We start from the raw sequence: 71,580 nt of genomic DNA on the forward strand, positions 1-71,580 counted from the left end.
GGTGGCTTACAAAACAGTCGACAGCATGCAGTCTCCATCGTGGCAGTGCTATGTATCTCCACACAGCATAGCTTCAACCACACAAATGCATTTCTTCTCTCAGTTAAATAATTCAATGTTTGCTAATGATGCACATCTTCATGTAAGATGCATTTTTTTGAAAACCCCAAATATAAGCACAGAAGGATTGTAAAAAGCTAATGTAGGTATTTTTCTGAAGTGCCCCAAATTTTATGTGAACACCCAAACAAATTTAGTTGAATAAATACTTGCCATTGAAAATTGTAAAAAGCTAATGGTATTTTTCTGAAGTGCCCCAAACTTTTATGTGAACACCCAGACAAATTTAGTTGAATAAATACTTGCCATTGAAGAGGAGATGTTTTTTATTCCTGAAAACAAATCTCTCAAGGAAGCCAGTCCTTAAAGAAGGCAGGAGCTGAACTTGGATCTTACATTGGAAACCAAACGCCCAAAGAGCGAAGAACAGATAAGACAATGCTTCTGCACAGAAATATTTGTTCTACAGGGCACTGAACATGAGTCATTACAAGTCAAGACATTATAAAATATTAAAACTTTGTTTATGATACAAAACTACAAACTTTATTTACAATACAAAAATAGGATTATAGCCTATGGACACAAGAAATAATCCATTGGATACATTCAGCAGTAGCTAGAGTACTGAATAACAGTTTTGACCCTGAACTTGAAGGAGGACATGGTGAAATGGAAGAGAAAGCAGCAGGAAGGACTGTCAGTTTGAAGAAAAGGCAGACATGATTAAGTGGTTTCCTGTGTTTGGCACAGGAAGTCTGAAAACATGTTCATGATCTTCAAATACGTAAAATTCTGCTTCACAGAAGAGGGTACCAGTCAGCTCTGCAAGGCACGGAGGACAACAAGGGGCTGAGATTGCAGGAGAAAGTCTGAACATAAGAGGCTTCTGACTGAGAAGACCTGGGGAGATTGACTGGAATATTGTACTTTTCAGAACCTGTTAGAAAATATCTGCCAGGAATTGAACAAGCACAGTGATCCTGCTGTAGGACAAACTACAAAATTATGTTTGAGGTCTCTTTCTGCTCTACTACAGCATAACACATTTCAAGTTAGATTGAATGTGTGGAGTACATGAAAAAACTACCAGCTCCCTCTTTCTCTATCCACTATGTCTCTTCCTCTCTGTACCTTTCTGCAACTGACCTGCAAATGTGTAGCTTTGTCATTTACTTTCTCATAGCAGTCAGGAAGCATCCAGTAACATTTAGCACTTTATTTTTAGCAGTTTACCTACCGCCCAAAGACCAAAATATTTAACTGCATCTTTTCTAGGCTCCCATTAAAAATACCTGTGCTAAATCTGCAAGACTTAAGATCACTTGTCAGTGCTGAGAAGACAAAGCTTTTTGTTGCATTCCAGTTGCAACAGAGATATTCTTTTAAGCATTGTCATCCTTTTCACCTTGACATCCTTTTCACCTTGAACAGAGATATTCTTTTAAGAATTGTCATCCTTTTCACCTTGACAAAGTGGCACAAGTAGTAAGATAATGGTAATGATCTTGACATATTTGTATTGAGATTAGCAAGAGTTACATCTGTGTTCACTGTCAGAAACAAAAAGTATGCTAAAATATGGAAACTGAAATACAGTCTCAGGAAGTCTGTGGCATGAGCATGCACTTGGAAATCTTCCTATTCTTTCTCATTCTATTCTGTTATTTACTTCTGTGTTCACTGTCAGAAACAAAAAGTATGCTAAAATATGGAAACTGAAATACAGTCTCAGGAAGACTAGTGCAGTTAGTATTTTCAACAGGTGTTAGCAAGCTACATTAATTTTAAACCAACACTCCCTGTCACACCAAGTTCTAAATTTTACTAAGGTAATAAACATAAGACTTGCATAGTAGGAACCTTCAGTGACTTGTATTTGTTATATGTTAGCCAACTGCTGGTAAAAGAAGAACATTTTTGTTGAAGGTGGACTCCAAGGGGTTAGCTGCACTCCATTCAAATATCAATTGTACAGCCCATCTACTTTGCTATTCTTCTACTAAAATTACATAAAATTAAACTAAAGTGCAAAGGAAATAGAGAAGAGTGCAAAGAGGTAGAACAGGAAAATTCTTCTGTTGGAATGAATGACAAGTACATGTATTACCTCAGGTTCAGACAAGATATGTTGTTTAACCTCTCAAAGTTTTTTTGGAAGAATCTACACATGGTGAAAACTGTGGGCAGCCTAAAGAACTTTAAGCTGTGTGCGTGCTTCTAGACTGTATAATATAAATTAGAGATGTTAGTTTTGAAACAGTCTTTGAGATATAAGACTCAATGGTAGAAAAAAGAGATGGTACTTTCATGTGTAAATATACAAAGCTTAATGTTTGGGCTTGAGGCTTTTAGTGAGAAATATGTACAGTACCAGTACCAAGCAAGAGGTGGAACTCAGCTCTTTGAAGGGTTAAAGTGAACTTTAGTCTTCCACCGATCACCCTCTGGTACTGTATCTTCATAAATTTCCCTCGTTTATGGAGTGTTTTTGATGGCAGGCAATTCTTTGTTGAAAGTTAAGTGCTCTTTTATATGAATAAATAAAGAAGGCTTTGGTTTGAATGAATACATTATTTTGACAAATGTTTATTGGAAACCCAATTATGGCTTAATAAATCAGTGCTATCTGTGGTACATCAGGTGAGCTCACCCATGCCATCAAATGGCACATTGAATATTAGTAGGATAATTAAAACAATTCTGTTGGATGTTGTTCTTCTTACCCAGGTCTGACAGTAGTCAAAACAGGAAGAAATTGTTTATTAATTTTATTTAACGTATTAAAATACTTTTTGTAAGATGTAATGGGCATACTTAACACAAAAAAATAAAGGGTAAAAAAACCCATTTGTTTTCAATTTGCTGTTAGATTAAAATGACAAGGTCAAGCACAATGCATGAACTGAGTGGCAGCTGAATTTTAAGGGTAGTTGGGAAGCAGAAAGAATATCTATGAAGTCTATTGTTTGAACTTTACACCCAGGTGAAGTGGGACTTTTTTTTGTTTTGTCTGAAGTGGTCACTGGTGATATGAAATGTGTCTGGAGTCAATTCATATGCTTCCTTATCCTCTCTCCTACTTTGATTCTGAGTTAGAACAATCTGATGAATGAGAAGACATTTTCATAGCTGTGAAAATGAAGGGAATCAAGTGAAAATCTTGAAGTGAAGGTCAAGAAGACAGGGAGGAATTTAAAGTTTTAATTTTTTTATTCTCATAATATTCCCCTCTAGATAAAAATTTACTGGGAGCAAACCACAAGGAATTCCCATCTCTTGAGGCTCCCTGACTGATGGCAACAAAATGGAGACATATTGGTGGTAGGACACTGAAGATCTTTAAGATTTATTAAAATAATCTAAATTATTTTCCAAAGGACCATTTCCAGGCTTAGGATATGCCTGAACTTATATCAACTAAGACTTACAAGCCTAAAATAAGGATTGAAACTGAAGTAATTTGGTTTTTGGTGTGCATTTGAATTGGAATTATATAAATAGCCACCTAGATGTCTCTTACCATCTCAACTTCAGTGTAATATTCTTCTTCGGGGCACAGAAGAGGGAGTGAGGAGACATAAGGAGAACAACAGAAGGCAGTACAATGTTCAGCTTGTCTCCCCTGAGAGAAAATGAGTGTTAGGAGTTGGCCAGAGAGACGGCAATGACAGACTTCTCTTTGGAATTCATCAGTTCATTGAAAGGAGAAAAAAAAATCACCAAGACAAATTATTTTGTTACACCAGAAATTAATTTTCTTCAGGAGCAACTCAGGCTCCAGATTTTGGGCAGTAGGCAGAAAACCTGGAGGCCCCAGGGCTGAATTGCCCACACTAGGACTTCTTACGATCTCATATTTCCCCAGAGATCTGCTTCTCAGATCATGCATAAAGTTTGAGGTCATCTTCTAAAAAATAGCTAGACAACATTTCATCATTTTCTGCAAGATAGAGATAATATTCTCTATTTTCCACCATTCCTTACCCTAGTCCTTTCTCAGGATTTTAGATTGACAAAGAGTAAAATCATGGGAAGCCATATAGGGATTGTTTTCACCATTTAGGATTCTATTTTTTCCATAGCAAAATAAGAGTACATTCAGCCTAAAAGCAGGCATGCACTTTGCTTCCAAGGACACCATCACCACTAATAAAAATTCTGCAATAAAGACAGAACTTAGGACAATCATGGCCTTTTTTTCTTACTTAAGAAGATATTCCAGGGCTAACAAATCTGATATCTCTCTTCCAGAGTAAAGGAAGTGAAGGTACTGGTTTTTATACCAATTTTAGTAAAACTAAACTAGTATTGCTTTGTCTCATGGATTGTGCTTTTCTGTCTTAACTTGTGGACGACATTTTGTTACCCCCAAGCAGGAATGAGGAATTTTAGAAGTAAACTCTTCCTCACTACACCAATTTCTCATGCACAGCCTCAGAAAGGCAGACTGTTCAGTCCAAGCTATGCACAGAGAAATTAATTTCCTTGAATAGGATTAAGGAGATGTACGTGGTTGGCCTGGTAAAGAGAAGTGTGGACATGGAACAGGAAAGAAACACTTTTAGAAACTTCCCCTGAGCTCTGGTAAGGCTGAAAGAGTAACAAGAAAAAAGTAGTCTGCAGTCTGTGAACTTGACACAAAAGACACAAGACACAGCTCTTAAGAAGCCTGATTATCAACCAAAGCTTCAGCCTTTCCCCCAGAGTTTCACAGAAGTTTGTTGTCAATAAAGAATATGAACAGATTTGGTTCCTGACAAAGTTTATCAGTTTTTCTTATCTCTAGCCTCTTTTCTCAAACCTAGTTCCCTACTTTTGCCTGTGGCCAATCTAACTGCAAATGTGACTTAATGGAAGGAGTAAGGAGAGAAAGCCCAGATTTTCATAATACAGATTTAAAACACAGCAGCTCTGAAATACTCCCCCTTAGATTTTATTTCTGAACAAACTGTGGCTATCAACCTTATTTCATTGTTGTTGATTTAGCATTCGAACACAGAGCTGAAATGTCTGGTTTCACTCTGCCTTCTGCCAAAAATTTTTGATAGACAAGCTAGTTTTATCTTTTGCCAGCCCCTGAGAGTACAAGTTATCAGAACAGTTGCTGCTTTTTGTCCAGTGATAGACAGAAGATGCTGCACCACTGCCTGCTCTGCATAGCCTCATATTTTAGTGAAAATCAGCATTTAAAGTGTTACATCTTAGAGCCCAAAGGAGAAGAAAGCTTCATGGAAGATAGTTCTTCATTTGTATGCAAGACTCCTGTTGTCATCCATAAATCACTCAGGCTGCTATTATAACCCAGAACAAGCTGGCATCACCCCTAAATACAGAAGATTGTGTGAAAGATTAACAGTACAAAAACAACAAAGAAGTCATTAAAACACCTAGATGATAAAATGCTTGAAAATATCTCCCCAAATTTCCTTGTGGCAAGACAGTGATTGAGCCATAAATCAAAGCTATTCTTCTTCAGGGAGAAGGCAGTACAGTGTGTTAACATGAAGAACTGCAGCTCTTACAGTATTGGGGAGAAGCAGAAGACTGATCACTGCCCTTAGTTATTTTAAATGCGCTCTTGTTTCCTTCCTTCCAGGAAAAAAAAAAAAAAAAAAAAAGGAAAAAAATAGAATGTGGGTTTAATGCTGTATTTCACTTAATGAACTCTCAGCTTTTCCTATGTTACATTTGTATTGCTAAAAAACTAAAACTGTGAATTGTGTTGGATGAATAGACTAAATCATTTCTTTGACAAACTAACTTTCACCAGCATATAAATGTTACATGTTACAAAGTCTTTGTATCGTGGAAAACAAATAGTTATTCAAAGCCAACAATTGTGGTCCACTATGTACTCCTCAGTGATAATACATAAGTAAAAATGACAGAGAAACACACTGTCCAGCAAGAATTTGCTATTAAGGCCACAAAAATAACCAAACCAAACCAAAAAAAAAAAAAAAAAAAAAAAAAAAAAAAAAACACCCCCAAACCTGTAATGTTCATTGCATTAAGAAATTCTGAAATCTACCAGTTTTCACTCTTACTTTTTGCCCTGCCACTCCATCAACTTCATCTGAATATGCCTGAGGTCTGCAATAAGTAGTGGGATGGAAACGGCTGTAATAAACAATAAGAAAAATAATACCTAACACCAGACTCAAAATAGTTAAGATGCTTACAATTGTAAAACATATTTCTTTGATAATGAAAGGTTTCCAGAACATATATACAAACAAAATACCTAGAGTCACTACAGTGTGAACAGCATAATAAATAGAAATGCAAACTTTTGTTCTTCTCCCCTTTATGTTAAAAAATGAAAAAATTAAAATTATTCCAACTACAGTTCTGTACAGATATTCCATCTTTTTAGACTTGCAAAATGTTGTATGTTGTTTCAAAGTCCAAGTGAAGCCACAGATCCAAAGAAATATCAGCAGAATTACAGAAATTCTAACACTGAGTAGAGCAATTAACAAAATACTGAGTATCCAAGAAGTGATGGTAAGCAATTTATAGAAGAGATACATAAACTTGGAAAGCACATGAAATTCATCTTTTTCAGGCAGAGATTTTCTTAGTGATATCTGATAATCAACCATTGATAAGGAGATACCACAAAAAGACATCATAATTGCAGCATCTAAACAAAACACAAGAAAAAAATGTTACATCAAAGAAAAGGATACACTATTTTATACTATGATTGCTGAATGAAAGTTTAGAAAATGTCATGCTTTCCTAACACTTTCTTTAACCCAGTTTTGTATTTACTCTCTGCTCCAAAGCAAGTCACCCTAATTTTAAGGCTCACTTTAGTTACTTAAATTTAGGTATCTGATGCTGTTTGGTACGCTTATGTTATCCTGCCCAGCCCCTGGTCCTTACTGGCCTTGTCTAAGCTGCATGTCATATCTGCCATCGCCATACACAAGTGATTTAGAAACTCCCAAAACATTGCAAATAGACCATAAAAATTTAAGTTTCAGCAGCCAATATATGTGAGTCTGCTGTGTCTAGAATGTAGAAATCTATAACTAACACTTGATCTTTCACATGGTCATATCCAAGGTGAGATTTGCCTGATCCATTTCCATGAGTAAATTTTGACTCCATGGACTTTGAAGGAACACTAGACATCAATGCAGGTATCCCCATTTGTTTAGATAAATTCCAACCCTGAATAAGTCAATGTCCTGCCAATAATTCTGCTCATTTTAGAGCTGGAAATGGTACAGCTGCTGTCTTACTTCTGATAGTTGAACCAGTATCTCTTCACCATGTTGCGTTCTACAATACTGACATATCCTTAGAATTAGTTTTGACTCTGTCCCTCATCTGTAACATGGGTGATGGTAGTGACAGCTCACAGAGATGCTTTAATTATGTTACTGACTTCCAAATGCCTAGCTAGCAGTTTTAAAAGAATCTGTAATCAAAACCACACATATCAAACTGCTCTGCAAATTACATGCTAATTGTATTCAAGAGCTTATTTTCAAGAGATGCATTATTATGGTTTTATTAGATACTATGACTTTTATATTTCTGATGCACAGTATTTATACATGACTTCTCATTTTTATAGTGAAAACTTCCTTCTCATTGATTTAACAGAATGAACCATCTACTAGACAGAAATTCTAATTAAATGCAGAGTAATAATACAGTGGAATGCATGTTTTCCAAGGCATGTTTAAAATGTTATCCAGTCATGAGTTATATTTCTAGGTAAGATACTCAACTTGCAACAGAAGGAAAAAGACAGACTTACATTGATAGAAATGAGTTTTGCCATGTTCCATGAGGATGTAAATCTGAAGAAAAAGTTGTGGTGTGGTCTCAAGAAAAGTCTTGAACACCCTGAGCATGTTAATATCAGTCACTGCATCAATAGCTTGTTTTTGAATGAAGTTGGAAGGGTCTGCTTCTGATGCACCTCTGCTACTTGATTGTTTAAATGCAGCTTGGCAGCCGTATTTCAAAGCAAACCAATACCTATTTTAAAAAGGACACTTGATTAGACAGCGCTTTTTAGAAAACCAACTCAATAAAATGATACAGCCTTACAATTTTTTCCATCTTCTTATCAGATAAAATTTTGTCTGATATCTGTCTGGTATCAGGGATATCAGAGAATCGTTTAAGCCCAGCAATACCATGCAATAAGAAAACTAATAAAACTGAATGAGACTTTTCATTAGTTTAAATAAAGACTACAAGCTTAATTTTGTTAGATTCTTATTTCTTTAAATTACTGCCTTTCTGAAAATTCACTTAGCATCTCTCCTCAATCTCTCTTTGAGACACTCATTCACTTTCTTTGTATCCTTTTCAGGGTATTAATGAATATCCAGCTGTGAACTTCCACATCTATGTAAGTAGAATATAGATCCATAAGCCCCAAGGATAGTACCTGATGAATTGCAAACATAAAACACACTTTTAAGAAAACCTACTACATTGTTACTTTCTAAATAATCAGGAAGTCTTATATTTCGGAAAATACTGAAATAAAAGTTTTACCTTTTTTTTTTCATCTTTGTGCCATAGTCATAGTTTTATATAGGTAACAGTAACAGGCAGATACACTGCCTGTTGATACACTATCAAATGAGGTATTTATTACATTACATGATGATGTAGGATAGAGAAATCTAGTCTTGCTATGATAGCAGATGTCCTGAGATGTGGAGAGATAGGACACAGTGTAGAAAAGCATAAGCATAGGATGATAAGGGATGGCTTGAAAAAAGGGATAGGAATGAAGAAATATGTATGTGATAATTTTAACATTATTATTATTACTATTACTATTATTACTGAAGATTTTTTTAAGCATAGATTTCCTTCTTTTTCTGTAATAAATAGATCTAGACTAATAACGATTCTTTGAATCAACTGTTAGAATTTCATTTATACTAACTTCTTGGCTTTATAGGTATATAAATCCATGTGTTTGTCCATAACAGGATTTTTATCATAGCAACCTTCAGACATCACTTCCAAACCTATTTCTGTCTATTTACTTCCCAGATATTTTGAGCTTCTAAGATTCTTCTCCAATGAACACATTTTGACTACAACCAGCAGGCAAGGACAACCTAAGTAGTCTCTTTTACAGAAAACTCACTGTTATTCAGCCAATCTTTCTAGCCTTGCAAAGACTACTAGAGCCTTTCCTCATCAAAAGAGAAACAAATTCAATAAATAAATCATGACAGTTTCATCATTCATTTGGATCTATTTTCTTGAGAAACTAAGCAGAACACCACAGGCCAACACTTGGTTCTCTCAGACAGTTGTACAAGACCACTAATACAGAAGCTGAGAAAGGCAAGGCCCTGTGCCTTAACTTGTCTCCTATTTACATTCCCTAAGACAGCATCTGAGATAACTTCAAGATTCATGCTGGAGTGCAGCTTTCTAATTCCCTGGCCATCCACAGGATCACACACATCACGGGCCTGATGAAACCTGTGCCTTGCATTTCCTGTATGTAGAGAACAGAGGGCAGCAGATCATCAGCCAGCCAGATCTCACAGGGTCGTCTCCTCCCAATGTAACTCTGGAGAACAGGACTCTTCTCCTTACTAAGAAAGCTAGGAAGAATCCCTGGCTCCTCCAGAGGTTAAAAGTTTAACACCTTTACCACCTTTAAAGACCAAATCCTTCGACCACAGGGAAGGCAGTGTAGGGCTCTCTTCCACAACCACAAGCAAGACAGCCAGGATTGTCAGTTCCTGGGTTAAGGGCATGCTAGAGGATTCATGACTTATTCCCTGGTATGTTAAGGTCTGTTGACCATACAAGTGAAAATTGCAACAATAGGAGTAGGTGTGGAGCAACTTCGTTACCACTCGAGAGCCTCTCCTTTCCTCTTTGCAGAGATTCATAGACTGCATCCCTGCCACTCAGTCAATGAGCTTGCTCTGGATCCATTATTTACTCCCAAAGGAAACTCATTTTTATTTTTATGGTTTTGTGTATTTATCTTATTATTCCATGAACTCATAAGCAAAGAACTGAACTGTTTGGCAAAGCATCTAATGCTTTTTTTATGTTTATAAACAAATTAGTATTCCGAAACATCTGGTTCTTGCATCTGAGATGTAAAAATCTGGGAAGTTTGCAATGTTTTCAAGAAAAAACAATTGCATAGACTGATCTGCTAGTTGTCCATGGACTTACCCACCAGACCCTGTGTTTGTCCAAGCAACAAGAAGTGGAAACCATCTGCACAAATTTCAAGCTGCAGAGCTCACGGACGAAATGGCAGGTGATATGCAAGGCAAGAAATGTCCTAAAAGGAATGTTTCAGCTTGATGCATACCTGAAATCACTTGTCAGTTTCAAAGCACATTCCTCCTGAGCACTGTATATTAGGTTTACATACAATAATACCTATATTAGGTATATTGGGTTGTTATAAGATTATATGCTATGTCACTAGTTGTAGTAGTTTTGGTTAGTCCACTTCTGACTTGGAACACTTGACAGAATACTTTTTTTTCTTTTTTTAGTAAACTCCAAATACTTCTACTGCCCTTTGATTATGTATTAAGCAGGGTGGCATTCTCTGAGCTCCACATGCTTATGTCACTTACTGTAAGTTCACTGTGACAAATTTTCATATTTTAAGAGTATTTTGTACTTATACTGTCTTTCTCATCTGTCCATTTGGCATGTAGTATGACCTTTTAGGAAGGGCTCATAGCCAACTTTTAGACCTATTGTTGAAGTACTTTCCTAGCCTAGGGTAAAGTTCAGTCCATACTAAAGGATAGGTCAGGTTTAAATTTTCTCCTTTATCATGCCCACAGCTCAGTTAAACCCTGTGCCTGCTCTGAAACTATTATAGCTATACTCCTCTAATCTACTTTCCTATAATATATCTATTGCTATAGAAGTTCTGTGCTTCAATATTCATAAACTGTAAAAAGTCTTTTTAAAAGGTACTACAACTGTAATAAAAATACATTAATTAAAATTATTGGATTAATTATGTATTTTAGATAGAGGTACATCCTAAATGGAATGTGAAATGGTTATGTCAATAATACAGATAAATGCAGGTTTACCATTTACTTTTTCTCCCTATAAATTCACTAAAGAAAATATGTTTTTCATTATTTCAAGGTAGGTAAGCTACTTGGAAGCCAACAGAGTAAAAAACCCACAATTCCTTTGCAACTGGAATTGTCATATGTGAATGGTAAAGAATTACCAGTGTTTCTAAATATCATTCACTTTGACAGGAGAGAAAAAAAGGGTTTCTGCCTTTGTAGAGTTTCTTTGTAGAGAACACAGATGACAGGGCTCCTATTTGTTGTAAACATGAAAACACAGCTCCATTGTCTCTCTGTTCTTGAGATGTTCCTAGATGTTCATCATCATTTCACAAGTGATGAAGTTTGATCCTGTAAAATTAGGAAGGCTTTGTCTCTGGCTGGGAATTCACAGGGGTGACAGCTATTTTGTTTTGTTGCTTCACAGCCTTCACATGTGACAAGCAAGAGGCCTTGCCAATGTTTCCATATCACATGCTTCCCCTCCAATTTCCACTGACTTTGTAAGACAATCCCAGCATTATACTACACATCCAATCTCATCAAACTACACCGATAAATATTTGGGTGCCATTTAGAAATTCATATAGGCAGGGTGCAAGTGGCCTGGCAATACTGATTGTCCTGTCAAAATTCTGGTCATGAAGTAACAGCTTTCAGCATTGTACAAATCCATATCAAAGGAAAATTGCTCTCTGCTGCATGCTAAATTTCACCTTCTTAGTATCAAAATACTTGGACTAAACCCATGAAACAAATACAACTAAGTCAATATTTAGGTCAGTATATTTATATTAAGAAAATGTGATCAAACACATAGAATCACAGAATCATTTAGATTGGAAAAGATCTTTAATATCATTGAGAACAACTACTGCTCTAGCACTATCAAGTCCACCACTAAACCATGTCCCTAAGTGCCACATCTATATGTCTTTTAAATATCTCCAGAGATGGAGACTCACCCACTTCCTTGGATACCTGTTCCAATGCAGGTACCCAAGGTACCTTTAAACAGAGCCAACAACCGGGTTTAACATCAATTTTTTCTCTGTCTCTTTCACAAATTACGTATCATTTCCTACTTTTCAGTCCACTCACAGTATCTTTTGTGCCCACTGTGAAAATCTGATGGCAAAGGGCCAGTTCAGTGTAACACCATAAAATTTTCCTAATATCCAATCCAAACTTTCCCAGTGCCAGCTGGGGCCAAGCTTCTGTCACTTGTTCATTGAGAGAAGAGACTGACCCCCACCTGACAACAGCCTGCTTTTATTTGTAGAGAGCAGTAAGAGTTTGACACAGGGTGTTGGGTGACTTAACCTTAGTGACATCTCCTAGCCAGATGGTTCAACATCCTTGTTATGGTTCAGTCCCGCTTGCAGAGCCTCAAACATGTTATGCCAGGGCACCTGTGAAGGTGGGGTAGGCACACCTGCTGCACTGGGCAGGAACTTGTTGTCATTGCCCCCAGCCTTAAGTCACTGTGCTCAGCCAGGTGAAGAGTGGGCAAGGAATCATCCATCTCATGCATCCTGCCTGCCTGCCTGCTTGTGAGGCAGTCTCGGGAAAGGCAGAGTGTGATTCTAGCAGTCTGCATGGGTGTCTCTCTGTCCCTGATACTCCTCAACCTGCTCACCTCCTCCCAGAGCTCTGTCACTAAGCGGAGGAGTTCCTTTTCCAGAGTCACTAAGCAAAGGAGTTCCTTTTTCCACAGGTGTGCTCATTGCTGCCAGCTGGTACTGCTTCAGAACAGGGTCCACCCTGCAGCCATCACCTAGGTTGGCTCTGAATTTTTCTCACTGCCTTTTAGAAATATGTAATGAAATAACCCCAGGTTCAGCAAAGCACTCGCATTTACTCTGATGTCTCATGGATCTAGAATTAATTTTTACACATAATGAAATAATCCCAGGTTCAGCAAAGCACTCGATTTACTCTGATGTCTCATGGATCTAGAATTAATTTTTACAAATATGCAAAAAAAATCTTTTTCTTCTGCTTCTATTCAAAATTGCAGGGCATTCTGAGCTCACTTTAAGCATCAAGAAGCACAACAGCAGATACCAGTATCACAGTGGCTGCTGCCTATGTGACCTATTCTGACAGCAAAGGTTATGAATTGCTAATGTTTAGTCTCCCACAGGTGTCCTTGGCTGATGAAGCACACTGCTACACATCAGACAGCTCCAGAACTCATATGGTGCCCTAAGGAAATGTCCCATTTCCCCACATTCCATGACAGTGTTATTGTCTTAATGTTGTCTATTATGTCACGACTGTTCTCAATTTACAAACATCTGTGTGAGCCATTTAAATGGGTGAGGCTAAATACAATTGTAGTCAGCATAGTTGTAATGTACATATTTAACTTAATTTTGTCTCCTTGCAGAGCACACTATTTCATATAAAATACAATTGCAGGTACACACTCTTTCCAACAAAGAAACTAAAGCCTTCTTAGACAAGAAATATTTTTAATTTTGTTTGCCTCTGATTTTATATATATTGTATGTATGTATATACGTCTATATATAGCAACATGATTTGCGTATTTATTACTTAGCATTGACAGTGTGTTAGCAAAACCAGACTGATTCCCATTGTTCTGTGCACTGTACAAACCTCCAGTTCCCAAAGGGTACTAGTTTGTAAGTCACCAGTTCCAGTACCTAAAGGGAGCCTAGAAGAAATCTGAAGGAGGACTTTGTACAAGAGTATGGAGTGATACGACAAGAGGGAATGGCTTCAAACTGAGACAGTAGGCTAAGAAAAGATATCAGGATGAAACTCTTTCCTGTTAGGGTGGTGATGCACAGGTTTCCCAGAAAAGCTGTGGATGCCCCATCCCTGGAAGTGTTCAAGGCCATGTTGGATGGGGCTTTGATCAAGTAGAAGTTATCTCTACCCATGGCAGGGAGGTTGGAATGAACTGATTTTTAAGGTCCCTTCCAAACCAAACCGTTCTAGGAATCTAAGCCCAAAGATGGAGCAGGGGGTTTAAAAGGAAATGAAAGGAGGAAGAAGGAAAGAAAGAGGAAAAAATGAAAAAATATAATAAGATAAGGTTTATTCACATCTTATCATTTCAAGCCTCCAGAGTTCACTGACTATATCTTATGTAATGGCTAGGCCCTCATTTTCCTCTTTGAATGAAGAATATGGCTTTCTGCCCCAAATGACCTTCTGGAGAATCTCACCTTAACAAGTGTGACCTGACTTGACAGAGTCTATTTTTATCCATTTACTGCACAGATGAACCTGAGAGACTCATTGTCTAAATTAACTACATAAATTAGATGACTAAGAGAGAAGACAGGAGGGAGTTGTTCCTTGATACACCTAAAGAAAATACATATAATAAAAGTATGTAATAATCACAAAGGTACAAACCCAGATGCCAGCTTGCTGTCACCAGCTTACACTTTACAGTATGCATTACCACACTGCTGAGTTGTGAGGAGTGGCTGAAAGAACTTTTTAACTTATACATAACATCTTGGAAATTTTCCAAGCATAAGTACTAGCACCGAAGAAAATACCATTTGTGCAATAGAGAACAAGCAATCAAATTGACAACACTGTCAAAGTAAAGGACAAAATAATGTTTATTAGATAATAAGCCATTCAGAGAATATGGAGCTAATTCTGGGAAAGAAGATTCAAAATTATAGAAATTAATGGTAAGAGGTATTCATTGGAAAGGGTATGAGTTCAGGCAAATCCAAGAGTTTTGTGGATTGCTTTAGAGTCAGGGTAATCCACTAAGCAAACAAAGTTTCCTATCACCTTTAAGTCAGTCCCTGAGGGAATACTGCTGCAAATATCCTTAGTAACTATTCAGCTATTCATTTCTCTTCTGAATCTTGGTGTGTTTTCTACATATGGTTAGACACTCAGGTTGAAACATTACTTCTTCAGCTGTCTCAGATGCTTACTGTGCATAACATCACTTTGAAACTCATATTTATCAGTTATGATAGTAGTACATTTCAAAGCAATAATTTTTATTATGTATGCCTCATCAAATGGCTGATTCATCAAACAGAGCAGGGTTATGAATGATAAAAATCATTACTTACAGTTATATGGAAGAACTACATGTCCATCAAAACCTGACAAAACTTACCACAAAAAGCCATTTGTTCTCAGGGAGCAGTAATTGTTAAGGCCAGAATTGCTTTTGTCCCTGATGCCATACTAAGCACTTCTTAATAACTGTCCTAAAGCATAATGATTTCTCAATTTAAAATAAATGCTTAAATGTGCTTACCTTATAAAAATTCCACAGTGAAAGAGATGAACTAGAAAAACCAGTTTCAGCTTCCCAGTGTCAGTACCTTCCCAGTCATTTTTAAACCACTCATAACTGAATATCTGAGTTATTATTGATGAAAAACCTCTAAAACAGAGTATCAATATACTCCAGGAATATTGTCCTTGACAGAAATACCTACTAGCTACCCAGAAGTCCACTCCAATATCAACTACATAAATCATCATTCCACCAACTAAAAAAAAGAAATTCTGCTTAGTAAATTTCTTCATGTGTGAAACTGCCACTGTTGTCATTCTCTCCTCACTTAATGTAGAGGAATTTAAATGCTTTCCTACAATGGAGTCTTTTTCCTGACAGTACCACCTTCTCATATTGCTTCGTACAAAGGAAAGTTGGGTTATCCATTTTTATTATGGCAAAGAGACTTGCATTTTTCCATGCTCTTGATTTAAATATTAAATTAACTTCTAAAATACACATCTATTCTGGAAAAGATAAATGTAAAATGTCTTTTTAATTGATGGAGTCATTCTTCATTACTGATTCCTAAAAAGAAGAAGAAAAAAGGAAGATTAGCAGTAACAATATCTTCATCATTTAAAATATCCTACAGCAATTCTCGTGACCATTTGAACATGCAAGTACAAAATACAGAACGTGCTGAGATATCAGTGAACAATCAGCCCAAGAGAACTGCATTTCTGAACCTGCTGAAGTCACCCATTCTCCCAAACAGTGACTCTCCACTCAAACAGCTGTTGAAATAATTCCTAAGAGTTGCAAAACACTAAGAAAAAAGCAGTTTTTTAAAGCAGCTTATGGAAAAAAGATTGATTCCTTCCCAGAACTTTCTTAATTTCTGAACTCTTCTCCTTTACTGTGCACAGCACAAAATGTTGAGAAAACTTTTGTCTTGAGCACACACCATGGTATCAGAATAAACATTATTAGGCAGCTTCCAACTGTGTTACTGCATTTGTGTGCATATGTCCAGTGTTTTTATCATTCCTGCTTGGTTTTCCACATGCAGTAGGAAAGTGCTAAATAAGATTGCAGCTCTCCTGTTAAAGTGGCCTGTAAGGAGCCACACCTAGACCAGTGTATACGTCTTTAAGAAATGTCTTCTAAGCTGTGTGTAGCTACACATACATGATTAAACCACATAGCTCACTGCAAATATAATTAATTTGTAGTAAGAACTACATTTTACATTGCCCAACACTGCAAGGGTTCTTCTGACCTCTTGGGTAGTCCTTACATGTCTTTCCTCTGTAGATCTGTGGTATTTGCCAGGTGAAAGAGAAAAGCTATAAGGCAGTACATTCTTCTTCTCATTCACCTTTGCAAAGCTATAAACTTAAAATTACTAAGTCCCTTTACTTCATTTACATATCTTAGGAAAAAGCTGCTGGCAGCAAATGCAAAGGATGGGATGCAGGACATGCCAAGGCTGGGCTGGTGCCAGTGCCAAACAGCTGCAGACAATACATGGAGAACAGCTGCACCAGGGAACTTGGAGCAGGGAAAGGGCATGTGGAGGCAGGTCCCTTTGGATTCTGTGAGTTCAGGCACACTGCCACAGAGGAATGAAATGAGATAATTGGTTAATAACCCATAAACAAAGATAATGACTGTTCTTTGCTTGGGTTGACTGGGCTCATCTTCACTGTGACCTAGATACAAACCCAAAAAAGAGAACTTAAGTTCTTAATTTCCTAATGAAGACAAGTGGGAACATAACAGCCTGAAAAGGTGATGAGTGTATAGATTACTTTTTTGGATCTAGGCCTTAGCTATTTCTAGCCTCTCATTCTATCTCCTACTTAGGTTTCCTGTCCTGGCCCAGAAGAAGTCAGAAAGATCAGGCAATCTTGCAGCTGGGATAGCTGGAATCCTTTTGCTGTTCTTTCCTATTCTCTCAATAAAATACCACTAATCTCCTGCAAATCATTAATGCGATTTATATCCAACTCACAGTTAGATTCTGGGAAGTGGACTTCAGTACAAAGTCCATCATAAATTGGACTCTGTGTTTACAAACACAAAAAGACAAGTTAACCATGAGCCAGCAATGTCTCTGTGTGGCCAAGAAGGCAAATGGCATTGTGGAGTGCACTATGACCAGTGTGGCCAGAGGGTCAAGGGTGGCTATTCTCTCCCTCTACTCTGGTAAGGCTGGATCTGGGGTACTGTGTCCAGTTCTGAGATCCCCAGTTCAATAAAGACAAGGAATTACTGGAGAGGGTCCAGCAGAGGGTTACAAAGATATTTGGGAGACGGGAAGATCTCTCTCATGAGGACAGGCTGAGGGAGTTGGTTCTGTTCAAGCTGGAGAAGAAACTACTGAGAGGGGATCTTAACAATGAACACGAAATCTTAAGGCCAGGTGATGCCCAGCAATGGGACAATGGGCAATGGGCACAAACCTAAACACAGGAAGCTACATCTGAATATGAGAAAAAACTTCACTTTGAGGGTGACGGAGCACCGGAACAGGCTGCCCAGTTGTGGAGTCTCCTTCTCTGGAGATATTCAAAACCTGCCTGGATGCAATCCTGTGCAACCTGGTACAGGTGAACCTGCTTTAGCAGGGCCTTCAGAGGTCCCTTCCAACCCCAACTGGTTTGTGACTCGGAATTTTTTATGTCTGCAAATTTGTGTATGAACCAACTTAAGAGTTTATTACTAGGGTTCATTCAAGAAAATTCCAAAGGAAACAGTGTTTACTCTATATAACAACATGTCATTCTGCAACTGGAGTACCACCTTTGTCAAGCTGTATCTAAGGTTTTTAGAAGAGATTTAAAAACAAAAACAAACATTAAACAAAACAAACAAGTTTTGTTGTTACAAAAACTGCTACAGGAAGCACAACAGTAACAGGTTAGTCAATAACTGGATTCAAACAGAAAGTCCTTTGGAAGACAATTTATGACCATATCAGACAAGGTTCACATTTAATGACTAATACTGTATCAGACATTCAACCGGCAAGGAGTAACCTCTGCTCTTGCACCTGAAATGAATAAAAAAGGTAACAGGATTCCTCCCTCTTTACAGCCTCCCTATCCTTTTTGTATATGAGCACTTCAAAAAGAGGACTAGGAGAAAGGAAGTTTTACAGGCAGACTCCTCTGAAATAACAGCATGAAGAGAAGCTGTGAGCCAGGGGATTTCTACTCCTGACAAGCCTACTGTCCAAACTACTGTCATGTCAGCAGTCTGCAGACCAGTCTGGACATCTTGGTGCTATTTGAAGCCATCAAGTTAGCTGAGATAAATGAAGAGCCACACATTGTCAAGCATGTCAGCTTGCTCACTGTCTCACAATTATTTTTAATAAGGATTCCAGTCCTGGAAGAGCCTTGGAACAGCTGAGAAGAAACAAGGTTTATATTTTGCTCATGGCAACCTAAAAAATATTCTGCCCAAGACTCACAAATCTGTAATCACAAATGTCCATTGTCTTAATTCCAAGTCCAAGCACCAACACCTGCTCACAGGTGCACATGAAATCACTGTGGAAGATCCCAGCCTTTAATAGCCCTAAATTTTATGCATGATAGTACTCCAAAGAGCACCATGGTCTCAGTACCAGGTAGGGTTCAATTAAGTGCCACAGGAGAGAGTGTCTTGTATCAATCAGAATTAAATTGTCCCCAGTCTTATTAAACACATGATGCCTAACATGACAGAGTCAGCAAGATTAAACTGTCAGTCAAAATAAATATAAGCCCCCTCTAAAAACTAACACACTGAATCAATTTGTGATACAGAATCATTTTGTGATAAAACAGAAACAACAAAATTGGATTAGAAAGGCTTCAGGTCTCACTACATATTTTTGAATTCTATTTTAAAATGCAGTTACCTTAATACTGGCCATGGAGAGAGGTCTTTTTCACTTCAAAAACTGTAGATTTCCATATTCATGGCTTTCCCATCCATATCTTTACAAGACATACAATCCAAGGAAATTAAAGAGCTTACTGATATAACACAAAGTGAAACTCAAATCATATGGAAACCATGTGACACAGTTAATGATTTGCTATCTGTCCTTCTTATGATTGTATTATAAAAATTGTATTCTAAAAAGTTTGTATAGAAGTCCCTGTTAATAACAAATACTAAGTTGAACAGATTATAAATTATCAATAAAATAATTTAACAACTTACTTCCTCAAAGTAAAAAAAAAAAAAAAAGAAAAAGTACCACTTTGCCCCTGTATGTTTCTGTATCTGTGTATTCATTTTCAAATTTAGACTTTAGTTCATTAGACTTGTTGGGCAAAAATCAATAGATATTTCTGGAAACACAAGTGTATGTGTGTGTGATTATATGCATATGTTTGCTTATATATATTCATTCATTCATTTGTACACCCCTGTATATATCCCAAAGATTTATACAAAAAGAACAATATTTTTGGCTATAATTAAAAACTGTAGTACAATGCACTTAAAAAAAATCCCTTCTGCTCAATGATGCATGAAGAGACTGCATGTGGCCAAGGACAGGTGATTAAAATTGTTCTCCTCTGGTGAAACTACAGATGTTTGCAAGAGTCTGCTCCAGCTGAGCTGTTGTTACTCAACATTAAATTTTTACGCATGTTTAAAACAGATGCAGGGTACAAGGCACAGGTGTGATCCTGCCTCTGTGACTGTGCTGCACAGGATTATGCTCACCCTCACCCTGTAGCTTTTCTAGCTCTTAGGATAGGAGGTATAAGCCTCAGTGTCTTCATAACGAACATGATATTAACCCTTATCACTTTTTGTGTGCCTTCCTGCTTCTCCCTTACACTTTAGAAACATCCTAGTCCTAAACAGTCCTTGCACTGCTTGAAAGACCATTAAGTCAGCTAAATCACAAACTCACTGCTATGACCTTTGTTATAACAAAAAAATTACAAAATTCTATGGCACAGAGGGAGGGGCAAAGTTTGTGTGCTGGATTCTTGGAGTGTAAATCAAGTAATCCACAAGATAAATTACTGGCTGGATGATTTGTTTTCTGCTTAGACTTGGCATCAAAGCAAGCACAATTCTAAATTGTGACAAATGTCCTATGGTATTCAGTATATATCCTTTTATTTGCTTCCAAATGTGGTAGGAATGACCCTTAAGGTATTTATAGGCATTGATGAGGCTTCTTTTCTCCAGACTGGACAGTATCAGCTCTTTCAGCCTTTCCTTATTATGGAAATGTACCAGGCCCTGGATCATCCCCCCAAATCATCTCCTACAAACCTGCTGATCTGACTATTTTACGTTTTCTATACAGTGTTGCCCCTCCATGCAGGAACTTTGCAGCCATGATCTTTCTTCTGTAAAATCTGCTTCACTTCTTTTTTGATTTAAGGTCTTTTTACTTATCTTTGTACCATATAAAAAGAATAAAAATATAATGAAACAGAAAATTCTGCAAGTAAAAAATCATCTTGAGATATTCATGTGCCAATAGCTATGACAATAAGTCTTTCAAGGCATTTTCTATCTGCTGTTCAATTGATTATAACAAATTATTGCAGAACTACATGCTTGTGCTATTCTACTAAGCTACTACACAGCCACGGTGGAGAGGCATTTATACTCAACATTTACACTTAGAATGGAAAAAAAAAAGCCAAGTGCCAATATTCAAAGACTTCTTGAGTGCTAAAAATTCAAACCTTGCTGGATTTTCAGAAATAAGTCTGTGTCTTGTGTATCTCATAATTGTTACAAAATTAATCACTGTATATCACCAACAATCTGAATTTAGGTTTATTTATTTATTATTTAGGAAACTCTGCTGGTTTTTGGTTTTTCTACTGATAGCTTACCTGCTTCAGAACATTTTTCCCCTCAAAAATTTAACAATGCAAAACAGTCAGAGAACCAAAAGAACTTGAGGGTATACATTCATCTTTTCCTGTATCACAGCAGAGCATGATAGCTGGACTTTTACTACATGCCTATTAACCTCTGTATTATAAGAGAAGCAACAGATTTTTTTAAACAGACGGGCTTGTGCAGGAAATTATCAGAGAACCTGTACTTCGCTCTCCAAAGGCAACATTGCTGCCACCTACAGATAAAACAAATTCACAGCTCCTGCCTAACATCAGAAAATGCTTTACTGCAGGACAGCAAGAGTAGTAACAAGTATTCCCTGAAGAACAAGTCTAAAGCTCCCCAAACAATTCTTAATTTGGGGGGGGGGGAGGTCTTGTGATGTTAAAAATAATGCCACCTAACTGAGTTGACAATGACATATAAAATAATATAATTTTGGAAGCCCTCTCAAAACATTCAGAATTTTCTTTAAAATAGAAAACCATTAAATATACAACTTGGCTTAGGTAGTAGCTTTCTCTAATGACTAAACTAAACTTTACCTGAAGACTGAAAATAGGATGAATGTACCAATAGCTATACAAATATGCTACAGAAATAGCATAAGAGGGTACCTCAGGATTAGGTAAATTCGGGTCTAGTCACAGTTTCTTACAAAAGAGCATACAGGCAAATTATATGGGGAGACACTAGAATATTGTGTATGGGGTTTTCTTGATTATTTCAACAACATACCTGCACACATAGAAGCTTCTTTCCTTTGACCTGAAACATCCCTTCTGTCGTCTGTAGTTCATGCTTTAAAGAGCATGAAAATAAAAAATAAATGTAGTGGTTTTATATCTCAAATAAGTAAATGGGTATCCCAAATAAGTAAAGATTTTTCAGATAAATCAAGGAAATTAGCTTGAAGGCCTAAGTATAGGAATTACCAGCAGCAGTGGTACAGTTTCTGGCTGTGGCTTTGTATTGCTATGATCACCTTGTAACAGGTACCATATGAGATTCTATGTAAGTATAAAACAACCAGATAATATTTGAAATTCTAATATTAGTAAAGTTACCTGCAGTAATATTACCTACTTTTATTTTGGGTTAAATTATGTTTATTCTTCATTTATATGTAGTTTAAGGAGAGAACAAATCTGCCCTATTTTTTTAACAATGTCACTTGAAAGGCAATTAATCAGGGGTTTCAGAGGAGCCACCACAAAGCCAAACAGGTAAATCTCAGCACCTTGCAGGATCTACAATGAATGCTGCTTGCAAACACATTATTTCTACTTGGATGACAGTGACACAATTTCACAAAATCACAGAATGGCTGAGCTGGGGAGGGACCACTGGAGTTTATGTTTGAAGCCCCCAGCTCAAGCAGGGCCACCTAGAGCCAGGTGCCCAGGACTTTGTGCAGATGAGTTTTGAGCATCATCAAGGATGCAAACTGCACAACCTCCCTGGGCCCCCTGCCAGCTCTTGGTCACCCACACAGTGACAAAGTGTTTCCTGATGCTCAGAGCGACCATCCTGTGTTCCAGTTTGTGCCCATTGCCTCTGGTGCTGGCGCTGGGCACCATGACAGGACCTGAGGCAATTGCCCTGTGACAGAGCCTGGCTCTGCCCACTACACACCCTCTCTTCAGGTTTTTACACACGATGAGATTTTCCTGAGCCTGTTCTTCTCCAGGCTGGACAGTCCCAGCTCCCTCAGCTTTCCCTCACAAAAGCGATGCTCCAGTCCCTTCATCACCTTAGAGGCCCTTTGCCGGACACTCTCCAGCAGCTCTCCAATTTTATTAAAAATTTATCCTAGATAGCTGCTATGTGCCGTGCGGGAGCACACGCAGTTCCTACACCCCCTGTAAGCAGGCGCGCTCCTGGGATACAGAGACAGTGCGTCTGTCTCTTACAACAAATTTCTCTGCAAAAAGCCGGCAGAGGGACATGCCTCTCACTGGGCAGCAGCGAGGCACCGAGCCGGCACGGAGAACTGAATGCCACCGAGAACGGGCCTCCTCCACGCGGGAGAACTTCATCCGACTGGATCACCACAGCGCCCACCGTTAGGAGCCGGCTTTTAGCCGCACGCCCGGCCCGCCCTGGAACGGAAGGAGCCGCCCCACGGGCGGGCGGAAGGCGCCGGGCCGAGCCCCGGGAGGCGGAGCGCGGCCGCAGAGGCTTCCGCCCTGCCGCAGAGCTTCCACCGTGCCGTAGAGCTTCCCTCAGCTGTGTAGCTTCCGCCCTGCTGTGCTGCGGCGTCGTGAGGGAAGCGGAGCCGGGAGCTCGGGGCCGTTCGCTGCAGAAATGGTGTCGCTGCTGCCACGCATCGAGCGGCTCTCGTCGCGGGTGGTGCGGGTGCTGGGCTGCAACCCGGGGCCCATGACCCTGCAGGGCACCAACACCTACCTGGTGGGCTCCGGGCACAGGTACCGAGCCTGCTCGGAGAACGGGGCAGGGCAGGGCCCCAGGCTCCGCTGCCCCGGCCCCGCTTGGGGCTGCCTCCAGCTCGAGAGGCCGCTACCGGCCTGTTCCCAAATCCCTTAGTCAGCGCTAAAAAGAGGAAAGAAATCGTACGTTTGGGGAGCTAGTGCCCGGAGGCGGCTTGGGCGGGTGGGATATGGAGTCTGGTCCGGGCGACCCTTGGGCTGAGGCCGGGAATTCAGTGAGAGAGGCGAACGTGTGCCTCAGGTACTAAACGGTGGCTTCTGCCACTTGTCGCGGAGTTGTGAGTGTATGGCCGACACTTATTACTTATTCCACTTTTTAAATTGTTATGCTACGGGGGTGGAATGCCAAGAGGCAAAAGGTGGTGTCTGGATATGGAGACATCCATTATTGCTAAATTTCTATCTGTTGGCTTGTTTTATTAATATTACTTGACTGTTACATGAACACTCTTTATTCTCTCCCTCCCTTTTTTGTGGTCTGTGTGTAGAAGAGTCCTTATTGACACTGGAGAGCCAGCTATTCCTGAATATATCAGCTGTTTAAAGCAGGCACTGTCAGACTTCAACATCGCCATTCAAGAAATTTTAGTGACACACTGGCATCGTGACCATACTGGTGGAATACCTGATATCTGCAAAAACATTCCGAGTGGTAGGCCAGAGATTTCAGATATTGCTGAAAATGTTAAACACATGACAAGAAAAACATTAACTGAATGTTTCTGTGCAAATCAGCTGGATTTTTCTTCTGGAATTGTTGTATAAACTGCATGCAATTTCATGATTCTGCTGCAGTGTGTAGATTGAGAGCAATGAATAATCTGAATATAATATTTGTGGTACTATAGGTTTTCTTCAATACCTGTGCATAATTTCATAGTGAATTTTTCTTATGTGTGAATAATGAAAACCTAGATTACTATCAGTGTGGTACTAAGAGATGTGAGAAAAACTTGAAAAACTGCTTCTGTTCTACTTGGGCAGCAGTGATATATTTATTGTTATTTTCACTTTTGTAAAAACAAATAGCTTGAATTTTGAAAAAGAAATGTGCATAACGTTTGGAGTTCCTTACAGGAGCCCTTTAGTTGCTGACAAATTCATAAGCCTCAGAGCATGAGGGGAAAGCAGTAGGGCAGTGTGCAAGTAAAGTCTGATCTAAAAATGTGTATTCCATGTTGATAAACAGTAGGAGACATTTCTGTGTTGGCACCTGAGAAGAGAATAAGCAGAATGGATAATGTGGTAATTCTTAACATTGTTGGACTTTGTCACAAGCTTTGTCACAGGCTTAATTTTGTAAAGTTGCCAGGTGCTTATCTGCAATGAAGCCTGGGCACTACTGAAAACAGTTGGTGTCTTGGTGAGGATTTTGGGCTTGCCAGCCTATCAATGTGGCTGTAAAGACTAGCAAGGGATGTGAATGCCTTTCTGAGTTGCTATCTGTAGCTGTTCCAGCCAAGGTGTTTGCGTTTTGTGCACTGTTCAGAATGATAAAAGCTGAGAGAGGTTGCTGGTCAAAAAGTCTTCATCCAATTTTAGACAAATGTTGAGTGATGCTTCTGTAAATCATAAAGCAAAATATGAGGGCCGAAATCTTAGTGGCGTTGTAAAAACTTGGGGGAATTGGCTCATCAGTCAAGAAGGAACATTTGTAAAATATAATAATTACTGGTCTTTATTAATTTCATTTGAGGTTTTTTTCCCAACTTCAAATTTGTCAGTGGTAGAGAGTGCTGTATTCAGGATCAGTGGCTTTCACTGTTTCGTGGTTTTGGCTCTGGAATAAGGCTGCTCTACAAATATAAAGTTACTTCACAGAATTTAGTTTTTTTTAGTTTTGTATTCATACTGTGTGATAATAGTACTTATTCAAAAAGTAACCTGTCTGTGGAATTACCTTTGTTAATGACAAATTCAAAACATAATTTTCTTTGCTTTCCTTAAATATTAGACTCAGCATATCGCATATGTAAGCTCCCTCGTGTCCCTCATTGTGAAGAAACAATAGAAGGAGGACATAAATATTTTTATCTTAAAGATGGAGATGTGATAGAGACAGAGGGAGCCACACTCAGGTAACCATGAATTTCTTCAAGTTCCTTTTTCTTCAGAATTTTGACATGTACATGTATCCTAATTTCTAATGATTGCCAGTCCATCCACCTAATCTTATCAGCACGTACGCATGTAGGCTTCCTATCACGATCCAGCAGGATTTGTTAATACAAAGACATTGTTTTTATGAATGAGAATTATCAAAAATTAGCCTTTGGATTTTGTCTTTAGACTCAGCAGAGAAATTAACAATATTTCCCTAGAAAAACACTTTCTGCAGGAAAATCAAATAGGATTTTACATACTTTCTCATCACCCTTATATAATTAGTTACTATTAAAATTGTGGAAGTCTGTAGTAGTCTGGCTGGATTATTTAGCATGCTTTTCTTTTTACTTTAAAAATATATTCCTAGGAGACTAAAACATTCAGTACTTAAAATGCTAAATTTTAGACCTTGAACCTGTGAGATTCTTGTAGGGTGCCAGTTTTGGAGGACTTCTTTCTGTGGCACATACTGTCTATAATGTTAGTCTGGATGAGTGTGAAACAGAAAGCTACTGTGCCTCATGGAAGCACACACACAATAAAAAGTTCTGACCATTCTGTTTTCAGACTCCTTTCACTAACAAGGCATTATTCTTATAAGGACAAAGTTTGCCTGTTTTCCTCATTTTAGATGGGAACTATATCCCACTTGTAGAATATGTCACTTGGTTGATTGCAAGGAAAAAAACATTTAAGAAGAAAAGGGAGTGTTTTGTCCAAAAGCATTTTATTTCAATAGTGTAAAAATAGAAGTAAAAAGCATCTTATATTGCATACTGAAGACCTTTCACTACCCTAAGTGGCCTATGTTTGGACAAAAATTTGGAGATGGAAAATAATTTTTTTTTTATTTCAATCCAAGTGAGTCAAGGATTAGCACATTTTGAAGTTTGGGATTGTGGAGGACCAGGCATAGGCATGTTTTGTCTCAGACATTCTGACTGGAGACAGGGAAGTTGTGATTGGCAGGGTGAGTCCTCTGGAGGTGGAACAGCATGGTCCTGAGCCAACTTCCTGTTCTGCCTTCAGGTTCAACAGTGCCTCCACCAGTCCCCCACCTCAGCATGGTGCCTGGAGGGCTCAAAGAGGCTGGCTGTGCTGGTGTGGGAGTTGGGAGCTTGTTGAAGGGTGTTGTAAAAATGCAGGGCTTGCAGCCAACACCTGTGAGAAGTTTGTTGTGACAATTAGGAGATTGTTGAAGTGTGTCCTCAAAGTGAAGGGCTTCTTCTGAGAAAGCAGTCTTCTTCTGAGACCAGATAGTGGGCTAGTTTATACCAGAAAGCATGGGAGTTCACATGGTGTCCTTGTTGATCCTGAAGAGAATTTATAACAAACATCACAGCCCCTATGGGTGGTTGCACTACGGGTAATGCAGCCAAACTTTATGGTTGACTAAAAGCATGTATTCTCACCTGGATTAATTCAGTAACCACCTCAAGGATACTCCTAGACCCACCACTGGTTCCAAAACAGCAGTATCTGCATGTTACATTTTAGTTAGCAAAATTCAGGTGTCAGGTTTTCAAGTTGTGCCACAGCAAGGGGGCAAGGCACGCTGGCAGCACCTCTCCACACACTGTGTGGCATTCTCTTTCTGCTGTTTTTTCATGTTAGTGGTTTGGCTTCCTGGTGAAATTTCATCAAGAACTGAAGGATACCATATCCCAAAGGTGAGCCCATCAACTTGATTTTGATGTTGCTTCCACAGGGCAATGGTTCACCTGCTTTCTGCTGAGCTCAGTATTCAGTAGGATCTGGAAGTCTTTGCATCAGATGATGCTGCACTTGTAGTCTCCCAGCCCTGCATCACCTTGGCTGGGAGCTGTGTAGCCTTGCCCTGTACACCACCCTTGGCACCAGCTCTGTCAGTTCCTGATCACTGCTTTGATGCATCTGCCATTAACGAGATGGTTCTAATGAATGTCAGCAGTGATGCTGATTGGAGTTGTGTTATTTCAGTCTGCATCAGCCTCAGCATAAGGTCCTTCTGCTTTTCAGAAATCATTGTGAAAGGACACCCCAGTGCAGCTCCTTGGCAGCTCAGGTTACCATATACTATAAATGTACCCACTGTCCCTTTGCTGCATGCTCATACACTGCTTGTCCAAGCTGTGGGTTCTGAATCCTTACCATGCAGGTGTTTAATGACCTGCACATCAAACAGCTGAAAGACCATGGTTCTCTTTATTTGACAGCTGTGCTATGGGGCTTTCAAGGAAAGATAAATTTTTGGAGACTGAACTTTATTTGGGTCGGGTTCAGAAGTTTGTAGTTAATTTCTAAATGAATAGGTATCATCCTTACCCTCCTTCCAAAGTACAGTGTGTATGTCAAGAACTTCAAGTGTTTCAATATGGAAATAACATGTCCATTTTATTTTTTAAAGCTTCAGAATAATGCCCTCTATAACAGAAATTCTGCATGGCTAGTCAGCTCCTTTAATGCACTTGTATTATAGTGTGTCATGTAAGTAAAAGCATGCTAGAGGTGATTGGTGTTCTCTAGATGGTATTAGAAAATGGATTGGGATTAGGCAAAGTAATACCTGTTTACATCAACTTTTCAGCCTTTTTTGGTCAATTTTTTCTTGTTCTTGTTTGCAAGAACTGCTTTGCAAGTGTATTATTTTACCATCATTTGTTCTGGCTTCAAAAATGAAGTATATATGCTGTATGAAAAACATATGCTTTTTTATTCTTTGAGCAGAGTTTTATATACACCAGGACACACTGATGATCATATGATTTTACATCTAGAAGAAGAAAATGCTGTATTTTCCGGTGACTGTATTTTAGGGGAAGGAACAACAGTAATAGAAGATCTGTCTGATTACATGAAAACTTTGAAAAAGTTGTTAGAAATGAAACCAGATTTGATTTATCCAGGTAAGTGGTTTTGATTTTAACTGCTCTCTTTTACTGTGTAATTTTTTTTAAATCTCCTCTAAGAATTTGAGAACTATTATTACAATCAAACATCACTCCTGATGTAACAATTCAATTTAATAAGCCATAAGCTGAGCTGACTTTGTCATGGTGATTTGCAAAACTTGAAAATTTTCAGTGATGGGTATCTTTCTTAAATTTCTCCATTTCAGGGTGGGTCTTGTCCTTCTATGCCCAAAGACTCCAGGGGCCATAATCTTTCACTGTTGGAATCGTTCAGTGGCAGATTTAATTTTCTTATATTACTCTATCCCTGTGCTTGAATGTTATCCTGGAAAAAAAAATAATAGTTGTTCTTTTGTTCCTTTTCATCCCCACATACACTCTCAATGTGAGTAACCTAGTCTTATTATTTGAGAGTTGTGTGTCCTTTGCAGTACAGATTAATCACAAATACATCTTGGAAAGCTGCAGAACTGTAGAATGGTAGTTTTAGTAAATGATTTAGGTTCAATCTGAACAAGAACCAGGAGGCCAAAAATGTTCTAAAAATAAGTTGCCTGTTGATTCATTCTATGGATTTCCTATAATTCTTTTCCTCTCTCTTCTTCAAACATTGGGAATGCATTTACTTTTCATATATACCATGTCTGTTTGACAAGACTACATTTTAAGAATTCATTATGTAACTACAGTTTAAGCTCCTCATTTTCTTTTTCAGAGCTACATCTCAGGATTTTTTCTAACTTTTTCAGTTTCATCTTCAACTTGTACTTGTTCAACAAGCTGCTGTATCTATGTTATCAATTGTGTCTTTTTCCTTTAGCTATCTATGTTTAGCCTACTCTCTTGTGTTCACTCTTAAAATAGCTTTCTTTTATTGTGTCCTTTATGATCTTGGCATAAAAATGCTGTTTAAGAAAAGCATTCTTACATATTCTGTAGATGTGGAGGTTGATGTAGACAGAATAGTGACTTGGTCATATTTATTGACTTAATTGACTAAACTAATCATTAAAACTAACAAATTTTTAGCCTCCAGAATCTCAACCAAATGTTTTTCTTTCTTAATACCTGCAAAATGCAGTCTGTTCCTGTAACTGAATTTCTGCCTTCCCATATATGACAAGTTCTGTTTGGTTTATCAATTTTATCTGTTGTATTTCACTCTGTTCTTAATGGTTTTGTATCTAGATTACACATTCACCAAGGCTGAACATGTGTGCTCTTTATTTGTGTTTGTTACTGTTTTAACTGTGTTCTTACTGGACTTCCAATTAGGAAGCCATGACATCATGCATTTTCAGTGATGATAGTTCCAAACCATCTTAATACTTAAATCATTTTCTTTTTACATCCATGCACCACAAAATGTACATGCAGTTGTGCAAAAAGTGCTATTGCCCAATCAGAACAATTGGTGATACTGTTGGGTATAACTGCAGCAGAAGTAGTTTCCTTTACCAATACATTTTATATAAGCCAATCACTCTGTGCTGCAGTAATCGGTCTTCATAATTCTTGAACTGTTTCCTCCACCAATGCTTTAGCACTCATGTGGTAGTCTCAGAATTGCACGAATTTTGGTAACAAACTGACTGCTGGCTACCTGACAGTAGGTGAATTTTGTCAATCATTCCCCTTCTATGTTTCTTTTTTAATTTAATGTGGGAGTGACTCAGGCACAACACTCAGGATATCTAATTACAGATAATATTTGATGAGAATCCTTGGGAGAAGAAAAGGGCATTTTAGTCAGCAGAGGGCTCCCCATCCTGTATAATAAACAATATTCCTTGGTAATACAGAAAAAAATGGTACCGGCATTAGGAATTTGTGGAAGATTTCATGACCCAACTGCTTTCTTCACCTCTGTCCTTTGTGCTGTAATTTAAAGTAAGAGAATGTCACACTTCACAATGTGTTATGAGGAAATAATATGAATCTGTCTGAAATTAAAGCTGAATTCATGGAAAGGCAGTCATATTTTGAGAGTGCTTTTCATATGCTCAGAAACATTTTACTTTTATTCAGATATTAATCCATTTATTCATTTATAAATAAATAGCTGTACTGCTGTCCCTGAAAAATGATGGATGGGAAAGTTCCACATCTGGATTTAGTTCCAGGCTTTCTGAGATCATTTTAATGTACATATATGCATACACCACAGCTACGGATCAGATGATGTAATGGATATGAAGTCCCTTTAACTTTGCAAAATGCGGGCTCCATTTCAGGTTCTGACTTTGGTCTTGTAGTCTAAGTCACTTAAATCACTTGGAAGAATAGGGCCAGGTTTTAAGAATGCCTTGTGATTCCATGTGCAACCCTTAATTTTGATTACTTCAGTGAGACTTTGGTCATTAGAGAACGCAATAGAATGGACAGTTAACATTACAGTCTCTGCTGTGTATATCTTTGTTTTTTCCTAAATTTTTTTTCAGTTTTGTATAAATGGTAGCAGTGGAGATACTGTTATACTTGTAATTTATTTTGTAAGGAAAAATAGCTTCATATTAAGTATGTTTGAAATCATTAAATATAAATGCATATGCCAGTATAGCTTTATGTTTACACATTACATATCTTTTATTTATAATACTTACTTAAACAAGGTAAGTTTCAATGTATGCTTAGTAATTTCAGACATGCTGAAGTAAGTGTGTAAGTTGAGATGTATAAATATTTTGACTTACAGAAGGATAGATTCTTTTGACACTTTAGTTCAAAACATGAAAAATCAGTTGCTCTTTTTCTATAAGCTGCCTGTCATCAGGCGAAATAAGCTTTGATTTTAAAAGCTTAAAATTTAAAAACCCATTTAATCAGTAAACCTAAAAGTACAAGTAAAGAATTATGGTGATTTTTTTAATAGTTTGAGAACCCCAAAAGAAACTGATTATGATGATACCAAATAACTTCTTAAAGAAAGCTATATTTTTTTACGGTAGTTTCTTTTCTACTAATTTCATAAATTACTTAGAGTTTGCACACAGAGGGCAGAGCTGGAAGTTGCTGCTGCTACTTCAGGTGAGTTGTACAGGCAAAGAAATAGGAAACCTTGCTATAAAAAGTATGTGATGAATGTTTGTGCAAGTCAATTCCTCTAAAGTTTGGTGCTTTACCAATTAAACCTTTTCATAATGTGATTCAAAGACCTTTAAGTAAGTTGAACATTTCTGATCTGCCACAGTCAGTCCAGGGAAAAATATGTTTTGCTTATTAACCAGCCAGACGTTATATGATCCACCTATAACTTTGCCTGTGCCTTTCACTTTTCCTGCCCTGACACATTCTGACCACCTCACTTATTTGTTTTCTATTTTTTTTATCATACTCATGACAGTGTTTTTAAAGGTGTAAAATACAGTGTATTAATCAGTTTTGAAGATTTGTTCAGGAAAATTACCTGTCACAATTAAAGATGTCACCTTGGTGTTTGCCCTAGCAGGACAGTAGTACCTGAGTCATTTGCATCAGCCATTATTGTTCAAAGGCCAGTATCAGTTTAAATCATTAGTGTCAATATCCTTTGGGGAGAGGAAGATAGGCAAACAGAGATAATACAGTAATCTAAATCTCATTTTTTAAATCTGCTCAGCAGTGAACTCCTTTCCTTTTTTCTAATGGCCTGAAGTAGTCTTCCCTTGCTTTCCTTATTCCAACTGAAGTATTCCCTTTTCCCCATTCAGACTTTCAATATCCTAATTCTTCCTTTCCATCTTAATGCTTTGCAGATGCAGACTGTAATACAGACATTCAGATGTTTTTCTCATGGCTTTTAAGTCTACTAAAGTTTACATAAGAATGTTTCAATTATTCAATAGCATACTTAATTACAAATGTAAGTAATCGTGCTCTGGTACATGTGTTTTGATTTTTAGGCCATGGCCCAGTAGTACGTGATGCAAATACTAGAATCCAAAACTACATTTCTCACCGACTTGCACGTGAACAGCAAATTCTAAATGTTTTCCAGAAGAATACTGGGAAATCATATACATCCTCGGAGCTTGTAAAGATGGTATACAAGGTAATTGTTGATCAAAAGTTTTTAGGTCAAACTAAAGAAAATTGAGATTAGGTTCATAAAACTTGTATGTAACAGTAATGGTCTTTGAGTGAAAATCCTGGTGGCTCTTCGAAAGGGATAAAAAAATATTTCTGCCTGTTCAGGGTTCAGTTATGACTGTGCCTTTAAGCACTTGTTTAAGCACTTAATTGGAGTGAGGCCCACATGATTCTTACAAACTTGTTTAACTATCCAAGTCTTAGGCACAGTTTAATAAGACTAAGTAAAAATTAAATTGTAGTGCTTGGTTCAAAGTGAAAGGTATGACATGCCTGTTAGTTGTGGATTTCCTAAAGTGTGTTTGGGGTCTCCTGAAGAATGGTTGAAAACTTTGAGTTCCTGATTTATCAGTAGGTTACAGGTGAACTGCAGTTCCACCGCACAGAGAAGGATTTGCAGCTCATATGTTGCATAGCTTGTATATGTCTTTACACTGGTGTAAGAATACTTTGTTGCTACTTCATCATTCTTCATGTAACCTCTTCATTTTTTCCCTGTGGTGTGGGGTTGCCCTCCTAACGAGCAGAGGTAAGAGATACAGTATTTCTGCTGTGGAGGAAGATGTCAAAGTTGCCAGTGGCTGTGCCTTTTGAACTGGTCTGGAACGGCTTCACAGTTCATTTTTAGTGGTTCTGCTGATACCTAGTTTCCAAAAGAATTACTATATCACAGTGAACGTTTTGCACTGCTGATGACCTATAGCCATTCAGTTTCTGCAGTTCTCCTACCTGATGAACTAGGTTTTAAGTATAGAGCTGTTCTCATGTTTCTGTAAATCACAAACCACTTGTCCTGTCTATATAAGATTTTTTTCAGTACTATTACAGCTTGATACTACAAAAAAAAAAGTATATGCTTTCAAAGTATTCTCAAGGTTCACAGTTTATTTAACTAGTTTTCTAGTGAATTTTCCTGCCACACATATTATTTGAAGAACTTTTTAATTTTCAAAAAGGGAAAAAAGAGCTTTACCTTTAGGATGATAGAACTGGAGAGGAGGATTTTGAGCAGTCGTCATACAATCATAGAATGGTTTGGGTTAAAAGGGATGTTAAAGGTCAGCAATTTTTTCCATCACCCCTGCCATGGACAGAGACACCTTCCACAAGACCAGGTTGCCTAAAGCCCCATCCACCTTGTCCTTGAACCCTTCTAGGGATGGGGAGTCCACAGCTTTTCTGGGCAACAGGTGTTACTGCTTTTTACAAAATGAGCATTGAAGAATTGTAAGAGATATTTTGTCCTCTTAAAGCTGTTATTTTTTTTTATTGTTTATTTGTTTACAGATACTAATTGCCATAGGATGTTTAAACCTTTGCAAATGTTGTCACGGAATAGAAGGGACAGTTGTCTGGAGAAATGCATCATAAATTTGTCTTTAAAAATATTCAGCTACACTGACAACCCAGGGCAGATCAAGCTCAGAAGAGAAGTCTTCTTAAGTGCTGGCCAAAGTTTTCATCATAGAAATGTATAATGCAAAGTAAACAAAAATGTGTTGTAGACTGCTCATTTAACTGGTGTAAAGTTGATTTACTCATCTTAGTTTCCTGTTGTTACATAACTCACTGAATGTTCCCATACTGATTCAGGGGAGGAAAATCTGTGGTAATAAACCATGGATTCCATATATTGAAAAAATAATTGATGGGTATTTAAACAAATATAAAATGCATATTTTTTGTTTCCATTAGGAAATCCCTGAGAATTTACTTCCAGCAGCAGAACATAACCTCCTAGTCCACTTGAAGAAGCTGGAAAAAGAAGGAAAAGTGTGTAAGTTCTGGAAGGAGGGTCATTTTCATTTTGATGTTCTATGCCCTATTTCTTATATTATTTTATTGCGTTGTTTTCTAGGGGAAAAAAAATGCAATTTTTTGCAGTAGCTGACCATCAGACAAGTTAAAGTAATGTACAGAATGGTTGTACAGTATTCACAAACTTTTAGAAAATATTTTACTAAGTATTTGAGTGCTTAGAGCTCAGATTACTGCAATGCATATACCTTTGAATTTTTACTTAAAACATACCGTAGAATACATTGCTAATGCTAGCATTTATACTTTTTTGCTTTTTCTAAATATGCACGTATGCAGCATTTTATGGGTTTACATTTAAGTTTCTGCCCATGCTAAATATTTTGCCTGTTTTTGTGTGCATGTGTTACAGAGATGGTTAAAGTCATGCAGTGTAAATTTTTGCAATTACTGATTAGTACAGTACCTAAGTAGAGCTGCTGGATTTAGTTTAGTGTTTTTACACTGTGCCTTTACTCATAGTGAACAAGGCGAAGTATTGTTTCTGTAATGCCATGTGCATATGGAAATGTTACTCAGCTAAAGCTTAGGAAAATATTTCTTCCTGTACAATACATGACTGCACTCAGGACTGTCTATTTATAAGTAAATAATTGCATTAATTTACAGCGGTTGCAGATTTTTACCAATTACCAACCTGAATAACTACATGAAATTAGTGTATTTTTTTCAACTTAGACCCTCTGTTTATCTTACTGATAGAATGGCTACTAGGTACTAACTGAACAATTGAGACTGAATTTTTGTAGTAATGATAACAACCTGCTTTTTATTCAAGGAAAATGGAATAGAGTTACATGAATACAGTCATCACTGAAGTATAGAAAATGTTCTCTTTGGGCTTATTTTGTGCAGAATGCCATGGAAACTTTACCAGCATGGTACTTACTGCACCAGCTTTTAAGTATTGTCTCAGTTTTTGGTTATTAACATACATCATTGATCTATGCATTTCTCCAATTTTGTGCTACCAGATTCATCAAGGGCATGAGGTGCTGTTGACCGTTTATCCCTTCACTCACAAAGTAGTTCAAGCAACAGCTTTTTCTGTTGAGATCAAATAGTGGATAAATTAACTTTTTCTTTAAAGGTAGTCTTCCCTACAAGAGTGTCTTCATTTTGAATGCCCAGGAAATAATTTGGTTGAGTGAGCTGTTGACATAAGGGTTTGTTTTCTCAAAGCCACCCTTTTCATGTTTACTGAACAAAAATAACTCAGTTTTTCTCAGAAATCACATTTTTGTTTTGAAGAGAGACCAGATGCAGTCATGTATCTGTTCACGAAGTATCAGCTATTTGAAATTATTAGAAAGGTTAAATAATTAGAGGAGATGCTAATCAGAATAATTCTTGGGACTCTCCTATTCCATTTGGAGGCCCTTGATTCAGATGTGTCTTGCTTTCCTGGAAGACAAGACGTGCCCTTTGAAGTTTGTTTTGTTTTTTAAACTTGAATTTGTGGGCACAAACAAAGTGAGAAGCAATCTCATCAGAGCACTTGGGGTTGCTGAATTTTTAAATACAAGCTTAGACCCAGACCTATGGTAAATGCTTAACATCACGTGACCTTTACCCATTTTTCAGTTCAAATTAAGGGCAACTGTTGGGGAAGACTGATTCTGTTGATTCTGAGCACGTAGCATTCAAATGCTTGTGTCCTCATGGTACTTGCTCATTTGATTTTAATATCCTTTGATGCCCTTTCCACATTTTCCAAGACTTTGCAGCATCTCAAGTTTTGTTCTCGTTATGGAGGACTTGAGCTGTAGACATAACACTGTCTTGCTTAATTTTCTCCAAACATTTTTCTAAAGGAACATCTTGTCAGTATCAATAATGAATGTGACAGGCATATTACAACCTTACAAGTGAGTTACTCACTGCAAATGATGGCCATATGCTGCCTGCTGCAGTCATTAATTACCCACTCAATACTAGGGATTGCGGATTTTGTCAGTACATATCTTTTATAACTGCAATTGGAAGCAACATTGCCTCTTAATTCAAACAAAAATGTTGTTCTTGTTACTTGAAACAGAAATAATGTCTTGTAAGCAGGAGTGTGGCACAATGCACATGTGTAAGCTTTATCCCATGGTTGGATATAAATAATTTGGTCATTGTTTCACATCATAGCTGATGAAGAGATAAAAATAATTTATCTATTCTTAATTTAAGAGCACAGACTTTTTTCCGTCTAAAGGTTATGCATTTCAGAAAATGCAACAAGCACTCTACTACCTCAGATTTCTTAATATCTAGAAAGTTTAATATACCAAAATTTAAATAACTAGAGGATTATTAAGACCTTTTTATTAATCACTCTTTATACTGCTAGGTTACACTGTGAAATAGTTAATATTTGTCACCTTCAGTTAAAACTGAACACTGCCATGAAGGAAAGTATTTCATAGTTTTAATAATAAATGTCATGTGTAGACATACATATTCATGTACAGGTTAAGTTTGGGAAAATCTAATGTTTGTAAATAAAATCTAAGTATTGGTTTGTAACTAATTTGGTTTCTTTTTCTTAACAGTACGTGATGAAACTCCCAGCTTCAGATGGAAAAACAATTTATAAATTAGGCAAGATTGCCCAGGAATATATTTAATTTGCATGGTTGCTGTATGAAAAATGATAACAATGAGCTGGGACTATATGTAAAATAAAAACTAATTTTTACTTGGTTTTTTAAAAAGTGGTAACAATTTTAAAGCAATGTTACAGTAAGTTAACTGATGTTTTTCACATTCTACTTTATTGGAATTTTAAAATACTCTGGTGGGTACTGAGTTAGTAAAATGGAATGAGTGTGAAGAATTGAATCCTACCTTTCTTATAAAGTGCTGAGTTTTATCATTGGTGGCAAAAGACAAATAGCAAGATCTTATAAACTTAATATTATAGTATCTTAAAGCAGTATTATAAACCAAATAAATCACATATATGAAAGAAATCTCTAGTAAAAAAAAAAAAACAGGAAATACCTGTTTTCACCTGCTTGTGCTTCTCAAAAAATGTTTTCTAAGAAGTTATTTGTACATTCTAAAAAACCAGGTTATTTTTTGCTCACAGGTGTAATACTGGGGTTTATGTTCCGTTTCTAAGTCAACTGACTGTACTTGTCTTTGCTGGTTGCTCAGTGCAATAGGTTTTAACAAACACTATAAGTAATTGTAGACTTTTGGGTTTTTTTGGTGGAAACACCATTTCTATGGAATTCATACAAATAATTCATTAATTTTAACTAACAAGTGTCAAAAAATGCACAGAATTGGAGCAGACTCTTAAATTCTTTGTAAGATTCTGCAAGAATGTGATTAAAAAGTTGTATAAATTAAGATATGTATTACACACCATATGAAATTTTGCTGTTAATCCACTTAAAGTAGAAATACTTTAACTAAAAGGTTGTATTTGGTTGTAAAATACTGTACAGTGTATTAAAATATGTTTGGAGATTAATTTAAACTGCAAGTTTTGTTCTCTGTGAACCTTCCACTTGCAGAATAGTACATAAATATTTGCATTACTTTGTCTGTTCAAAGTGTGTGACATATGATGATATATATATATTTCCTATAGTATTACTCAGCCTTAAAAACAAAAGCAGATATGAGATGTTTGAAAACACCAAGGACGAATGCATGTCCTTGAAAACCTTTGACCACTCAGTCCTGTACCCTCATTTGTGAAACATGCATATATGTTTGGGTACTTCAGGCATGTCTTAATAATTGACATTGTGAAGCTGATGGCAGTTGTTCTGATCAGCTGAGACAAATCCAAAACAAAAATACTCACAGGAATAGCAACCCAAAACAGGAATAGCAACCCAAAACTGAAATCATATTCTGAGGTAGTGGGCAGACCCCTGAAGAAGGGAAATAATTACTTTCTGTAAAAATGATGCTTCTTGCAAACGTCATTGATCTGAAATTTGGCCACATCATGACACATGCTCACTTTTGACTTTTTCTGCAATGCCATTTTGAGGTCTTTCTCAGGTCTGCTAGGTTTCCTTCCTATTCTATTTACTTACATTTTCCAGACACTTTTTATCCCTTCCTCCCACAAACTCTTTTTTTTCCTTCAATTTCTTTTGGAATAATTACTCAGTTTTCAAATGGACTTCTTTCCATTAATAATTAGCTTTCCTGTAGCTATTCCATTAATTTATAGTTACTTTTTCCATTGCTAGGCATAAAAACATAATTATCACTGCTTTTTTGAAAAAGATAAAAAGATAATTCACATACTCTGAATAGTGTCATTTTGCTTCAAGGCAACAGAACTGTCAGTGAAAAGACAGTTTCCTGTCACGAGGTCTGAGAACCTAAGACAGCAGGAAACTGGTATGAAGAGGTGGTGTCTCATTACCTTTCTGAGCTAAAGAAGAAATCTAATGTCACTTAATGATTTTCTTCTGTTTTACTGTAAATTTTGAAATACATGGGAATGGCTTTAGAATGCACTTAAAGAATTGTTGGGACTTGCAGGCAGTGAAGAAAGCAAGAGGACACATATAGAAAACTCCATGTTCTGTGCTGTGCTGCAGCAAACGCCTGATGTCTTCCAAAAAAGAAAAAGGCTGTTTAACCAGACAAGTCATTAATGATTGTGTATGGTGTCTTTGGAATACTAAGAGCAGAAATTGCACTGTTACTAAGATATATATGTATAATAAAGGATATTTGACTATGGCATCTTGAAAAAGTCTCAAAGCTCCTTGTTATGTCAAATGGAGTGTTTATTTTAGAGGTGACAATGTAAGATATGCCATGTATGTACAAAAAGGGGCATTAGTCCTTTCACGTGAATGTGTTCATTTGTTGAGAATGCATTAAAAGTTACAAATAAAAAGAGGGGAGGGGCTATTTCTGTCTTAACAGGTTAGAAGGGCTAATAATACCAGTTGCTGGGATAACTTTCTAAACAGCTGGGGACAGAAGGAAACACAAACCATGTTTCCAACCTTCCTGCCAGCTAATTTCAAGATCCTGTCCTGAGAAGTAACATCATTTGTTACATTTAAGACCTAGACATTTGATGATATATAGCATTTGATTGTATATATCATCATCTTTTTCAAGTTTTCCATTCTGTTACTTGCTGATTTTCTTATTTATATTTGTTTTAAAATATTGTTCTTGGTTCTCTCTCTAAGCATGCTTAAATTCAGGAAAGGTTCCCGAATAGAAAGCTGTTTGTGTCTTGTCGCTGCAGGTGTCATAATATGCTTCCTGACGAAGTCTCCACAACCTTGCCACCTGAAATGCTGTATTTGGTTTGGTTGGGAAGGTTTTGGGACACACATGCACGTGATGGTGGCTTCTGTGATAAGATGCTAGAAACTCCGACTCAGATTGTAGGGAACTTCCTTTCCTAAATAATGTGATCAGTTTGGAGCCTAGTGTTGGAAAATACGGATGCCTGGAAAGAACCATGGCAAACGCAGACCATCCATCCATGGCAAGCAGCAGACTGAGGGTTTACCATCCCATTTTGCCTGAAGTGCCATACAAAACTTCATGTGGCAGAAGAGGAAACTCCTGATAACAGGAAGGTGTGGAAACCTCAGGTGAGGCAACAGGTTGCCTTGTTTTCCATTTCAGTGTAGCAGTTTGCTGTGTAGCATCAGGACAAAGACACAGCCAAGCTGAAACTGAGGGCCTGTATGACAGGATATCTAGCCAGGCACTTGAGACACTAGCTGATTAAAATTTGAGGAAAGCATGTCTTGTCCCACTTCAGTCCTTTTTGTTATGTTCTGTGGAGATGAGATGACCTGATTTCTTTTAAGCCTGAGGTGGGAAATAGATGCAAACTTATATTGCAAAATGGAGTCCAATTTTTATTCCAACCCAGTGTATTTCACAGGTACAGTATATTCCATCCATGACTATACTGTATGCAATCAGGGATATACTTTCACATTGATATTGTTGAAATAATGCCCTGCTTACTTTACATTTACATAATACTGGTACACTCAGGGGATTAAGGCATTTCTAGAATGCAGAACATCTTGGGACTAAAATATGAATGCTCCTTCTGTTTAAACTTTAAAAAAATATCCAGCTGTGAAGGGAAATTTTTCTGTTGCTTTTTCTGTATTTTTAAGTGTCCTAGATCACCTCCAGACACCAAATATAGCTGTCTCGTTATAAATTCCTAGAAAATCTGTGAACATCTACACATCTAGCTGATTAAGGTGTTTCATAGTTGAAAAACCTGGTCTTACACAGATTGACATGTTCCATGAGTCACTGCTCTATACAGTTGGAAGAAATCAACCTTTTTAAAACAGCTCCCACAATGAATTTGGTGCACACACTCAATTCTGGCAATACCAAATAGCTAAGCCTTAATTTCTTGCCCTGTATTAATTCATAAGCTGCCGGCAGCAAAAGCCATTCTGACAACACTAAATTTCAGCTATAAATTAGTCTGTTTCTTTATATTTTTTTTCCATATACCCACTGGGAGTATCTGCCTAACAGCAGCTTTAACAAATAAAGACAGCACGAATTTTGCGAGGGTTGAAGGACTTCTGAATTCAGCCTGGATCAGCGTTCGTTTCTCAGACCTCTTCGTTCATTATTTTATCCTGACAAGAACCATCTCTTACTGGATTGGGTTTTTTTTGCTGGGCCTGTGCGCAGCGCGGGCTTCGGGCTACCCAGGCGAGTATGCGGCCGTCGCTGCCAGCCCTGCCGCCCGGGCGCACGGCTCGGCTCGGCTCTGCCGGCTGCGCTGACGAGCCCCGGGCACGCCGCGCCGCGGGTTGGTGGGTTTGAACTGGCGGGCGCTGGCCTCGCCGCCCCGGCGGGCGGAGGCGCCGCCGGCCGGCAGGCGGCGGCGGCGGCGCCCAGCTCCCGGCCCGCCATGGCGATCCGCAAGAAGAGCAACAAGAACCCGCCGGTGCTGAGCCACGAGTTCATCGTGCAGAACCATGCGGACATCGTGTCCTGCATGGCCATGATCTTCCTGCTGGGGCTCATGTTCGAGGTGAGGCGGCACCGACGCCCCCGCCGGGGGTCCTCTTCCCGCTTCCTCCCACTCCACCGGAGGCTCTCGGTGCTGGAGGGGAGGGAGGGCGCGGGGGTGCCGCGGCAGCGGGGGAGGCTGTGCGGGCTGCGGCGGAACGCTGCGGCTGCTCCCGGCCAGCGCCGCCGCCTCCCGGCGCACCTGCCCGCCGGCCCACGCCCGACCCGCTGTACGCGGGGACCGGAGCCGACCCCCGCCCCGCCGCCACCGCGCGAGTACCATCGCGGGCGGCCTCCCCGCGGCGCATCCCCGCTTCCCCGGGTGGAACGCCCTTCTCCCCGGCTCGGCTTGGACAGGCGCAGCCCTGGCCACCGCCAGGACCCGGGTCTCCCTTCCCCGCCGCCGCGGGCGGGAGGCCGTGCGGGGCCGGGAGCGCTGCCCGCCGCGGCGGCGGAGTTCCTGCGCGCGGCGGGGTTACGTGGCAGCCGGGGAGGGAGGGAGGAGTGCGCGGCACGGCGGGGAGGGGGCGGGGGGCGAGGCCCGGCCGCGACAGCCGATCCCCCGCTCTTTGTGTGCGCGGCCCCGCCGGGCCCCGCCGGCACTACGGCTCCCGGCGGGCGGCGCGGCGGGAAGGGAAGGGAAGGGATGGCAGCGGTGACGTGTCCTTAGGGCCGCCGCTCGGGTCCCCCTGCCCGCGCCCCCGCCCGCGGAGCATCCCGGGGCTGCCCGCGGCTCCAGGCGCCGTGCGGCTGGGCTGGGCACCCCCGCCGCCTCCTCCCGCCTCGGAGATGCGCCGAGGTTTGGCAGCGGCGGAGGGGAGCTGTCCCTGCGGCCTGAGGGCCGGCCCTGCTGCAGGCCCTCCGCTCTCTGGGCCCCCATGTTGAATGCAGATGCTTTAAAAAGCGCCTTTTCGGCGCTGGAAAGGTAACTCACCTGTGTGACTGCCAAAGCGTTATCGGTGATCTAAGATCACTGATCATCGCATTAAGACGGTGTTGACTAAATGTTTCTGGTGTTGTAGACATTTGTTCAGACATTTATTTCAGACATTTGTTAAGGGTTGTGGACCTTTCTGTCATGGTTTTCGGGATGGTTTCATCCAGCTGTTGGTACAGCTCAGCACTAAGAGCCAGTGTAGTTAGAAAGAAGATTATGGATAGATAGATACATAGATAGATAGATATACAGATAGAAAGTGGAAACAGGGCAGACCAGCTACACTGTTGTTTTGGGGTTTGTTATCAAAAATCACCAAGACCGTGTGAACTGTTATATGGTGATTTGCTGGGGATTGACGTTAAAGAGGTAAACCTAAACTGTTTCTTTTTGTGCCTGCATCACGCTTACTGTATTAACAGTATTACTGGTAGGGTTAGAGCTTTTGAGGGATTGAATGTGCTGAATTCTTTTGTTTCCAGTTTTTTTAACCCACTGTGTTTTCTAACGCAGTGTAAAAGGCCATGTGTCATTGTTGGTGCAGATGTGGTATGTTGCAATTTTTTAAACGCTTTGATACAAGTACAGGAAATCACCTGCTGCGGTTCTTGTTGGTATGGTAAGGTGTTTACAGTGCCTGACTTGTACAATTCTAGTGTGAGAGTAGCTGACAGAGCCTTCAAAGGGCAGCTCAGAATTGGCTACTGTTTCCAGTTGTCCTCTGAGGGCTCCCTTGATGAGTAGGGAGCCTGAGGCAACTTCACTAATTTGAGCAAACTCGTTGGATTCCCTGAAGTTACGTGGTCTGAACAGTCTGCCACGTATTCAGGGTTTCATAGAAAATCTAGGGCTTGTTGACAAAGCACTGGTTTTAAAAATCTCACTTCCTGTGAATAATTAATACTACTAGTAACCTAGTCATTATCTTTAGATGCTCAATATGTCCTTCCAGGATTACTTAAGGAGCTTGGGTTTTTTGTCAGCCCTATTATTTACCACATAGATGCTGGGTTTTTACAGCTATGAGAAATGATCTGATCATTAATATGGTAAAGAACAGTTTCTTTTCCTTCTCATTTAGGGCATGTTGATTCATGTTGGGATTCAATAGAAATGTGTTACAGTGAAAAAATAAGTTTCTGCTTTTTGTCAAATAAGACTTTGTACTCCATCTTATATGTTGGGGGTTTTAGAATATCCTCACCCCACTTCTCAAAGAAAGCCATTAGGACATCTTCTCTTCAAACTGTTTTTATTCCTTCTGGTTTTTCTTACAGCTCATCATAAAGGGAAGTACCACTACTGCTAAATTTAATTTAATTTGTTTTATGCTTCTTGCCAAAGGATCCCCAGGGTCAAAAGAATGGTAATTGTACTGAGTTGGTATCCCACTGGCCTGAAATTGTTTTCTGTTTATGCCTTTTTTTCTTCCCTGCCCACATTTTTCAGATTACCCGCAGATTTATGAATATGATAACTGGCTTCCAAATTTTGTCAAATAAGAAAAGTACTTTTAAATAAAGTTTATTCTCAGCCGCTGCTGAATGCATCATGGTCTAGAGACTCCAGGATGCTGTCCATTCTGTTAATGTAATAATAAAGTATGGACTAAAGAAAGAATTGTAGCATGTGTTTTCATTTTAGTGTTGTAGGAAAGGCTGTATGTTAGTAACATTTTCAAGGATCTTTCATTTGGCAGGTTGAGTATTCTGTAAACAAACCTGTAGAGACCAGGCCATGTGTGCTGCCCTTGGAATGTCAGGTGCAGTGGTGAGATAATGGGAGTCAGTCAGTTTTTTGGGAGGAGACAAACGTGCTGGGCAAGGGTGCCAAAACTATGGACAAATGTTTTCAGTTTAATGTAGTTTATTTCCATGAGAATTTACAGCGCTTCTGTTTTTTTTCTCTTTTAGATCACAGCGAAAGCAGCTGTCATTTTTGTTACACTTCAGTATAATGTTACCATTCCTGCCACAGGTATGTATTTTGCAGGAGGTTAGATAGGAGACAGTGTATCAGACATTTTTGGTGTGCCGTGCTTCCTACTTGTCAGGAAGGGAGCTTGTCCCTTTCAATGGATAACCAGCAGCTTTCAAGGATTTCACTTCAGTGTTATTAAAACACTGTTTTAACTAATTAAGGTAGAGACAATGTTTCTGTTCTGCTGCGTTCATCATTAGTGCTGAAACACCATCTGACTGGTAGATAAGTTCACATGAATTCTTACTCTGGCTTTGCTGTGATAATTTTTAATAGTCAAAGTGGGGTGATGGTTTAACATATTGTTATTGTCCACTTTCAGTGTATTTGGATGAGCTTCCTAAGTGCACTTAAGTTTTTCGTTTTATAGCATCTTTCCAGAGTCAAATTGGTTTTGTGATGTGATGGAGAAGATTGCTATAAACAGTTTAGTGACCTAGTTCATGGTGGCAGTTTAATCTGGCTTTTATTTGTTCAGCTGACTGCAAGCTACTTCTGTCTTAAAGGTTTCCCTCTGAGAAATAAACTTATGAACCATTAAACTGTATTGGTGCCTAACAGTTAATTCTCTTTGTCTTTTAGAAGAACAATCTGCAGAAACAATCTCTCTCTATTACTATGGCATCAAAGACTTGGCTACAATTTTCTTTTACATGCTTGTAGCAATAATCATACATGCTATAATTCAGGAGTATGTACTGGATGTAAGTACAAAATATTAATTCCTTTCATCGAGATAATTGTTGGGTTTTAATTTTAATAATTTAAGATTATTAACTTAAAAGAAAATTTCTGCATTAAAATTTTTAACTGTGAAAACATGCATTAAAACTTCAAGGCACTCTAATGCAATTACTAAATAAATGTGAAGTACTGCAATGTATAAATAACAGTGGACTTTCATTTCAGAAAATTAACAGGAAAATGCACTTTTCAAAAACAAAGCATAGCAAGTTCAATGAGTCTGGGCAACTTAGTGCATTCTACCTTTTCTCCTGTGTTTGGGGAACGAGTATTCTTGTCTCTGTAAGTATGCTTTCTCTTCTGTTTCATTATGAGATTTCAAAAAATTCACTTATGTTGATGATAAATATGGTTTTGGTTTATTTGTCTGGTTTTAGCTGGTTTTAAAGCGGGGACAAGTTTAAGAATTCTGTGTGAGTTTAGTCATAACTCAGTATAAAGTCAGTAGTGTTACTGTTGCTCAGTCTTGAGTAGATTTACTGTCAAACTGAATAAGATAAAACCACTTAACTTTATTATGGTGTTTAATTCTCTGTAGGTTTTTTGGTGTTGGTTTATTAACATAAAATAAATGTTTAGGAAACACCATACATAGCATTCTGGAGCCTAGGGAGTGGGTATATGACAGATTGCTGTAACCTCAGGTCACTGGTGTGCTTTTAGGTGCAATACTCTTAGCTAGTGGCTGGATGTATATGAGCTTAGCTCATAGAAAGGGAAGACTGCCCTTTTTTTTTTTTTTCTTTATTTTAACACAAAAGCTCCTGAAAAACCTTTATTTCTCTCAGTTAAGTTCAAAGTTTGACAGCAGTTTACAAGAGAAGACTTGTGGCTGTAGTAATCCTGGAATAATTTCCATCTCATAAGGACATTCTATCTTGAATAATCACTTGATTTGTTTGGTTGCTTTTTCTTTTCTTAAGCCAGTGCAATGTCTTTTGTTTTGGGGATTTGTTTTCTGCATTGGTTTGGTTTTGTTTATTTGTGATTTCTTGGGGATTTTTTTAGAAAGAAAGTTTATGGATCTGCAGCTTTTACTTGTGTATGTATATGTGAGTACTTTTTGTGTGTACACTTGTGCATATACATAAATGCATGTATGTACATCCAGTCATTATTTCTGAGCATTTATTGGGGTTTTTTGTTTGTTCTTTTCTTTTTTTAGGAGAACTATATATCAGATCCAACCTCTCTGTGGAGGGACTATCCGCACACTCTGATTCCGTAAGGCCTCTTCCTTCGAGGATTGCTGGGGGGAGAGGGGGGAGTGTTTTAAGCCTAGGGTGTGTCATGTACAATCTGTGTGGAATAAGTAGTTTGTAAAACTGAATTAGTCACTAATGTGTTTTTTGTTGTATTTACATGGGCTCGATTCTTTGACAACTTGTAGCATACAAAGTTCTTTTTATGTAGGCTGTTACTTAAAGAATTCCATTTTTTCAAGCTTTGTCTGAATTATTTTATTATTAAAGATATTAGTTTAGACTTGGCTGGCATGAAGGATCTGTATTTATTCTTTTTTTAAGAGACAGTGATAACATGAGTTCACTAGAAGCTTCTGAAATATTTTAAGTTCAGTCATAATAAATAATATTCTTCAATTCTTGCTGTATTGTACAGGTTTCAAATGAAGTTTTTCTACATCTTACAGTTGGCATACTGGTTTCATGCTTTTCCAGAACTGTACTTTCAGAAAACTAAAAAAGTAAGTTCAAAACATAAATAGGAGGAACTCCAGAGCAAGGTGGCTTTTTCTCTTTACAGTTAAATCCTAATTGCAGTAAAATTGCTAAATATCTGTTGTGTAAATAAAAATGACTAGTGTTTCTCATCCACTGAAAGAATTTTCCCTCAAGCAAGTGATTGTGAGATTTTGTTTTCAACTCTTGGGGTTTTTTTCCCTTTGTTTCTCAGAACTGATAGTCTGAATAGGCTCACTGAAATCACGGTTGCTTCATGAATCATGATATAGGTGCAGAATATAGACTGTGAATAATTCTGTACATCAAAGGAGTATGAAAGTCTGGGATTTGATTTAAATACCATTTAAATGGGTGGATGAAAATGGGACATGAGCTGGCAATGTACCTTTGCACCCCAAAAAACCAGGTGTCACCTGGGCTGCATAACAAGCAGTGACCAGCATGCATCCAGTGACCAGAGTGCATCCAGCTCTGGGGTCCCCAGCACAAGAAAGGTGTGGATCAGTTTGAGTTGGTCATGAAGATGAACAGAGACCTTGAGCATCCCTTCTATGAAGGCACGCTGAGAGAGTTGGGGTTGTTCAACCTGGAGAAGAGAAGGCTGCAGGGAGAACTTATTGTGGCCTCTCACTGTTTGAAAGGGACTTATAGGAAAGATGGAGAGAGACTTTTTATTGGGTTCTGTAGTGACAAGGAACAATGATTTTGAAAGAGGGTAAGTTTAGAGTAGATGTGAATAAATTCTTTGTGATGAAGATGGTGAGACACTGGAACACAATGCCCAACAATGACACTTCTCAACAATGCAGAGAAGTTGTGAATTTGAAGTGTTCATGGTCAGGCTGGATGGGGCTTTGAGCAACCTGGTCAAGTGATAAATGTCCCTGCCCATGGTATAGAGGTTGGACTAGGTGATCTACAAAGGTATCTTTGGGCCCAAGCCATTCTGTGGCTGTTGTTGCTCTGTGACTAGGCTCCATCTCTTGCCAGTTCTGTTTCATTGAGGAAAATGAAACATAGGTGTTACATAACCACAGGTCTTTGTACAGGAGCCTAGAAGAGGCTTGGTGAAGTAGCAACAAGATGCACTGGTTTTGTGCTGCTCAGATGCAGTATGAATACTGTTTTGCTGATGCACTGCAGCTGATGTTCCCCTGTTGTGCTAGTGATACCTTCCAAATTTAACTTCACAGCCAAGTGTGGAGATTTTTCTTAAAATAACTTCAAGAAAGCTGTCACAAGTGGCCTGAGTGCTGTGTGTTGAATAGCAGTGTTTTACTTGGTCACTGCTTGAAATTGTGCCCTCTGATTTTTGCATGAAGTTTGAAGAGTGATAGTTCATTTGTTTTAGCATAGTTGATATTTCTTCAACCACAGCTCAACCTCTGCTATCTTGGCTGACTTGCCTTATTCCTTCTCTTGAACAAACTCAGGTCTAGTTATCTGTCCTGCTGACATAAACAAGAAAAGAACTTCTCAGCTCTGGTTCCTCTATAGTCATGAATACCTTGTACATTATTCCACAAGGCCTGCAGTCTCTGACAGTTTGTCTAAGCAGGCACCATGGGGTGTTTAAATGCTATCTCAGTTCCAAAGTTAAAGAGTTGTAGGCTGGTCCTGGTTGTGCTTGGAGAAACTGACCATTTGTACTTACTGTGCCTTTATCTGAAATAACCAATTTTTCATTTTCTTTCAGATAATTTAGAGTAGGTCTTTCTCGCCTGTTTTCTTGCTCTTTGTATATTATGAGTGTGATGTTTGCTATTGTTGTAATTGTTTGATTCTGTGGGTTTTTTGGATGTGATACTGAGTATTGAATAACATAGTATAGCTCTTGTAAGATTAAAATTTTAGGCCCTTTTTAGAAGATAAAGCTAAAGATCCTTGCTTGAAGTTCAGAGAATCTTTCCAAAAAGGAGTTTCTTAAGCACAGCTGAATGTACTCTGCTACCACTCCAAAAGAGATTTTTATAGTGATCTGGCATAGTTCAGTGGTCCCTCTGTTCACAGATGGCACAATCTGCTTTCCATGTGCTGTGTGTCTTCCTCTTTATTATTCCATCTCCATGAAGTGTTCAGTTTAATAGGGCTGACTAAAGCCTGACTTTAAGTGGGACCATGTGCTTTAGCATGACTGGTTAATAACAATATTTTCTATATTTGCCAGAAACAGTGTGCCAGAATTTTGGATGGCCTTGAATTTTTAAAATTGATGTCAGCACTTGGAAAACCTTTCATTTTGATTCATAGACTGTTATTTTATTCTGTAGCAATCTGACAATTTGATGGGCAGCAAACATGTGGAACTGTAGGATCTGATGATACAGTAGTACATCCAAAATAAGAAATGTAATAACTTGTATATATTCACAGTGGTCATAACAAATAAAAGTGGATCCTTTTTAAAAGCATCTTTCCATGTTTGAAGCCTTTTCGCACAGTAGCACATGTATGATACTGAATATGACTGGTGAGTGAGCAATAAGTTATGTGTGGAATTAGATGATCCAGGCTGAGTGATTCAGTGCCAGAATAGGCCACTTTAAGGTAGCTGATACACCAAGAAGGATTTCCAAGACTAGGGAATAGTTTGTAATAGCAGATAACATAGTACAACACTGTGTAACATTGTGTGTGACACATGGTCACTTTTCCTTCCAAATAGGAAGATATCTTCCGCCAGATTGTCTACATTGGACTTTACCTCTTTCATATTGCTGGAGCCTATCTCCTGAAGTAAGTAAATTGTAAATTTTTTCTGGCCCCATTCTTTGCCTTAAATATCTAACTAAAGGTCTGAATGTTTGTTTTATTTATTTTGATAGTCTGACCCACCTTGGACTTGTTCTTCTGGTATTGCATTACTTCGTTGAATTTCTTTTCCACATATCCCGTCTTTTCTACTTCAGTGATGAAAAATACCAGAAAGGGTAAATAGTCTTTACCTTTAAAATTTTTGTAATTTCTGTCTAAGAGCCTTTTGCATTTAACTAACCAGAAACCAAAATTACAAGGGAGTTCAAACAGTGTTTCTTAAGCAACCACAGTTGTCCAGACAAGTGCCAGTATTATATTTCTACACCTTCAGTATACTTTCTACCTTGTTTTAGCCTATTTAAGTAAATATTAGTAGCAGTATTAAATTAAATAAAATCTCTCAATGTATACTGATGTGGGGGGTTTTTAAGTTTTGTAGAGAAAGGAACAGGATAGATTGCTAATACAGATAGCTCTGTAGGAATTAAAAATGTGCTTTTGTTCTAATAGTACTGCAAAGCACTTTCCATTGAGTTGAAATCAGTTTTCATAACATAATACAAGATGCATTTAAGATAGGTGCAAAATCATGTATTTAGGTAAGTTCTTACATTTCTAAGAAATTTGCATGGTGAAAGGTAAGCATTTGCATTGTTAGTGCATGTGTTTTGAATGGAAAGTTGATTTAGTGTTTGTGGTGGTTTTTTTTTCTAGATTTTCACTGTGGGCAGTTCTTTTTGTTTTGGGAAGGCTTCTCACCTTGATTCTCTCAGTCCTCACTTTTGGCTTTGGACTGGCAAGAGCAGAAGATCAGCAGCTGAATTTCAGTACTGGGAACTTTAATATCCTGGCTGTTAGGTACAGTAAACCTGGAACAGTTCTTAAGCATGTGCTGTAAACCCCTATTAAATGCACAATGTAAGTGGTATGGTACTAATACCAGTAATTCTGAATGACTGAGTGTTTTCATGCAAGCAATGGGTTCAATAGGAATAGCTTATGTAGGAAATTTGTAAGGCACAGTGAAATGAATTGACTGAATCTAGTCTACAGCTGAGAAATCTGTAACTGGTTACCTTTCTTTTCTTTGTTAAAAAAAAAACCCCAAGCAACCAAAAAAAATACAGCAAAACCAACCAACAGAATGAATAGGAATATCCAATTACAGACACTACTTTCAAATGTTTTAAAGCTAGTAAATTGAATTCTAGATACGATTGCTGTCAGTATATCTTAAGAGGTCAAGGTATTTGTGCCCAGCGAAGTTTTAGTCTCATTTGAAGATTACTGCCTCTTCCTCTGCCTTTTTTTATGGCCCCTATTGCTGCTGCATGATCCAACCACCTGGCTTTCTTATGACTGCAGAAAAAAAAAAAGTTATTGAAACTTTGACAATGTCAGCCTTGCCTTGAAAAACTGATACTCTGAGCTGCAAGACACTCTTGAACCATTTTCAGCTGTTACTACCTGGTAGCCTGAGAGTAATTCTGAGAAAGACAGCAGGAAAGAAACCTAGTACTTGCCAGTTTTGATGGGCAAAGATTTCACTATCACTCTATATCTCGTTTTGATCATCTGTGCTTAAGCCGTGTGTTGCCCTATGCAAGTGAACTCTTGGCTTAGAAAATGGAGGTTACCAGGAGGAGGGGGTGGAAGTTGCCAAAAATCCTGAGGTGTTCTACTTTCCTTTTCTGTTGGAATAATGAGGCAAACATACTGATGAAACTTTACCTATTATTTGTTTCTAGAATCAGTGTGCTGGCCTCCATCTGCATGACCCAAGCATTTATGATGTGGAAGTTCATTAATTTCCAGCTTCGGAGGTGGAGAGAGCATTCTTCTTCTCAGCCTCAGTCAGTGAAAAAGAAGTTTGTATCAGCTAAAGGAAAGACCTCCAGAAAAGAAAGAGGTTTGTAGTTTCATTTTTTCTGTTCCTTTGACTTCTCAAACCAACTTTGGGTCGCTAAAGAAGCATTTTGTGTTTAACTTGTGAGTGAGATGACTCAGCTAGAGAAGGAGTACTGGGCAATATTACTGTGGGAAGAATAGATTTTTAAGAAAAAACACTATATATTATTGGGTTTTGTGGTTGCCCAAATTATGGAATTACTGGGGTGTTTTTTAGTTAATGCAGCATAATATTTTTATTCTCTTTAATTTCATTACTTGCACAAAATGTGTCATGCTTATGTTTTGTTATATAAAGGGAACAGATGCACTTTTGGATCCCTTCTTGTAGACATTTATTTATAAAATTTTTCTTGCCGTGGATTTCAAGCTTCTTTTTCATTGCGACAAAATTCTGAGGATTTAGAGCAAAGAGATAGCTTGATGGTCCACCCAGTAAAAAGATTTGTGTTGGCCTATTTTTACAAAAACCAGAAATTGGTAGTTCTCTAAGGAAAGGTAATAACACCTTACTACTCTAAACCTGTGTAGAAGAATTTGGAAATGAGCTGAAGAGTCTAGGTTTGACTTTTTAATAATGTCACACCCTTTTTGTGAAAAGGGCATGAAAGATGAACAGAATACTCTTTCCTCCAAGAAAAAATTATGTGCTCTTTTAGAAAAAAAAATTTTAATCCCTGTACTTCAGTATATCTGTTGCACCAAGAGTTCAAGTCCTGTGTATTTAGATGCTAGCTTGGATAACTTCTGCACCCTTTTGAAATGGCAGAAGTTGTTTCAAAAGCTTTCTTCAGCATGATCCTTTGCTTCCAATCTTTGTATTACCAATCTGTTCCACTTTTTGATATATTGAAAGTAGTGTGTGTCAAGATCATTTGTACTGAGAACTGAGATTTGTGGTGGGAGATCAATAATTTTTTTATTTTTCCCAATTTTCTATTTTTATTAAAATTGTGTGTTTTAGAGTACTGCTGCACTCCCTTTAGAATGATTTGTAGTTATCACAACTTGGCTTTTGTGTAGTGTTGGGGGTTTTTTTTCATCTGAAAATTCAGTTGGAAATTTTTTTTTAATTGAGTGAAGGTAGTTTCCTATATAAGTGTCCTGTTTAATTAGAGCTTCATGGTAATGGCCTTCTCGATATGGAGGGGTTTTTTAAATTTAAGTATTTTATGTCAAATAATTTTAAAATATGTGCCTTGATTAGGGAGTCAGAAATAAAAAAGCTTTTTAAAATCTCTTGATCTATTTAATTCATGTCATTTAGTGAATCTGCTGGGTTTCATCCTACTTCAATGGAGACTTGCAAGTGGTAAACAAATAGTGGAAAGTCAGTTAATTCACAAAATCATTGAACTATGCCTGTCTTGAACACTGAAGAATTGTATTCCTTATTTTAAATTAACATAAAAGTACTCAGTTCATTGAAGTTCTTCTGTTTTGAATACTCCTGTTATGTTGTCTGTTCAGAGCACTTGCATAGGATGCAGCAAAGCAGTGGTTTTGAAGGAGTAATATATGCAACTGAAGTCTTTAAAACACTTTTTTTTGTGTGTGTATGTGGTTAAATGTTTTTTTTTTTGAGAGCCAGGGCACAATAAAATGTGTGACGTTTAGTTATGCCAAAAGCAAGAAATGACAGTAAAAGATCCTGCTGGTGATGTAGGTGGAATATACAGCCACATACTGATTCATGTTCTTTGTTGTTTTACCTAAACTGTTTAAGAAAATATGATTTCAGTTAGCTTACTTGGGTCTAATTAATTGTTTGTAAGTTTCTTTATTTAAAAACAATTCAATTTTCAGAAATATCCAAAGATCACCTTACATAGGCTTAAAATGGTGGTGTCATTTACAGCCAGATATGTTTTCAAACAGACTTGGACTCTTTGGGCCTGTGTCTGGTCTCGTGCTCATGTGTGGTTGTTGTTCTTACTTTTTTTTTTTCTTGTTTGCATAAATGGGATCATTTGGGTGTCGTGGGAGAAGGAGGGAGGCCAACAGCTGTTTTTGTAGACTGTCCACACTCTAGTGACCTTCAGCACATCCGCGGATGGAAAAAAGTTTAACCAGTCCTTTGTAAAAATATATATATAATAATTGTTTAAAAGCACCCAAAAAACCAGCAGCTGTTGCTTGAAGTCAGAATGAGAAGAGTCAGAGCAGAGATGTTAGGCTGCAAGTATTGTAGCTGGCTGTACACTGTGCTCTTTAGATCTGCTTTATAAATATAGTTACTGTCAGGCAACATCTGTGTCCTTGGTTGTGGTGAAACTGAATAAAGGGGGTGTTGGAGTTGTGGATGCTGACTGGATGTTGTGGATGCTGTGTTGTTGGAGTTCTGACACGCTCTAACTCCCAGGAGGGCACTGCATTTGACCTGAAGCCATGGAGAATGCTTCCAAAATTAATTGACAGCACGAGGATTATCGAGTGTGTGTTGATTAGAAGTGTGTAATATCACAAGGTGAAAAACTTAGAATTTGAAGTTTTAAGATATAATAATATATATAGAACAAGATAGAAGTTTTAAAGCAAAAATTAGGCCTTCTTCTTTACCTTCTTCTTTCTTCTACTTCTTAAGTTTAAATAGTACTTTGTAATTAGACAAAAAAGTCCACATTGTGGACTTCAAGTAATTAGTTATTCGATTAAAAAAGAAAATAATTTAAGCATCGTTTCTTAATTAAATAGTTTAACCTTAGAAAACCTTCTAACAAAAAGTTGTTAACCATTTTATACCTTATTAGTAAAAAACTAAAAAACTCACTACCTATGAGTGAGACTGTAAAATAAATAAGAAACAATAAACATCTAAATGTAAGCACAAACTATCAAGTACCTTTGTGTTCTTAGATAGGTGCCTGGTCTTGAATTCTTTCCACCTACACATACTCATTGCAAATCTGAACTAGTGTTTTACTTCTGTCTTATCTATGTAAATATCTTCATCATAATGTAAATGAGTTATTTATGTTAAAGTATATGCTTTAAAAATTGTGAATATATCTGTGTATAAAGGATTTCCTCTATGTATCAGATGCTTGTAAAGGTAAGCAAAGGAGTGTAATTTTAACAAGAATTATGAGGTAGGTGGGGTAAATAACTAAGACCTGTAGCAGAGAACTCTGTATATACTGTGTCTCTAAAATTTCACAGAACCATCTCATCTCGTCTTCAAGTTGTACTTTACTTTTTCACGCGTCTTCTAAAATATCATAACTGGTCTTGATTTTCAGTCTAGATGTATATAATGGACACATTTCAGTGTCTGGCCACATCAGGAAACTGGAATTTATTGTAGTAAACTTTAAATACTGCACTTTGTAAAAACTTCATTATACTGTTGGACTGTGAATGATAATTAAGAGGGTTAGCAAAGAAGGTACACCAGAAAGGAAGTTAAAGGCTGTGTAGGACTCACAAAAATGTAATAAAATATAAAGCGTCTCACTGTATTTAAAAAGTGTTTTCTTCTTTTTTTTCTAGAAAATGGAATAAATGGAACAGTGACCTCAAACGGAGCAGACTCGCCTCGCAGCAGGAAGGATAAATCCTCGTAAAACTGGGTTTTATTAAGTTAATTGACTAATGTCCCCAAAGAATCTGCTTTTTACATGGATGGCCCTTCAGCACTAGAGATATTATGGATTAAAGAAAATACAATTCATGTTTTTTGATTATTGCTGTTGTTTTGAGAAACTTTTTTTAAAAAACCATTTTGACTAAGGAAAAAGGTTTATCTCTCTTCAAATTCTTGGGGGGAGGACGCAACACTTTTTAAAACACATTGATGCTTTTTTAAATATTTACTGTGATGAAATAACTTACTTAATGAGGATCACTGTTGCAGTGTATTATTTCCTTCCAGTTTTTGTAATCTTGGTGATACTGTTCTACCAACTTCACTTTTTCCAAGTTCCTCAAAAAGTATTGCAAATTTGAAGTAAAAACATTGTATGCCTATTCAGATACTCTGGGTTTTCAGTTAATTACCTTGACTCAAATTTACATTTCAATTTGGGATTCCAAGACCACACCAATAGACCTCTTCATTTGGTAGTTACTATAGCTGCACAATGTCTGCTCTAGGAATTGCCCCATATCATTAAAACAAAACTGAACTAATTGGAAACGTTGCAGAGTCTTATTGTTTGTTGGTTAGAAATCTCTTACAAGGAACACAACACTTTTTTGAGTTATAGCTTTTAGCACCTGAAAATTAGAAGGGAGTATGTATGGTCATAGCAAGAGTTGATTTGACAGCACTGTCCACTTCTGTCTGTGCTTTTGAAGTGTATGTATCTTGGAGAATTGGTGTGTGTTGGACCTTCTTTGAAAACTTGTCTGTCTGATTTTATGGGTGGAGGTTATTACAATGTGCTGTGTTTCTTTTGGGAGGCAGTCAGTGCTCCATGAAGAGGGAATTAGGTAAATGGATCAAGTGATGAGAAACATTCCTTTATTCTAAATGCTTTGCTTTCTTTCACCTCTGTTAGGAAATAGTTTGATTTCTCCTATATATATTTTTATGAAAAAATATTTAAAAGCTACAGCTTCTTAAAACTGATTTATTGTGACCTCTGCTACAACTAGAAAAATCTAAATTTAAGAATTTTTCCATTATCTTTCATAATTGTGTTCAATGTGAAATCTTGTCCAGTTAGTTTTCCAGTTTAGTACGCAGATAATGTTTACTCTGTACACTTTTGTAATGGGTATAATTCAACCTGTTTCACTTGAGAATAAGTGAGACAGTTATTGCAGTCCTAAGAAGAAGTTGCTGAATTAGTCTGTTAAGTTAACCCAAGTATTGAACTGCTTATTGATTAAGGAGTAATTATGAGCAATCAAGCTGATAAATAAAATAATTTTAATTTAAAACTGTTCTTATAATGGAGTTTATACCCAACAAAATGATAAATCTGCATTCTGTATTTTCTACAGTCCAATTGCTTACTATTCAGAATAAACATTCTAGTACAAAAACCTCACTACAAGCAACTATCCATTCTTCAGTTGTTTAGTGCTGTTTAGAGTTATTACAGAGTATAATTTATTACGTTTCAGCTGATTACAGGCACAATTCCCAAGTATTTGGTTCACAGCTCCTGAAGTGGACTTGGCAGACTGGTACTTGCTTAGCTTGAGAGCTCTGGGGCACTGTGCCCTCTAGAATGCCCAGTCTGCTTCAGTAGAAGTAGGTATCCCATGTCCTGTGACATTCCATACAGAACTGTGAATCTGTCCAACCTGACCACGAAACTGGAAAACTGGAACTCGGAAATTTTGAGAGACTCGTGTACTTTTATTATATACTTGTTCAAAATCTTGTTTTGTGTCTGATGTTTCTAGAAAAACCTTCAAAGATTCTGTGTGCCTTGCTCTCAACTTGTACCTTAAGCCAAAGGGGGTAAATTTTAATTAATGTCTAGTCTGGTGCTTGGACTCTAAATCGGTTTGCTTGTGATATCTGGTTGTACTGGGGCTGAAAGAATCCTAAAGGGTGGAGGAACAAATTATGAAGTGATCATTTAAGGTACTTCTTGAGATCTTCAAGACTTATAGGAGTCTGAGGGTTGTAATAGTTGTTTCCCTAAGGCAAACTGTTTCTTGTAAACCTCATTCTTTGACACAGTAGTCTTGAAATGTAAACTTCAGGTTAATTTCCAAAAACTTCAGAAGAATATATTCTTGACTGTTAATACTGACATTGCTTTTTGTCTCCTTTTGGCCTTATAGATGGACATTCTTGTCCTTTGGACATTTACAAAAGCACTTTTGTTTCCACAATGGCTTAATATTTATCATTGCCTTATAGGAGTTGTTGGTATCTGCCAAGTAATAGAAGGTAACAACAGGCGTTCTAGAAATCGGTTAGAGTATTGGAAGCCAGTATTTTCTGTCTCTTCTCTCATAACTAAAAATACATATTTATCATGTTTGATGAGGCAAGACCAGTAATTTTTAATTGTCTGCCTTGGGATGGAAACACTCATAGACTTAGAAGATATTGAGACTTCTATTTCTAGTTTGATATTATTTGTTTTAGTGTTAGAGTATTTTTTGGCTGGATAACTTCTTTCAAATTGCTTAAAATTGATTTTCAAATGTTATTGCAGTTTTGGCTCTTTGCTTGTAATCTGGGTTTCAGTAAGATGAAGAAGATTAGTTGTCTAATCATGTTTTCTTAATTATGGCATCAAGAAAATTAGAAGTGGAAATGACTGAGGAGTTCATTATTATATCCTATGCCAAATAAAATAGGCAGTAGTTAATTTATTCTCATCAATTACCAGGTCCCACAAAGAGAAAACTTTGTCCATTTAGATGGATTTGAATTAAATAATTACACAGACCATGGATAGGGTTTGTTGAGTTTGTTTTTTTCTCAAACCTCCTTCTCTTTGCCCCTCTTGTCAAAACGTTTCAAGATTTAACAGCAGATGATTTCAAGCCTTTTTTGAGCCCCACATGTGTGTTTGTTTTATGTGCCAGAATATTCCCTCAAAACTAGCATTTTACTTTTAAAGTGGTTATATTTAATTTCAAAGTACAAACAAGGAATGCAGAGCAGCTGAAATTAATTTTCAGAGTTTTAGTTTTCATCTGGACACTTTCTCCTTGATTGGTTGCAAAGACTGATTTCTCCTGTGTGAATCATTCATGAATGTGAAAATACTCTTTGGAAATGCTGTTTTTCTGGTGATCCCATGCCCAAACTTAGGAATGGTGAAGGAATTTGCTGAGCAGAGAAAATGCATAGGCTATTTCTTCTAAGTTTAGGTTATGCTGAAGGTAAATTATGTATGTTGGGATAATGAATTTAGAAAGTCAGCAGTTATTTATAAGCATTTGGTATTTTTTCTAAATACACTTTTTCTTTGAAAATTTTAGTTGTGTTTATGGAGTTATAGTACCCAGAATCATAATAAGCAGCATGGTCCTCTGGCGTAGGTAATTGGACTTCTGTAGAAAGGGTCAATACTCATCTGCAGTCCTTTGTTCTTTGAAGATTTCTGACTGACTGCACCTGAGTTGATTTTGCTGGGGGCAAAACTTGATATGAAAGGGAAGGGAGGAATTCCATAACCATGCTAGCCTGAAAGTAACGTAGGTTGCTGCCGGAATTGCTGTTCTGTCCCTTGCCTTAGCTAGCACGAGCCTTTCTGTTGCATGGTGAGCTAGACCAGGGAGCTGGTGCACCTGAAAACAAGCATGTTTGGGTTTTTTCCATTGAGTTAGTTGCCTGATAGTAACCCCAGTGTTTTACAAGTGATTATGTATAAGCAAGAAGAAAAGTTGCAGTGTAAAGATCAATCAGGTTCTAAAGCAGCAGCCCCTTTCAACAGCATGTTTCTTAAAAATTACACTAGATTACATGTGGGAGATCTTTAAAGGCTTCCAGTCACCAGTACCAGAAGGGACTTGGTCTCTCTGGTAGTTCCTACATGCCAAACCCATGAAGTATTAATGGTCTTTTTTCAGATCTTGTGAGGGAAGGGGAGAGACTCATCATAGTTTACTGTACTGAGACACCTTTTCATCTGTCATCAGGGTTTCCAAGCAGTGCAAGAGGATACTGGCAGTGTAGAAATAGAGATTTTGAAAATGCAGATTGTCCTGGATCAAATAACGTTGCTTTCCTTAACAGCCAGGAAATCATTGGTTTTTTTGGTATGAGATTTTTTTTTTCTACATTGACCCTTTATGTACTGGAGGAGGTCTTTCAGAGAGCTTCACAAGAATTGCACTGTATGCAAGTCTTGGTACGTGGAGGGGAGGATTGTTTGGTTTCTCTTATTTTGTTTTCCTGTTTTCAGGAAATTCAGCAGCTGATTCCTAGGTCATACTTGGGTTTGGTTCCATTTGTGACTCAGCCCTTTGGGCCTGTGTTGTAAATGTTGGAGATTGGCAGTTTCAATAGGCTCCCTGTGCAGTGGTGATCGTTGCTGTCCTAATTGTTCTGTCTGGAAAATGTCAGTATTGAAGGGACTTGAACACAAAGTAGAGACAGTGGTGATGTTTGTAACATTTCCAGGCCGGTGGGAGCCTGCATACAGAGATGGTATCTGGAGGGGGTGGGCTGTGGTTTAATGCCTGAATCTTGTTATGCAAATATTTAGGTTATTTCTGGTGCAGGGTACAAGAATGTCGTACAAAATGAAAGCTTGGGGAATATTTAGAAAATCCTTTAAAAAGAAAAAGACTTCAAAGGACTGACGTCAGTTATCATCTGTTCATCATATTTGAATTTCTTACATTGTGAGCTGTGGATTATCTTTAGAGCACTGGATTAGCCCATGCTTGTCGGTTTGTTGGTGGGGTTGTTTTATATACTGTAAGTTGTTGTGGTGGATGTCTGGTGAGTATCCCCTCTTCACACTGCTTCCTGAACTACTCAGTTTTGGATCTGATAACCCTAAATCTGTATACAGTAAGGAATTTTGTGTGCTCTTCAGAGCTAAAATAGGATCAGTGCTGGAGTGTTTCTGGATCAGACGTGCAAAAGAAACATGCACATCAATATGTTGAGTGTCATCAGAACCTCCTTAATGGGAACCGAAACTCTTTAGGATTAATAAATTGCAATACAGCTTGGATACAGCTCACATTCACACAGCAAGTGCTGTTGTGGGTGAAATGGCTGTTGGCATGTGTCACTGTCCATTCCCTTTGGTGAGCAATGGGTGAGGAGTGCTGGGCTGCAGCAGCAGTAGGCTGACTGCTTTCTGCCTTTTAGAGAAGCTCTTTTGATGTTGCCAATTCAAAAGGCAACAACTTTTATTTCTTGTTAAAAAAAAAAAAAAGTGTACGGCCTAGTTTTGAATCAAATACACTTGCTCTTGATCTCTTTCTATGTGTCCTGTCACTTTTATTTTAGGTTTCTGCAGATACTTTAGTTTTATCCAGCTCAAGGATGGCAAGTCTATGATGTGAGTGCCAGAAATGACAACTCCTTTTTCTTCTTTTTGTGTTTGAAACTTTTTGCAGAATCAGAGCAGCTAAAGTGTAGCTTTATAATTCAATAGCATTTTGGCATTCATTCTTTGTCTGTGTTTATTGTGGTTAACATTAAAGGTCAGACATTATCGTTCAGCACAACACGGTTGTTACTTCTTCATGCCACACACAAGAGCATTAGGGAATTTGATATACTGAATTGAAAAATTAATATGTTAGTCAGTCTGGTTTAACAGAAGTTGATATTCCTGGATGGTTTTGCTTTCATAGTGCAGTTCACTCTCACTGCCTTTCTCATTTAGGAAGCTGGGCACCTAAGATCTCTGAATCTCTAGACTGTAGTTTTGCTGTATACCACATGAAAAATTGTGGTCTAGAGCTTTGTGTCTCCTTATATTTGTTTTTAAATGTTGAAGACTGTATCTTGCATTGTAATCAACAGATAAGTATTCAGCCCATGGTAACTGTAACAGGGTAGGAATTTCAACTCTTGAACTCCGGACTAGAAACCAAGCCAAAACTTAACTCATGTTCTCATGCAGGTGATTCCTCCTCTTTGTTTCTTGATCAATCATTATCTTTGTTTTGTTTATGTAGATTGTAAGTTCTTGTGGCAAGGGTTGTCTTTCGTGCGTGTGTGTGCGTGCGCGTGTGTGTACCCAGGACAATGAGGTCTGGAGCCCCAGTCCGTGGAAGCTGTAATAAGCAATCACCTTGTTATTGTTTTCCTGGATATCATAATAAAGAGTATCGAATTAAAACTGTGCTTGAATAGTCTGTTACAAAAATGGAAGCGTGTCAATTGCTTCTGGCCTTGCTTACAGTCCAGCAGCATCAGGGGGATATTGCTCAAAGGCAAATATGGTGTTTTGTGTTTGGGATATTCACTTGAACCAGTGAACACCAGAGACAGGAAATCTGCTCAGGCTGAAGAGGAATGGCTTGTAACTCGGGCTGGAACTTGCACAAAATTGTCACGAGTTCAGGACTGATTTTCCAACCTTTTGTCAGCTTGAGAAACTGCATTGGCCCTCCATCTTGGGAAGGAGGGGCTTGTTTGCTGGTATGTTTGTGCAGCATTTTGTGTCCTTTGAGTAGAACTTTCCACCTTGAGGGAGTAACCATGAACTTGGAGAACGCCAAGAGCTGTGCTGGGCACTGTCTGGTGTTGCCTGGGAACTTTCTGTTCTGGTGTGTCCACCCGCTTCAGCTGAACAACTTTTAAAGCCTTTGTAGACTTCAGCTTCCCTGATACAGAAGAGCAAAATTTCATCCAGTCTGAACTGGGGCCTCCACATGGCTCTGTTGGTGATTTGGCAATGTTGTGGTGGGATCTGAGAACTGTAACCAACTTAGGGAAAGTTTGACTGCTTTTAGAAAACTTCTACTGTGAATTTTACTTTCCACTAGGTTTGATTTGGTACATTGTAGAGGGGATGTCTGCAGTTCCCATGAGCTCTGTATTCAGTTCAAGACACATCAGATTGCTGCTTTTGAAGAACTGTTGAACTACTTAAATATTTCATTCTTAAAAACCTGCATTTTTAACTTTTAAATCCTCAAACTAATTGAAAGACAATGTTAGGTGAAGATTAGTCTTTCATGAAGACACGTCTTGTTCTTGACTTCATTGTTAGACATCATAGCTTAAACTGTGGCTTAAAAAGAAATTGTGTTAGAAAATCAATGGAAAACATAATTTCAAGAACCAGAGCTCCTTGCCACTGTTTATACCTGTCAGGTGACAGGAAACCTACTGTAGATGATGAGGACAGGTAGATGTTGATCTACATGGCATCTAAGATGATTGTAACAACTGCTGCTTTATCTTTCCCCTACTGCACCTCTCGATATCATCGTCTCGCTCTGATGCCAGGTTTGGAGTGATCCAACAATTACGGATGGGAAGTGGAGCAGACGGAATCTTAGGTGTCAAACTATGTGATGAGTTTGGGATGTGGACAAAACAGCCACTAGAGGCCACCAAAGTCTGCGACAGCTGCGTTTGACTGGGGGTGACTGGTAGCCAGCAAGAATATCTCCAAAAGCCCACTTTTTCCTGCACTTTCAGCAGAAATTACTTCTTGTCTTTTAAGAAGCATTTGTGCTGTAACTCAGAAAACAGAGCATTGGATTAAATAAGACCGATCTCCTTGTAGTTTTGACATAGTAATACAACCTGGGTTATATTGTGCAGGGCTTGGAAGGTGTCCTAATTTGTCAAGAATCTACTTCCTCACTTCTGGTTGAGAACAGAATGTAGGCATCCAATATTAAAGCTTTTGTCTTAGCCCAAAAGAGCAAGACCTTAGATGAAAAGCAGCACTGAGAGTGCAAAGTAAGCCTCAGATTGCATCTGCTGTCTGAGGTCAGTTTTGTAGGCAAGTACACAGTGCTGTGGCAGATGCTGCTTTCTTTGCTGAATACTTGGGGTGGGAGAAAATACAGAAAACCTGCTCTCTCTATTTCTATCAGTTTTTAGTGCTTTCAAAATGAAGTTATTTCTTAGAAAGGCTGATGAAATTGTTCCCTGCACTGAAATTTCAGTTTTTTTCTGCCAATGGAAGATGCTTGTTTGGTGGGAGCTTTGCTTTTGGACATCTCCCTTTAGATGCTACAGGAGCTATATGAAAACTTAGCCTGCAATAGTTAAAACAACTTCTCAGAAAATACAAGTTAAAAGTTGCAGCCTACAGAATTTTTTTTACAATAATAAGGAAGTTTTTTGTTCTTTAACACACTCCCTCTTATATATAGAAAAAAAAGTGTTCTGGTGTGACATTGGAAAACAGTGTAGTCCACTAATTTTTATAGTTGTCTTTGGGGTTATTTTACCTTACTCTGCCCAAGGGAAAAAAAAAATGCCATCCTGCATTGGCTCTAGCTGTTCTGGGTCCTGATAGGATTGCTTTTGGTGCTGGAAGGCAGCACGGGGAAATCTATCTCTGGAAAAATAATAAGAACTATGGCTCTCCTTCAGGAATTTCGAGGGACTTTGGTGGAGTCTGGGCAAAATTTTCCTGAACATCTGGATTTGGGTAGCCCTGTTAAGCAATGGCAAACTCTCTGAATCATGTTATGAACTATGAATGCACTTTTTTTTGTAATTCATTAAACTGATGGCGACGGTTTGAGTGTCTGACTGGCCTAATCATTGCCTGGGCAGAGCCACGCTGCCCTCTGGGGCAGACGGTGTGTGAAACATCATTTGTATGGCTCCACATCTCTGGAAATGCAGTTGAAAACAGGTCCAAAGACTTGCAATGCTTACACTGAGAAGGTACAATGTCAAGCATTCTCCTCTTGCTCTGGCTATCGCTTTGGAGATGAATGGCTGCACTGAGACCTGCAGGAATGCAGCAGGAGCCAGGAGCTGAGATTGCGCTGGAAGCAGTTTATTCCCTCAGGACTTGAATACATACCCCCTGTTCCCCACCACCAAGCCTACTCTGCTTCAAAAGCTTCAGAGCTTTTAAATGGAAACCTTCTAATTTATAGTGACAAACACAGCCTAGCAGCATGGGGAACATGAGGAGCCTCTGAGCAGAGAATAGAGTATGCCCCACCCTGGAGAGAATGATGTAAATCATTCTAATTCTTGGCATTGGTATTTAAATTTTGTTCATTGCATGCCATAAAAAAACGTTCAGACATTGTAAACTGTCTGTGTTGTCAAGAAAACTCTCAGAAGCTTTCTGGAGGAAAATTTTTTGAAGGTAGAGGAAATGGTGTAGTTTCTAGAGGCAACATGAATGGTGCCATAGTTCTCTTGACACTCTGCTTCTGCTCTCTCACTCTCCCCTCTTCCCCTTCTATGCCCCACAAGTCAGTAAGTCATGAGAATGAGCTGCAGTGAAGGCCAGAGAAACTATGATTAACCCTGGAGGTTCCTCTTACAGGGAAGCCTGGCAGACTTCTTGTCTCCACAGCTGTAAGGCTTCTCTGCAAAAAGCTGCTATCCTGGACAAACCCAGAAGATCACGTGCTCCAGTCTGGCACTCATGGCCCTTTAGGGAAGGGATACAAAACTGTGAGAAGTGTCCTCATGTTTCATCCCCCTGGTTTCTGGCAGTTATCACTTCACAGGCTTCTGAAACATCTGGTACATCAAAACTGTAAGGTTTTGGTTTTTTTTTCTTTTAATTTTTTATAGTCGCCAATAGAAGTATTCTACATGCATTTGTGTAATCCCTCTTGAACCCATTTAAATACTTGGCATCCACAATACTCAATGAGTTACACAATTTAACTATGCCTTGTTTGGAAAAAATATTTCCTGTGGCTTGTGCTTTAAACCTGATGATTTCCTTGTGTGAGTCCCAAATAGTGAATAATCATTCCCTCTTCATCACTCCCATATTATGCTTGATTTTATAGACCTCTCTTTTTCAAGCCTGAGGGTTCCCTCCCTATTTAGTATTTTCTTGTGCAGAAATTGTTCTGTACATGTGATTATCTGTGCTTTTATGTACCTTCTCTAGTTCACCTAAATGCTTAATTTTTGACCTTATATGTTGAGTTATTGGGAAGTATATTCTAACAGTTCGTACACTTCTAGATTTAAATGTTTTCTATCTTGAACCACTTTCTTCTGATACATATTTCACATCATAGTATGGTTTGGGCTGGAAGGGACCTTAAAGATCCAACCCCCATGCCCTGGGCAGAGACACCTTCTACTAGACCAGATTGCTCAGAGTCCCATCTAACCTACTCTTAAACACCTCCGGAGATGGAGCATTCACAACTTCTCTGAGTAACTTGTTCTGGTGCCTCACCATCCTCACAGTAAAGAATTTCTTTCTAATATCTAATCTAAACCTATTGTCTTTCAGTTTGAATCCATCTCTACTTGTCCTGTCACCACATACTCTTGTTAAAATCCCTCTCCAGCTTTCTTATAGGCTCCCTTCAAGTACTGGAAGGTCCCAGTTAGGTCACCCCTAAGCTGTCTGTTTTCCAGGCTGAGCAATCCCAATTCTCTCAGCCTTTTCCCTTTAGATTTCCCTCTACTCCTCTTGGAGACCTCCTCTGGACTCACTGCAACAGGTTGATATCCTGTCTGTGCTGAGGACCTCAGAGCTGGAATGTGGCACTGCAGGTGGGGTCTCACCAGAGCTGAATAGAGGGGCAGCATCCCCTCCCTCACCCTGCTGGCCATGCTGCTTTGGATGCAGCTCAGGACACTTTTGGCTTCCTGGGCTTCAAGCGCACATTGCTGGGCCGTCTCCAGCCTCTCATCCACCAGCACCTACGAATCCTTCTCAGCAGGACTGGGCTTGATCTGTATTGAGACCTATTGTTGCCCCTACCCATGTGCAGCACTTTGCATTTGGTCTTGTTAAACCTCTTGTGAAACTCTTGTGGGCCTCTTCTCAAACTTGTCCAGGTTCCTCTGGATGGCATCCAATCTTAGCTGCAGGTGTTTACATGTCAGCTGAGCTGCATAACCATATTGCTAGAATGCTGGGATATCAATTGATTAGGGAAACAATTGTTCCTCATAAGGAAAATAAACAGTGACTTGCTAACACAGAAGTGAAAGACTTTATTTTGAATGCAGCCCGGTCTTCCTTGGCCATGCTCACTCCTGTGGTCTGTTGGCTTTGCTTGTAGTGTAGAGCCTGTGTAGTGGTTGTTCTCTGTTATTGGTCCAGTTGATTCTATCAAAACATTTTTCATATGATTTGGGAAAATTCTCTTTGACAGCACCATTTATTTGCAAGTGAAACTGGCTTTCGTACCTTAGTTCTGCAGTATTTCAGTAGTAAGCACTGGATGTTTTAACACGAGGTCTTGAAAGAAGGCAGCATAACCAAGTAACCCCTTTTGGCAAGAGCACTGCTGGCCCACCTTCGTTGCTGGGAGTAGCTTGGACTTCTTTGGTGATCAGCTAGTTCTTAAAGGGTCATAACTAATCAACAAAACATAATTTTTAGAAACAAAAATCTTCAAGACAGAGCTACCTTATTTTACTGGTTTGTTTTGTCCTTTTCCCATCTTACTAGTCACTCGTTGTCCATGGCAATTTCATAAAATGCAAAGTTGTTTTCTTTGAGCTAGGAACTATCTTTTGGAGTCCCAAGCAGTGCAGTTTGATCACACCAAGAGCAGCTGGCTAGTGCTTCCAAAAGCAGATGTAGATCTGAGAGCAAAGATCTCAGTCATTTTATGAGCCTTGGAATAGTGATTTTAAACTTACTATCTGCTTCTTTTTAAATACTGGATCATATTTAGCTCACATAGATAGTAAGGCACTGACTTAAGGATCTGTGACCTACAAATGTACTTTATCTGCTGTGCCTTGCAGTGGCTGCTGAATAGGAAAACAGTAAGACATTGGGTTCTGTACTGCCAGATCCATGGGGAAGGCTGTCAAAAATCATCAATAATTTCAAAAGCAGATTTTCCTACTCAAGACATACCATGATGAAAACAAGGTGTTGTGCTGTAGTACTTTGGATTGTCCATATTTTCAAGTGGGAGTCCTTTGACCTGGATATCTGAATGACACTGTGAGTTAAAATAGCACATCTGCTCTAGAATAGCTAGAGGCCCCAGGACTTGCACTTAGATGTGATAAAAGATGATCTGTGTATCAGACAGGGCAAACTGGAGAAGAAGTATGTTCTAATCTAAGGAGCTGATGGTCCAAAAGCTTTTGTGACACCATGGAGCATGAATTACAGTTCAACCACTAGATGTGTGCATTGGAAATGTTGCCTTAATGTGTTGTTAAAACTCATCTGAACCTAGAAGATATGTTGGTTTTCTTGTTTGTGGTTTTTTTTTAAAGATGAACTAAAAAGAAGAACTGAAGAAGGTTGGCATTTGAGAGGTGTTCTAATAACCAAGACCTGGTCGCTGTGGAGTGCCAGTGTTCAGATGAACTTGCAAGTGCCTATAGCAAAAAGAACTTTGTTCTGGAAGTCACATGCCTTTGAGGGAGATGCTGACTCCAACACTCAGGCTCTGAGATACAGTATAGCCATTTATTCTACTCCAAAAATGTCCCCAGGGGACTAAAAACTTTTTTGAGGTTTTTTTCCCCCCCATTCTGGCGCATGGTCCCTTTTCCATGCCTGCAGCTATGAGCAGCACTTGTCTCTGTCCCTGTAATTTGGTGCAGTTTGGGACTTCCAAGTTCTCCAGTGCCCCTACATTCTTGGCAGCAGCAGCGCTGCTAAGCGGCCAGAACTTTTGATCTCCGTTCAGCCTGCAAATGAACATTTCATCCAACACCTCTATACCTGTGTTCCCCAGAACAATCAGACTCTTGATTGCATCCTCCACCCCTCCCTCCCTTCCTCCCTCCCAAACTGGAGCACTGCAGAATAGCTGCACAATGGATGACTATACTTCCAGCAGCGTCTGGAGGACTATAAATAGCCTTAAATAAATGCGCGTAAGGATCCAGCGTATTGTCTGAATGATCTAAAATTAGATTGCTCTAATGTTTGTGCATCAGTCTTCCTATGCTGTAGGAAAATGAATTTCTTTCCAAAGTATTTAAGCTTGAATTATGGTTCCTTAAGGATGGGGGAGGGTGGGGAGGCTGCCTGAAGGGAAACTCCTGCACGGATGGGTCTTGTTTTCTTTTAAGACAGAGATCAGCCACAGTCACTACAGAGGGAAAAATAGCTGCAAGTTCCTGGAAAGCACAGACATATGTAGATTCAGTTTGTTCCTAAAATATCACCTTTATGCTCCCTTTATTTTTGTCTTTCAAGGACATTTGCACCTTGAAGGCAACAAACATTTTGAATGAAAAGGTGGGATGGAAAAGTCCCAGAGAGCACATTTCCTTTTTTTCGACTGGCATTAAATGACATTGTATGTCCTGTGTTCAAGGTATTTTAATTCTTGATCTCCAGCCATTCTTTGCAACACATAACAGTAGCTATGTATTTTAGATAAATTTGAACGTTTCCTGATATCAGCTGGAAATACCTGAGCTGGCTGTTACTCCTGAATAAGCATATTTGCTCATACTGTACAATGGAATAATGCTTTCTTTTCAAATACCTTGCTATTGAGTCAAGAGAACACAAATTTCAACAATAACAGTCTCTTATTCCCATTTTCACTCTCCAGCATTTTTGGGGAGGAATTTATTGCAAAATGATATTTTATATAAACCTTCTAATATACTTGGCTTTTTAAACAAATTGTGGTTTGTTAGCAATGAAAGCATAGAAAATTATTAATTGTTCTCTTGATTAAATTGCAGCTTGGCTGGAAGTAGTACTGGGGTTTTTTGGATTTTTTATTCTATAGGGACCTGTTTCTGTAAGCTTATTGTGCTAAGCTGGGTAAGAAGGGTCCACTGCATAGAGACAAAATGAGAGTCATCCTCTACTGTGCTATGAAGCTGGAAACCAGGGCAAGGGAGGGGGCTCTGAGGCATTAGGGTGCCTTGGTACAGCTCTGTTGAACAGCATTAATAACACATCTCTTGTCCACTTACATGCAATAAGGGACTCTGTCATTACACTGTGTGTTGAACTCATAAATGTCATTCAGGTCTGAATTAACAGGTAAATTGTTGAGGTCTGTGGACTCTCTGAATATATAGACTTCCGCACACTCTGAGAAGATATTCAAGGGTGTGTGTTAATCCTGTGTAGGGATCCAGTAGTTTCACATCTTCAATTTTCAAGCTAGTCTGTGGGTTTAACTATTGGTTATCTAGAGGGCAACAATTCAATCAGTGTTTGCATATGAAAAACTCTATTCCTTACAGCCTCTTTTGTGAGGAGCCGTCGATTTCTCCATATCAGATCCCAGTTTTCTTTGCTGTTTTTATCAGCCTTTTGAGGGAGATGATTTTTTTAGCCCTTCAACACAGATACAAGGTGAAATTGTCTGTTCAGAGTGAACTCCGTGCAAGGTGTATTATTGTACTCACACTTTTGCATGCATGAACGCGTATGTGACTGTGCATTGAGATGCAAATCCCGGCAAATAATCCTTTCTTCCCTGAATTTTCATGCAAAGATCTGCAGTGCCGCTAAATTAGCAATAGTGAGTTTTAACCACACGAGGGAGCGATGCTTATCTGCGCTGGGAACGCTGCAGTCCCTAGCAAGGCTTAGCACCTATTTACAAGATTAAAAGTCTGTATTTTCCGTTCTTAGCACGGTTCTTTCTGGTTTTTCTATGTCTCTTGGTGATGTGTATGATAAAAGAATGTAAGTAGAAAGGATAAAGCAGAACACAGTTGATTATAAACCTCCAACTACGTCAACTTTCACCTGAAAATGGCAGAGTGGTTTTGAGCAGGGTGAATCCACCAAACCGTGGGTACGGAATGCCGAGCCCGCAGCCTGCCTGAGACGCTGCTTCTGACAGAGGACTTCTCGAGCAGAACTGAGAACTGCAGCTGTATCTGCTGATTCTCCAGAGCTGTGCTTTCCTCTCTGATTCCCTTCTGCTCCCTTGGAGGCAGCAATTGGAAATATAATTTTATTTAATAATTTACCCAATAGCAAATGAGTTCAGAGATCAAATGTCTGTCTTTTGCTCTTACAGGCTGCTGGTGCATTTTTTCCTTGATTTTTCTGGGGGGGTTCTCCCTTCCCTGCCCCCACCAAAACATTCCAGTTAATCTATTTAAGAGCTTGTCCTGGACGCTGACCATATTCTAAGGTGATTCCTGAGCTGGGATACAAGCACCTGCAGAAGGGAAGCCAAAAGAATGAAGAAGGAGATCTGGTTGCCTCCACCATCTACAGGCTGATGAATGTTACATCTGATTATGCAAGAGCAGCCACAAAACAAGGAAAAATGGGAGCAGCAGGTTGGAAGTGGCTGGTCATTCTGGGGGACTGTTGGAGACAAAAAGCTTGAAAGTCAAAAAGTGAGAGCAGTGTAGAAAGGAGGGGTGAGGAGCAAGGAGGATTGACAGCTGGTGGGAGAAGTGCTATGGATGAGAACACTTCTGCTATTCAACTTGAGGTGCTGGGGTGAGAACCTGCTAGGGAGGGCTGGTGTCCTGGTCTCCTGCAGGCAAGGAAGTGGCTCTTTAGAGGAGAAGAGTTTTAAGGGCTAAGGGTGTGAGACTGGGAAGCAGCCTCAAGTCACTGCTAAGAATTCTCGGATTTGTAGGTATTTGTAGGCTGCTATGTGTATCCACGCTATGGATACAGATCAGGTTTATAAGATTATCTGCTGCCCCCTTATCTAGTCACTTAGCTAAAAAAAAAAAAAAAACCACAAAACCTCAGTGATCTGTCATTAGTTAGTGACATGGCTTAGCAAAAACTCTTACTGTCAATAAGCACTCATCCCAGCTCCACCTGGAGTCCATGTGAACTTTCTTAATTTACCAAAAAGTATAAGGCTAAAATAAAGTTTAAAGGTGGTGTTATAAATGAAAGACACTGCCATTCTTCTGTTTTATTTTTCCTTATATACCATTTTGCATTTTGTTTTCATGCAATAGATCTCACTTGGTGAGGGTTTTTTACATATCTTCCTTTTCATGGAAGACTAGAGAGCTCGTCTGTAATGCAGAGACATCACACTCTTAATGGCAGCCTTGTCACTGTTCATGGGCTCTCTTCTCTGGCAAAAATGAGAAATGACATGAGTTTTGCAGTAGCATAGCTGCATCAGCCCCTGCTAGCCTGGTGTATCCTCTGGACACCCAGCAGTGCCCTTTCCCTCTGGAGGAATTTATAGCTTTTATTGGAGGGGGGGGAAAGAAAGGGCCACAGGCAGATTGGTCTGGGGGGGCGGGGGGGGGTTGTACCCTGGGTCCAAGCTTTCACAGGGGTTGTCAAAAAAAAAAAAAAAAATTAGGATTTGTTAGTTTAAAACCCAGTTTTCACAATATCAACAAATTTGTTTTTTCTGAGCTTGTTTTGTTAAGGCACTTCTTTTCCTGCTATGAGGTGAACACAACTGAACTTTACATGCCTGGAATATAAAATGATGAGGAACAAATGTACTTCTGGCAATGTTCTCAGGATAAGTAAGGCTGTAGATGGTCGATTAGGCTGGGG

General features: G+C 38.6%; 3 protein-coding genes across 4 annotated transcripts; 2 read left to right on the forward strand and 1 right to left on the reverse strand.

The window, feature by feature from the left end:
- Positions 1–6,065: 6,065 nt before the first annotated feature.
- On the reverse strand, positions 6,066–15,737 carry XKR9 (XK related 9). The gene is made up of 3 exons (XM_041464536.1): positions 15,409–15,737; positions 7,841–8,064; positions 6,066–6,709 (listed from the first exon to the last, which is right to left on the reverse strand). The coding sequence occupies exons 1-3, from the start codon at positions 15,705–15,707 to the stop codon at positions 6,066–6,068; spliced, it is 1,167 nt and encodes a 388-aa protein (XP_041320470.1). The 5' UTR covers positions 15,708–15,737.
- A 7,687-nt stretch (positions 15,738–23,424) lies between these two features.
- Positions 23,425–39,308, forward strand: LACTB2 (lactamase beta 2). Of its 2 annotated transcripts, none has more exons than XM_041464437.1 (7): positions 23,425–23,684; positions 24,194–24,357; positions 25,660–25,783; positions 28,518–28,696; positions 32,584–32,732; positions 34,466–34,543; positions 37,129–39,308. In XM_041464437.1, exons 1-7 carry the CDS (start codon positions 23,563–23,565, stop codon positions 37,201–37,203), a joined length of 891 nt encoding a protein of 296 aa, XP_041320371.1. In that variant the 5' UTR covers positions 23,425–23,562; the 3' UTR covers positions 37,204–39,308. The 2 variants fall into 2 exon arrangements, with proteins under 2 accessions (XP_041320371.1, XP_041320370.1); XM_041464436.1 differs by having other exon boundaries at positions 23,426–23,684; positions 34,466–34,547.
- Positions 39,309–41,418: 2,110 nt separating this feature from the next.
- TRAM1 (translocation associated membrane protein 1) lies at positions 41,419–56,599 on the forward strand. The gene is made up of 11 exons (XM_041464398.1): positions 41,419–41,603; positions 44,432–44,495; positions 45,081–45,202; positions 45,408–45,524; positions 46,408–46,466; positions 46,863–46,947; positions 49,611–49,681; positions 49,771–49,875; positions 50,417–50,560; positions 51,451–51,611; positions 55,100–56,599. Exons 1-11 carry the CDS (start codon positions 41,481–41,483, stop codon positions 55,171–55,173), a joined length of 1,125 nt encoding a protein of 374 aa, XP_041320332.1. The 5' UTR covers positions 41,419–41,480; the 3' UTR covers positions 55,174–56,599.
- The last annotated feature ends 14,981 nt before the right edge of the window (positions 56,600–71,580 follow it).

Source organism: Pyrgilauda ruficollis, unplaced genomic scaffold, assembly GCF_017590135.1.
Source record: "Pyrgilauda ruficollis isolate IOZ18807 unplaced genomic scaffold, ASM1759013v1 scaffold18, whole genome shotgun sequence".
Lineage (NCBI taxonomy): Eukaryota > Metazoa > Chordata > Aves > Passeriformes > Passeridae > Pyrgilauda > Pyrgilauda ruficollis.

What these genes read in the sequence shown, in the direction of transcription:
- XKR9 (XM_041464536.1), bottom strand. Translation starts at nt 15,707, where the DNA reads ATGACAACAGTGGCAGTTTCACACATGAAGAAATTTACTAAGCAGAAT. An exon ending in CACTGTGGAATTTTTATAAG is followed by an intron (nt 8,065 to 15,408) that starts GTAAGCACATTT and finishes TTTTTAAAATAG; the next exon opens with GTATTGGTTTGCTTTGAAAT. An exon ending in CAAAACTCATTTCTATCAAT is followed by an intron (nt 6,710 to 7,840) that starts GTAAGTCTGTCT and finishes TGTTTTGTTTAG; the next exon opens with ATGCTGCAATTATGATGTCT.
- LACTB2 (XM_041464437.1), top strand. Translation starts at nt 23,563, where the DNA reads ATGGTGTCGCTGCTGCCACGCATCGAGCGGCTCTCGTCGCGGGTGGTG. An exon ending in CTGCAAAAACATTCCGAGTG is followed by an intron (nt 24,358 to 25,659) that starts GTAGGCCAGAGA and finishes CTTAAATATTAG; the next exon opens with ACTCAGCATATCGCATATGT. An exon ending in ACCAGATTTGATTTATCCAG is followed by an intron (nt 28,697 to 32,583) that starts GTAAGTGGTTTT and finishes TTTGATTTTTAG; the next exon opens with GCCATGGCCCAGTAGTACGT.
- TRAM1 (XM_041464398.1), top strand. Translation starts at nt 41,481, where the DNA reads ATGGCGATCCGCAAGAAGAGCAACAAGAACCCGCCGGTGCTGAGCCAC. An exon ending in TTCAGGAGTATGTACTGGAT is followed by an intron (nt 45,203 to 45,407) that starts GTAAGTACAAAA and finishes CTTTCATTTCAG; the next exon opens with AAAATTAACAGGAAAATGCA. An exon ending in GATGAAAAATACCAGAAAGG is followed by an intron (nt 49,876 to 50,416) that starts GTAAATAGTCTT and finishes TTTTTTTTCTAG; the next exon opens with ATTTTCACTGTGGGCAGTTC.